Raw genomic sequence first — 72,089 nt, forward strand, 5'->3', positions numbered from 1 at the left:
ATAGTTGTGAAGAATTTGAAGGAATGTGCTGTATGAACTTATCCGATCACGCTACATCTATCCACAACCAAATACGAAAATTGACCGAGCTAACTCAACAGTTAAAGGTAGAGGATAGATTAAGTTTAGAAAGATAGCTAAAAGGATTGGGGATCGGACCATAGTTAAAAAACATTATCAAATACGGCATAATAGTTCTAAGCATAATTGTGATACTTTTGTTTGTTTTGCCCTGTGTGTTTACTTGCTTGCAAGGCTTGATGCAACAGCTTTTGCAGAAAATGCTGAATGCACACCTTCTTGTCCAAAAGGAAAACGGGGGAGATGAAGAGAGCCTGACAGAGGAATGGTTGAACGACAAGGGACATGATACTGTAAAGTTAATCCAAATAGGGAGGGCTACGTGACTGCTGCAAAGTTCGCATGGCCCTGAAGAATAGATGATGTGCAGAAAGCAGGATATTGAAATTGCTTAGTATGTAGAAGTAGATAGAGAAGAACAAAGGGGGTACTAAGCTGTTCTAACTGCAAGGCCAGCCGGACAGGCATGTATCGATCATAACGATACTTTTAAGATAATAGTACAAGTCACATAGCAACCAATCATGAGCTTGGCTTTTGCAATAGGTATGAGCTAATTAACGAACATATATAAACTATGTAATCTGTTACAATAAACTGAGACTTGATGATCATGATATCATGAGTCTTGTCTCCTGCGGCATTTTTCTCTAACACTGTGTGACTTCGAAGGGTCTCTGTAACATCACAGAGGTGTCTGAGTGACATCACAGAGATGTCTTTGTGACATCACAAAAAGCTTTGTGACCCCACAGGGTCTGTGCGACATCACAGTCATCGAAGTGTGACGTCACAGAGGTTTCAGTGTGACATCATAGAGATGTCACTGTGACGTCAGAGGAGGATGTATGACATCAAGGAGATGTCTGAGTGACATCATAGACAGCAGTGTGACCTCACAAGGTCAATGAGACAAAACAGAGATTGTTGGAGGCTGCCGCGGGAGACAAGACTCATGCTATCATGATCATCAAGTCTCAGTTTATTGTGACAGATTACACAGTTTATAGATGTTTGTTAATTAGGTCATACATATTGCAAAAGCCGAGCTCATGAGTGGTTGCTATGTGACTTGTACTATTATCTTAAAAGTATCTTTGTGAATGATACTTGCCTGTCCAGCTGGCCTTGCAGCTAGAACAGCTTAGTACTTCTTTGTTCTTCTCTATCTACTTCTACATACCAAGCAGTTTCAATATCCTGCTTTCTGCACACCATCTACTCTTCAGGGTCATGCGAACTTTGCAGCAGTCACGTAGCCCTCCCTAGTTGGATTAATTTTACAGCATCATGTCCCCTGTTGTACAACCATTCCTCGGTCAAGCTCTCTTCAAGAGATGTCAGTGTGACGTCACAGCGATATCTCTGTGACATCACAGGAAGTTGTGTAACATCGCAGAAGTTTATTGGTGACATCACAAAGATATAAGTGTGACATTCCTAAAAGCTGAGTGCTTTCACAGAGATTTCAGTGTGACATCACAGAGAGATGTGTGTCGTCCCAGAGACGTCCATGTGGTATCACAGGGAGCTGTGTGATGTTATGGAGGCATCCATGTGACATCATAGAGATGTAATTGTGAGATCAGAGGAGGAGGCTGTGTGACTTCACAGAGAAGTCAGTGTGACATCACAGAGAGCTGTGAACCATCACAGGGAAGTCCATGTGATATCACAGAGAGCTGTGTGACGTTCTGGAGGCATCAGTGTGACATCATAGAGATGTAATTGTGAGATCAGAGGAGGAGGCTGTGTGACTTCACAGATATTGGTGCAACATCACAGGGATGTCCATGTGACATCTCAGAGAGCTGTGTGACATCACAGAGATGTCAGTGTGGCATCTCAAAAAGATGTGTAACCTCACAGGGTCACTGTGACATCACAGAGGTGTCTGAGTGACATCACAGAGATGTCATTGTGACATCACAAAAAGATTTGTGACCTCAGAGGGTCGGTGCGACATCACAGCCATCGAAGTGTGACGTCACAGAGGTGTCAGTGTGACATCATAGAGATGTCACTGTGATGTCAGAGGAGGTTGTGTGGCATCACAGAGATGTCCGTGTGACATCATAGACAGCTGTGTGACCTCACAAGGTCAATGTGACCTCACAGAGATGTCAGTGTGACGTCAGAGAGATAGCTCTGTGACATCACAGGAAGTTCTGTGACATCACAGAGATGTCAGTGTGACATCACTAAAAGCCCTGTGACCTCACAGAAATGTCAATGTGACATCATGAAGGGCTGTGCGACATCACAGAGATGTCCATGTGATATCACTGTGAGCTGTGTGAGGTCACAGATGTGTCAGTGTGGCATCAGAGAGATGTCATTGTAACATCAAAGGAGGATCTGTGCAACCATAGAGGAGTCAGTGTGACATCAAATAGAATTGTGTGACATCACAGTGTTGTCAGTGCGGCATCACAGAGAGCGGTGTGACGTCACAGAGATATCTTTGTGTCATCAGAAGAAGCTATGTGACTTCGAAGGGTCTCTGTAACATCACAGAAGTGTCAGAGTGACATCACAGAGATGTCTTTGTGACATCACAAAAAGCTTTGTAACCACACAGGGTCTGTGCGACATCACAGCCATCGAAGTGTGACGTCACAGAGGTGTCTGTGTGACATCATAGAGATGTCATTGTGACATCAGAGGAGGATGTATGACATCAAGGAGATGTCTGAGTGACATCATAGACAGCAGTGTGACCTCACAAGGTCAATGAGACAAAACAGAGATTGTTGGAGGCTGCCGCGGGAGACAAGACTCATGCAATCATGATCATCAAGTCTCAGTTTATTGTGACAGATTACACAGTTTATAGATGTTTGTTAATTAGGTCATACATATTGCAAAAGCCGAGCTCATGATTGGTTGCTTTGTGACTTGTACAATTATCTTAAAAGTATCTTTGTGAATGATACTTGCCTGTCCAGCTGGCCTTGCAGCTAGAACAGCTTAGCACTTCTTTGTTCTTCTCTATCTACTTCTACATACCAAGCAGTTTCAATATCCTGCTTTCTGCACACCATCTACTCTTCAGGGTCATGCGAACTTTGCAGCAGTCACGTAGCCCTCCCTAGTTGGATTAATTTTACAGCATCATGTCCCCTGTTGTACAACCATTCCTCGGTCAAGCTCTCTTCAAGAGATGTCAGTGTGACGTCACAGAGAACTGTATGACATCCCAGAGACGTCCATGTGGTATCACAGGGAGCTGTGTGATGTTATGGAGGCATCCGTGTGACATCATAGAGATGTAATTGTGAGATCAGAGGAGGAGGCTGTGTAACTTCACAGAGGAGTCAGTGTGACATCACAGAGAGCTGTGAACCATCACAGGGAAGTCCATGTGATATCACAGAGAGCTGTGTAACGTTCTGGAGGCATCAGTGTGACATCATAGAGATGTAATTGTGAGATCAGAGGAGGAGGCTGTGTGACTTCACAGATCTTGGTGCAACATCACAGGGATGTCCATGTGACATCTCAGAGAGCTGTGTGACATCACAGAGATGTCAGTGTGGCATCTCAAAAAGATGTGTAACCTCACAGGGTCACTGTGACATCACAGAGGTGTCTGAGTGACATCACAGAGATGTCATTGTGACATCACAAAAAGATTTGTGACCTCAGAGGGTCTGTGCGACATCACAGCCATCGAAGTGTGACGTCACAGAGGTGTCAGTGTGACATCATAGAGATGTCACTGTGATGTCAGAGGAGGTTGTGTGGCATCACAGAGATGTCCGTGTGACATCATAGACAGCTGTGTGACCTCACAAGGTCAATGTGACCTCACAGAGATGTCAGTGTGACGTCAGAGAGATAGCTCTGTGACATCACAGGAAGTTGTGTAACATCACAGAAGTTTATTGGTGACATCACAAAGATATAAGTGTGACATTCCTAAAAGCTGAGTGCTTTCACAGAGATTTCAGTGTGACATCACAGAGAACTGTATGACATCCCAGAGACGTCCATGTGGTATCACAGGGAGCTGTGTGACGTTATGGAGGCATCCGTGTGACATCATAGAGATGTAATTGTGAGATCAGAGGAGGAGGCTGTGTAACTTCACAGAGGAGTCAGTGTGACATCACAGAGAGCTGTGAACCATCACAGGGAAGTCCATGTGATATCACAGAGAGCTGTGTGACGTTCTGGAGGCATCAGTGTGACATCATAGAGATGTAATTGTGAGATCAGAGGAGGAGGCTGTGTGACTTCACAGATCTTGGTGCAACATCACAGGGATGTCCATGTGACATCTCAGAGAGCTGTGTGACATCACAGAGATGTCAGTGTGGCATCTCAAAAAGATGTGTAACCTCACAGGGTCACTGTGACATCACAGAGGTGTCTGAGTGACATCACAGAGATGTCATTGTGACATCACAAAAAGATTTGTGACCTCAGAGGGTCTGTGCGACATCACAGCCATCTAAGTGTGACGTCACAGAGGTGTCAGTGTGACATCATAGAGATGTCACTGTGATGTCAGAGGAGGTTGTGTGGCATCACAGAGATGTCCGTGTGACATCATAGACAGCTGTGTGACCTCACAAGGTCAATGTGACCTCACAGAGATGTCAGTGTGACGTCAGAGAGATAGCTCTGTGACATCACGGGAAGTTCTGTGACATCACAGAGATGTCTGTGTGACATCACTAAAAGCCCTGTGACCTCACAGAAATGTCAATGTGACATCATGAAGGGCTGTGCGACATCACAGAGATGTCCATGTGATATCACTGTGAGCTGTGTGACGTCACAGAGGTGTCTGTGTGACATCATAGAGATGTCATTGTAACATCAAAGGAGGATCTGTGCAACCATAGAGGAGTCAGTGTGACATCAAATAGAATTGTGTGACATCACAATGTTGTCAGTGCGGCATCACAGAGAGCGGTGTGACGTCACAGAGATATCTTTGTGTCATCAGAAAAAGCTGTGTGACTTCGAAGGGTCTCTGTAACATCACAGAGGTGTCTGAGTGACATCACAGAGATGTCTTTGTGACATCACAAAAAGCTTTGTGACCGCACAGGGTCTGTGCGACATCACAGCCATCGAAGTGTGACGTCACAGAGGTGTCAGTGTGACATCATAGAGATGTCATTGTGACATCAGAGGAGGATGTATGACATCAAGGAGATGTCTGAGTGACATCATAGACAGCAGTGTGACCTCACAAGGTCAATGAGACAAAACAGAGATTGTTGGAGGCTGCCGCGGGAGACAAGACTCTTGCTATCATGATCATCAAGTCTCAGTTTATTGTGACAGATTACACAGTTTATATATGTTTGTTAATTAGGTCATACATATTGCAAAAGCCGAGCTCATGAGTGGTTGCTATGTGACTTGTACTATTATCTTAAAAGTATCTTTGTGAATGATACTTGCCTGTCCAGCTGGCCTTGCAGCTAGAACAGCTTAGTACTTCTTTGTTCTTCTCTATCTACTTCTACATACCAAGCAGTTTCAATATCCTGCTTTCTGCACACCATCTACTCTTCAGGGTCATGCGAACTTTGCAGCAGTCACGTAGCCCTCCCTAGTTGGATTAATTTTACAGCATCATGTCCCCTGTTGTACAACCATTCCTCGGTCAAGCTCTCTGCAAGAGATGTCAGTGTGACGTCACAGAGATATCTCTGTGACATCACAGGAAGTTGTGTAACATCGCAGAAGTTTATTGGTGACATCACAAAGATATAAGTGTGACATTCCTAAAAGCTGAGTGCTTTCACAGAGATTTCAGTGTGACATCACAGAGAGCTGTGTGACATCCCAGAGACGTCCATGTGGTATCACAGGGAGCTGTGTGACGTTATGGAGGCATCCGTGTGACATCATAGAGATGTAATTGTGAGATCAGAGGAGGAGGCTGTGTAACTTCACAGAGGAGTCAGTGTGACATCACAGAGAGCTGTGAACCATCACAGGGAAGTCCATGTGATATCACAGATAGCTGTGTGACGTTCTGGAGGCATCAGTGTGACATCATAGAGATGTAATTGTGAGATCAGAGGAGGAGGCTGTGTGACTTCACAGATCTTGGTGCAACATCACAGGGATGTCCATGTGACATCTCAGAGAGCTGTGTGACATCACAGAGATGTCAGTGTGGCATCTCAAAAAGATGTGTAACCTCACAGGGTCACTGTGACATCACAGAGGTGTCTGAGTGACATCACAGAGATGTCATTGTGACATCACAAAAAGATTTGTGACCTCAGAGGGTCTGTGCGACATCACAGCCATCGAAGTGTGATGTCACAGAGGTGTCAGTGTGACGTCATAGAGATGTCACTGTGATGTCAGAGGAGGTTGTGTGGCATCACAGAGATGTCCGTGTGACATCATAGACAGCTGTGTGACCTCACAAGGTCAATGTGACCTCACAGAGATGTCAGTGTGACGTCAGAGAGATAGCTCTGTGACATCACAGGAAATTCTGTGACATCACAGAGATGTCTGTGTGACATCACTAAAAGCCCTGTGACCTCACAGAAATGTCAATGTGACATCATGAAGGGCTGTGCGACATCACAGAGATGTCCATGTGATATCACTGTGAGCTGTGTGACATCACAGATGTGTCAGTGTGGCATCAGAGAGATGTCATTGTAACATCAAAGGAGGATCTGTGCAACCATAGAGGAGTCAGTGTGACATCAAATAGAATTGTGTGACATCACAGTGTTGTCAGTGCGGCATCACAGAGAGCGGTGTGACGTCACAGAGATATCTTTGTGTCATCAGAAAAAGCTGTGTGACTTCGAAGGGTCTCTGTAACATCACAGAGGTGTCTGAGTGACATCACAGAGATGTCTTTGTGAAATCACAAAAAGCTTTGTGACCCCACAGGGTCTGTGCGACATCACAGCCATCTAAGTGTGACGTCACAGAGGTGTCTTTGTGACATCATAGAGATGTCATTGTGACATCAGAGGAGGATGTATGACATCAAGGAGATGTCTGAGTGACATCATAGACAGCTGTGTGACCTCACAAGGTCAATGAGACAAAACAGAGATTGTTGGAAGCTGCCGCGGGAGACAAGACTCATGCTATCATGATCATCAAGTCTCAGTTTATTGTGACAGATTACACAGTTTATAGATGTTTGTTAATTAGGTCATACATACTGCAAAAGCCGAGCTCATGATTGGTTGCTATGTGACTTGTACTATTATCTTAAAAGTATCTTTGTGAATGATACTTGCCTGTCCAGCTGGCCTTGCAGCTAGAACAGCTTAGCACTTCTTTGTTCTTCTCTATCTACTTCTACATACCAAGCAGTTTCAATATCCTGCTTTCTGCACACCATCTACTCTTCAGGGTCATGCGAACTTTGCAGCAGTCATGTAGCCCTCCCTAGTTGGATTAATTTTACAGCATCATGTCCCCTGTTGTACAACCATTCCTCGGTCAAGCTCTCTTCAAGAGATGTCAGTGTGACGTCACAGAGATATCTCTGTGACATCACAGGAAGTTGTGTAACATCGCAGAAGTTTATTGGTGACATCACAAAGATATAAGTGTGACATTCCTAAAAGCTGAGTGCTTTCACAGAGATTTCAGGGTGACATCACAGAGAACTGTGTGACATCCCAGAGAAGTCCATGTGGTATCACAGAGTGCTGTGTGACGTTATGGAGGCATCCGTGTGACATCATAGAGATGTAATTGTGAGATCAGAGGAGGAGGCTGTGTGACTTCGCAGATCTTGGTGCAACATCACAGGGATGTCCATGTGACATCTCAGAGAGCTGTGTGACATCACAGAGATGTCAGTGTGGCATCTCAAAATGATGTGTAACCTCACAGGGTCACTGTGACATCACAGAGATGTCATTGTGACATCACAAAAAGATTTGTGACCTCAGAGTGTCTGTGCGACATCACAGCCATCTAAGTGTGACGTCACAGAGGTGTCAGTGTGACATCATAGAGATGTCACTGTGATGTCAGAGGAGGTTGTGTGGCATCACAGAGATGTCCGTGTGACATCATAGACAGCTGTGTGACCTCACAAGGTCAATGTGACCTCACAGAGATGTCAGTGTGACGTCAGAGAGTTAGCTCTGTGACATCACAGGAAGTTCTGTGACATCACAGAGATGTCTGTGTGACATCACTAAAAGCCCTGTGACCTCACAGAAATGTCAATGTGACATCATGAAGGGCTGTGCGACATCACAGAGATGTCCATGTGATATCACTGTGAGCTTTGTGAGGTCACAGATGTGTCAGTGTGGCATCAGAGAGATGTCATTGTAACATCAAAGGAGGATCTGTGCAACCATAGAGGAGTCAGTGTGACATCAAATAGAATTGTGTGACATCACAGTGTTGTCAGTGCGGCATCACAGAGAGCGGTGTGACGTCACAGAGATATCTTTGTGTCATCAGAAAAAGCTGTGTGACTTCGAAGGGTCTCTGTAACATCACAGAGGTGTCTGAGTGACATCACAGAGATGTCTTTGTGACATCACAAAAAGCTTTGTGACCCCACAGGGTCTGTGCGACATCACAGCCATCTAAGTGTGACGTCACAGAGGTGTCTTTGTGACATCATAGAGATGTCATTGTGACATCAGAGGAGGATGTATGACATCAAGGAGATGTCTGAGTGACATCATAGACAGCTGTGTGACCTCACAAGGTCAATGAGACAAAACAGAGATTGTTGGAGGGTGCCGCGGGAGACAAGACTCATGCTATCATGATCATCAAGTCTCAGTTTATTGTGACAGATTACACAGTTTATAGATGTTTGTTAATTAGGTCATACATACTGCAAAAGCCGAGCTCATGAGTGGTTGCCATGTGACTTGTACTATTATCTTAAAAGTATCTTTGTGAATGATACTTGCCTGTCCAGCTGGCCTTGCAGCTAGAACAGCTTAGTACTTCTTTGTTCTTCTCTATCTACTTCTACATACCAAGCAGTTTCAATATCCTGCTTTCTGCACACCATCTACTCTTCAGGGTCATGCGAACTTTGCAGCAGTCACGTAGCCCTCCCTAGTTGGATTAATTTTACAGCATCATGTCCCCTGTTGTACAACCATTCCTCGGTCAAGCTCTCTTCAAGAGATGTCAGTGTGACGTCACAGAGATATCTCTGTGACATCACAGGAAGTTGTGTAACATCGCAGAAGTTTATTGGTGACATCACAAAGATATAAGTGTGACATTCCTAAAAGCTGAGTGCTTTCACAGAGATTTCAGTGTGACATCACAGAGAACTGTGTGACATCCCAGAGACGTCCATGTGGTATCACAGGGAGCTGTGTGACGTTATGGAGGCATCCGTGTGACATCATAGAGATGTAATTGTGAGATCAGAGGAGGAGGTTGTGTAACTTCACAGAGGAGTCAGTGTGACATCACAGAGAGCTGTGAACCATCACAGGGAAGTCCATGTGATATCACAGAGAGCTGTGTGACGTTCTGGAGGCATCAGTGTGACATCATAGAGATGTAATTGTGAGATCAGAGGAGGAGGCTGTGTGACTTCACAGATCTTGGTGCAACATCACAGGGATGTCCATGTGGCATCTCAGAGAGCTGTGTGACATCACAGAGATGTCAGTGTGGCATCTCAAAAAGATGTGTAACCTCACAGGGTCACTGTGACATCACAGAGGTGTCTGAGTGACATCACAGAGATGTCATTGTGACATCACAAAAAGATTTGTGACCTCAGAGGGTCTGTGCGACATCACAGCCATCTAAGTGTGACGCCACAGAGGTGTCAGTGTGACATCATAGAGATGTCACTGTGATGTCAGAGGAGGTTGTGTGGCATCACAGAGATGTCCGTGTGACATCATAGACAGCTGTGTGACCTCACAAGGTCAATGTGACCTCACAGAGATGTCAGTGTGACGTCAGAGAGATAGCTCTGTGACATCACAGGAAGTTCTGTGACATCACAGAGATGTCTGTGTGACATCACTAAAAGCCCTGTGACCTCACAGAAATGTCAATGTGACATCATGAAGGGCTGTGCGACATCACAGAGATGTCCATGTGATATCACTGTGAGCTTTGTGAGGTCACAGATGTGTCAGTGTGGCATCAGAGAGATGTCATTGTAACATCAAAGGAGGATCTGTGCAACCATAGAGGAGTCAGTGTGACATCAAATAGAATTGTGTGATATCACAGTGTTGTCAGTGCGGCATCACAGAGAGCGGTGTGACGTCACAGAGATATCTTTGTGTCATCAGAAAAAGCTGTGTGACTTCGAAGGGTCTCTGTAACATCACAGAGGTGTCTGAGTGACATCACAGAGATGTCTTTGTGACATCACAAAAAGCTTTGTGACCCCACAGGGTCTGTGCGACATCACAGCCATCTAAGTGTGACGTCACAGAGGTGTCTTTGTGACATCATAGAGATGTCATTGTGACATCAGAGGAGGATGTATGACATCAAGGAGATGTCTGAGTGACATCATAGACAGCAGTGTGACCTCACAAGGTCAATGAGACAAAACAGAGATTGTTGGAGGCTGCCGCGGGAGACAAGACTCATGCTATCATGATCATCAAGTCTCAGTTTATTGTGACAGATTACACAGTTTATATATATTTGTTAATTAGGTCATACATACTGCAAAAGCCGAGCTCATGAGTGGTTGCCATGTGACTTGTACTATTATCTTAAAAGTATCTTTGTGAATGATACTTGCCTGTCCAGCTGCCCTTGCAGCTAGAACAGCTTAGCACTTCTTTGTTCTTCTCTATCTACTTCTACATACCAAGCAGTTTCAATATCCTGCTTTCTGCACACCATCTACTCTTCAGGGTCATGCGAACTTTGCAGCAGTCACGTAGCCCTCCCTAGTTGGATTAATTTTACAGCATCATGTCCCCTGTTGTACAACCATTCCTCGGTCAAGCTCTCTTCAAGAGATGTCAGTGTGACGTCACAGAGATATCTCTGTGACATCACAGGAAGTTGTGTAACATCGCAGAAGTTTATTGGTGACATCACAAAGATATAAGTGTGACATTCCTAAAAGCTGAGTGCTTTCACAGAGATTTCAGTGTGACATCACAGAGAACTGTGTGACATCCCAGAGACGTCCATGTGGTATCACAGAGTGCTGTGTGACGTTATGGAGGCATCCGTGTGACATCATAGAGATGTAATTGTGAGATCAGAGGAGGAGGCTGTGTGACTTCACAGATCTTGGTGCAACATCACAGGGATGTCCATGTGACATCTCAGAGAGCTGTGTGACATCACAGAGATGTCAGTGTGGCATCTCAAAAAGATGTGTAACCTCACAGGGTCACTGTGACATCACAGAGGTGTCTGTGTGACATCACAGAGATGTCATTGTGACATCACAAAAAGATTTGTGACCTCAGAGGGTCTGTGCGACATCACAGCCATCGAAGTGTGACGTCACAGAGGTGTCAGTGTGACATCATAGAGATGTCACTGTGATGTCAGAGGAGGTTGTGTGGCATCACAGAGATGTCCGTGTGACATCATAGACAGCTGTGTGACCTCACAAGGTCAATGTGACCTCACAGAGATGTCAGTGTGACGTCAGAGAGATAGCTCTGTGACATCACAGGAAGTTCTGTGACATCACAGAGATGTCTGTGTGACATCACTAAAAGCCCTGTGACCTCACAGAAATGTCAATGTGACATCATGAAGGGCTGTGCGACATCACAGAGATGTCCATGTGATATCACTGTGAGCTGTGTGACGTCACAGATGTGTCAGTGTGGCATCAGAGAGATGTCATTGTAACATCAAAGGAGGATCTGTGCAACCATAGAGGAGTCAGTGTGACATCAAATAGAATTGTGTGACATCACAGTGTTGTCAGTGCGGCATCACAGAGAGCGGTGTGACGTCACAGAGATATCTTTGTGTCATCAGAAAAAGCTGTGTGACTTCGAAGGGTCTCTGTAACATCACAGAGGTGTCTGAGTGACATCACAGAGATGTCTTTGTGACATCACAAAAAGCTTTGTGACCGCACAGGGTCTGTGCGACATCACAGCCATCTAAGTGTGACGTCACAGAGGTGTCTGTGTGACATCATAGAGATGTCATTGTGACATCAGAGGAGGATGTATGACATCAAGGAGATGTCTGAGTGACATCATAGACAGCTGTGTGACCTCACAAGGTCAATGAGACAAAACAGAGATTGTTGGAGGGTGCCGCGGGAGACAAGACTCATGCTATCATGATCATCAAGTCTCAGTTTATTGTGACAGATTACACAGTTTATATATGTTTGTTAATTAGGTCATACATATTGCAAAAGCCGAGCTCATGAGTGGTTGCTATGTGACTTGTACTATTATCTTAAATGTATCTTTGTGAATGATACTTGCCTGACCAGCTGGCCTTGCAGCTAGAACAGCTTAGTACTTCTTTGTTCTTCTCTATCTACTTCTACATACCAAGCAGTTTCAATATCCTGCTTTCTGCACACCATCTACTCTTCAGGGTCATGCGAACTTTGCAGCAGTCACGTAGCCCTCCCTAGTTGGATTAATTTTACAGCATCATGTCCCCTGTTGTACAACCATTCCTCGGTCAAGCTCTCTTCAAGAGATGTCAGTGTGACGTCACAGAGATATCTCTGTGACATCACAGGAAGTTTTGTAACATCACAGAAGTTTATTGGTGACATCACAAAGATATAAGTGTGACATTCCTAAAAGCTGAGTGCTTTCACAGAGATTTCAGTGTGACATCACAGAGAGCTGTGTGACAACCCAGAGACGTCCATGTGGTATCACAGGGAGCTGTGTGACATTATGGAGGCATCCGTGTGACATCATAGAGATGTAATTGTGAGATCAGAGGAGGAGGTTGTGTGACTTCACAGAGGAGTCAGTGTGACATCACAGAGAGCTGTGAACCATCACAGGGAAGTCCATGTGATATCACAGAGAGCTGTGTGACGTTCTGGAGGCATCGGTGTGACATCATAGAGATGTAATTGTGAGATCAGAGGAGGAGGCTGTGTGACTTCACAGATCTTGGTGCAACATCACAGGGATGTCCATGTGACATCTCAGAGAGCTGTGTGACATCACAGAGATGTCAGTGTGGCATCTCAAAAAGATGTGTAACCTCACAGGGTCACTGTGACATCACAGAGGTGTCTGAGTGACATCACAGAGATGTCATTGTGACATCACAAAAAGAATTGTGACCTCAGAGGGTCTGTGCGACATCACAGCCATCGTATTGTGACGTCACAGAGGTGTCAGTGTGACATCATAGAGATGTCACTGTGATGTCAGAGGAGGTTGTGTGGCATCACAGAGATGTCCGTGTGACATCATAGACAGCTGTGTGACCTCACAAGGTCAATGTGACCTCACAGAGATGTCAGTGTGACGTCAGAGAGATAGCTCTGTGACATCACAGGAAGTTCTGTGACATCACAGAGATGTCTGTGTGACATCACTAAAAGCCCTGTGACCTCACAGAAATGTCAATGTGACATCATGAAGGGCTGTGCGACATCACAGAGATGTCCATGTGATATCACTGTGAGCTTTGTGAGGTCACAGATGTGTCAGTGTGGCATCAGAGAGATGTCATTGTAACATCAAAGGAGGATCTGTGCAACCATAGAGGAGTCAGTGTGACATCAAATAGAATTGTGTGACATCACAGTGTTGTCAGTGCGGCATCACAGAGAGCGGTGTGACATCACAGAGATATCTTTGTGTCATCAGAAAAAGCTGTGTGACTTCGAAGGGTCTCTGTAACATCACAGAGGTGTCTGAGTGACATCACAGAGATGTCTTTGTGACATCACAAAAAGCTTTGTGACCGCACAGGGTCTGTGCGACATCACAGCCATCTAAGTGTGACGTCACAGAGGTGTCTGTGTGACATCATAGAGATGTCATTGTGACATCAGAGGAGGATGTATGACATCAAGGAGATGTCTGAGTGACATCATAGACAGCAGTGTGACCTCACAAGGTCAATGAGACAAAACAGAGATTTTTGGAGGCTGCCGCGGGAGACAAGACTCTTGCTATCATGATCATCAAGTCTCAGTTTATTGTGACAGATTACACAGTTTATAGATGTTTGTTAATTAGGTCATACATACTGCAAAAGCCGAGCTCATGAGTGGTTGCCATGTGACTTGTACTATTATCTTAAAAGTATCTTTGTGAATGATACTTGCCTGTCCAGCTGGCCTTGCAGCTAGAACAGCTTAGCACTTCTTTGTTCTTCTCTATCTACTTCTACATACCAAGCAGTTTCAATATCCTGCTTTCTGCACACCATCTACACTTCAGGGTCATGCGAACTTTGCAGCAGTCATGTAGCCCTCCCTAGTTGGATTAATTTTACAGCATCATGTCCCCTATTGTACAACCATTCCTCGGTCAAGCTCTCTTCAAGAGATGTCAGTGTGACGTCACAGAGATATCTCTGTGACATCACAGGAAGTTGTGTAACATCGCAGAAGTTTATTGGTGACATCACAAAGATATAAGTGTGACATTCCTAAAAGCTGAGTGCTTTCACAGAGATTTCAGTGTGACATCACAGAGAACTGTGTGACATCCCAGAGAAGTCCATGTGGTATCACAGAGTGCTGTGTGACGTTATGGAGGCATCCGTGTGACATCATAGAGATGTAATTGTGAGATCAGAGGAGGAGGCTGTGTAACTTCACAGAGGAGTCAGTGTGACATCACAGAGAGCTGTGAACCATCACAGGGAAGTCCATGTGATATCACAGAGAGCTGTGTGACGTTCTGGAGGCATCAGTGTGACATCATAGAGATGTAATTGTGAGATCAGAGGAGGAGGCTGTGTGACTTCGCAGATCTTGGTGCAACATCACAGGGATGTCCATGTGACATCTCAGAGAGCTGTGTGACATCACAGAGATGTCAGTGTGGCATCTCAAAATGATGTGTAACCTCACAGGGTCACTGTGACATCACAGAGATGTCATTGTGACATCACAAAAAGATTTGTGACCTCAGAGGGTCTGTGCGACATCACAGCCATCGAAGTGTGACGTCACAGAGGTGTCAGTGTGACATCATAGAGATGTCACTGTGATGTCAGAGGAGGTTGTGTGGCATCACAGAGATGTCCGTGTGACATCATAGACAGCTGTGTGACCTCACAAGGTCAATGTGACCTCACAGAGATGTCAGTGTGACGTCAGAGAGATAGCTCTGTGACATCACAGGAAGTTCTGTGACATCACAGAGATGTCTGTGTGACATCACTAAAAGCCCTGTGACCTCACAGAAATGTCAATGTGACATCATGAAGGGCTGTGCGACATCACAGAGATGTCCATGTGATATCACTGTGAGCTGTGTGACGTCACAGATGTGTCAGTGTGGCATCAGAGAGATGTCATTGTAACATCAAAGGAGGATCTGTGCAACCATAGAGGAGTCAGTGTGACATCAAATAGAATTGTGTGACATCACAGTGTTGTCAGTGCGGCATCACAGAGAGCGGTGTGACGTCACAGAGATATCTTTGTGTCATCAGAAAAAGCTGTGTGACTTCGAAGGGTCTCTGTAACATCACAGAGGTGTCTGAGTGACATCACAGAGATGTCTTTGTGACATCACAAAAAGCTTTGTGACCGCACAGGGTCTGTGCGACATCACAGCCATCTAAGTGTGACGTCACAGAGGTGTCTGTGTGACATCATAGAGATGTCATTGTGACATCAGAGGAGGATGTATGACATCAAGGAGATGTCTGAGTGACATCATAGACAGCAGTGTGACCTCACAAGGTCAATGAGACAAAACAGAGATTGTTGGAGGCTGCCGCGGGAGACAAGACTCTTGCTATCATGATCATCAAGTCTCAGTTTATTGTGACAGATTACACAGTTTATATATGTTTGTTAATTAGGTCATACATATTGCAAAAGCCGAGCTCATGAGTGGTTGCTATGTGACTTGTACTATTATCTTAAAAGTATCTTTGTGAATGATACTTGCCTGTCCAGCTGGCCTTGCAGCTAGAACAGCTTAGTACTTCTTTGTTCTTCTCTATCTACTTCTACATACCAAGCAGTTTCAATATCCTGCTTTCTGCACACCATCTACTCTTCAGGGTCATGCGAACTTTGCAGCAGTCACGTAGCCCTCCCTAGTTGGATTAATTTTACAGCATCATGTCCCCTGTTGTACAACCATTCCTCGGTCAAGCTCTCTTCAAGAGATGTCAGTGTGACGTCACAGAGATATCTCTGTGACATCACAGGAAGTTGTGTAACATCACAGAAGTTTATTGGTGACATCACAAAGATATAAGTGTGACATTCCTAAAAGCTGAGTGCTTTCACAGAGATTTCAGTGTGACATCACAGAGAGCTGTGTGACATCCCAGAGACGTCCATGTGGTATCACAGGGAGCTGTGTGACATTATGGAGGCATCCGTGTGACATCATAGAGATGTAATTGTGAGATCAGAGGAGGACGCTGTGTGACTTCACAGAGGAGTCAGTGTGACATCACAGAGAGCTGTGAACCATCACAGGGAAGTCCATGTGATATCACAGAGAGCTGTGTGACGTTCTGGAGGCATCACTGTGACATCATAGAGATGTAATTGTGAGATCAGAGGAGGAGGCTGTGTGACTTCGCAGATCTTGGTGCAACATCACAGGGATGTCCATGTGACATCTCAGAGAGCTGTGTGACATCACAGAGATGTCAGTGTGGCATCTCAAAAAGATGTGTAACCTCACAGGGTCACTGTGACATCACAGAGGTGTCTGAGTGACATCACAGAGATGTCTTTGTGACATCACAAAAAGATTTGTGACCTCAGAGGGTCTGTGCGACATCACAGCCATCTAAGTGTGACGTCACAGAGGTGTCAGTGTGACATCATAGAGATGTCACTGTGATGTCAGAGGAGGTTGTGTGGCATCACAGAGATGTCCGTGTGACATCATAGACAGCTGTGTGACCTCACAAGGTCAATGTGACCTCACAGAGATGTCAGTGTGACGTCAGAGAGATAGCTCTGTGACATCACAGGAAGTTCTGTGACATCACAGAGATGTCTGTGTGACATCACTAAAAGCCCTGTGACCTCACAGAAATGTCAATGTGACATCATGAAGGGCTGTGCGACATCAAAGAGATGTCCATGTGATATCGCTGTGAGCTTTGTGAGGTCACAGATGTGTCAGTGTGGCATCAGAGAGATGTCATTGTAACATCAAAGGAGGATCTGTGCAACCATAGAGGAGTCAGTGTGACATCAAATAGAATTGTGTGACATCACAGTGTTGTCAGTGCGGCATCACAGAGAGCGGTGTGACGTCACAGAGATATCTTTGTGTCATCAGAAAAAGCTGTGTGACTTCGAAGGGTCTCTGTAACATCACAGAGGTGTCTGAGTGACATCACAGAGATGTCTTTGTGACATCACAAAAAGCTTTGTGACCCCACAGGGTCTGTGCGACATCACAGCCATCTAAGTGTGACGTCACAGAGGTGTCTTTGTGACATCATAGAGATGTCATTGTGACATCAGAGGAGGATGTATGACATCAAGGAGATGTCTGAGTGACATCATAGACAGCAGTGTGACCTCACAAGGTCAATGAGACAAAACAGAGATTGTTGGAGGCTGCCGCGGGAGACAAGACTCATGCTATCATGATCATCAAGTCTCAGTTTATTGTGACAGATTACACAGTTTATATATATTTGTTAATTAGGTCATACATACTGCAAAAGCCGAGCTCATGAGTGGTTGCCATGTGACTTGTACTATTATCTTAAAAGTATCTTTGTGAATGATACTTGCCTGTCCAGCTGGCCTTGCAGCTAGAACAGCTTAGCACTTCTTTGTTCTTCTCTATCTACTTCTACATACCAAGCAGTTTCAATATCCTGCTTTCTGCACACCATCTACTCTTCAGGGTCATGCGAACTTTGCAGCAGTCACGTAGCCCTCCCTAGTTGGATTAATTTTACAGCATCATGTCCCCTGTTGTACAACCATTCCTCGGTCAAGCTCTCTTCAAGAGATGTCAGTGTGACGTCACAGAGATATCTCTGTGACATCACAGGAAGTTGTGTAACATCGCAGAAGTTTATTGGTGACATCACAAAGATATAAGTGTGACATTCCTAAAAGCTGAGTGCTTTCACAGAGATTTCAGTGTGACATCACAGAGAACTGTGTGACATCCCAGAGACGTCCATGTGGTATCACAGAGTGCTGTGTGACGTTATGGAGGCATCCGTGTGACATCATAGAGATGTAATTGTGAGATCAGAGGAGGAGGCTGTGTGACTTCACAGATCTTGGTGCAACATCACAGGGATGTCCATGTGACATCTCAGAGAGCTGTGTGACATCACAGAGATGTCAGTGTGGCATCTCAAAAAGATGTGTAACCTCACAGGGTCACTGTGACATCACAGAGGTGTCTGTGTGACATCACAGAGATGTCATTGTGACATCACAAAAAGATTTGTGACCTCAGAGGGTCTGTGCGACATCACAGCCATCGAAGTGTGACGTCACAGAGGTGTCAGTGTGACATCATAGAGATGTCACTGTGATGTCAGAGGAGGTTGTGTGGCATCACAGAGATGTCCGTGTGACATCATAGACAGCTGTGTGACCTCACAAGGTCAATGTGACCTCACAGAGATGTCAGTGTGACGTCAGAGAGATAGCTCTGTGACATCACAGGAAGTTCTGTGACATCACAGAGATGTCTGTGTGACATCACTAAAAGCCCTGTGACCTCACAGAAATGTCAATGTGACATCATGAAGGGCTGTGCGACATCACAGAGATGTCCATGTGATATCACTGTGAGCTGTGTGACGTCACAGATGTGTCAGTGTGGCATCAGAGAGATGTCATTGTAACATCAAAGGAGGATCTGTGCAACCATAGAGGAGTCAGTGTGACATCAAATAGAATTGTGTGACATCACAGTGTTGTCAGTGCGGCATCACAGAGAGCGGTGTGACGTCACAGAGATATCTTTGTGTCATCAGAAAAAGCTGTGTGACTTCGAAGGGTCTCTGTAACATCACAGAGGTGTCTGAGTGACATCACAGAGATGTCTTTGTGACATCACAAAAAGCTTTGTGACCGCACAGGGTCTGTGCGACATCACAGCCATCTAAGTGTGACGTCACAGAGGTGTCTGTGTGACATCATAGAGATGTCATTGTGACATCAGAGGAGGATGTATGACATCAAGGAGATGTCTGAGTGACATCATAGACAGCTGTGTGACCTCACAAGGTCAATGAGACAAAACAGAGATTGTTGGAGGGTGCCGCGGGAGACAAGACTCATGCTATCATGATCATCAAGTCTCAGTTTATTGTGACAGATTACACAGTTTATATATGTTTGTTAATTAGGTCATACATATTGCAAAAGCCGAGCTCATGAGTGGTTGCTATGTGACTTGTACTATTATCTTAAATGTATCTTTGTGAATGATACTTGCCTGTCCAGCTGGCCTTGCAGCTAGAACAGCTTAGTACTTCTTTGTTCTTCTCTATCTACTTCTACATACCAAGCAGTTTCAATATCCTGCTTTCTGCACACCATCTACTCTTCAGGGTCATGCGAACTTTGCAGCAGTCACGTAGCCCTCCCTAGTTGGATTAATTTTACAGCATCATGTCCCCTGTTGTACAACCATTCCTCGGTCAAGCTCTCTTCAAGAGATGTCAGTGTGACGTCACAGAGATATCTCTGTGACATCACAGGAAGTTGTGTAACATCACAGAAGTTTATTGGTGACATCACAAAGATATAAGTGTGACATTCCTAAAAGCTGAGTGCTTTCACAGAGATTTCAGTGTGACATCACAGAGAGCTGTGTGACAACCCAGAGACGTCCATGTGGTATCACAGGGAGCTGTGTGACATTATGGAGGCATCCGTGTGACATCATAGAGATGTAATTGTGAGATCAGAGGAGGAGGTTGTGTGACTTCACAGAGGAGTCAGTGTGACATCACAGAGAGCTGTGAACCATCACAGGGAAGTCCATGTGATATCACAGAGAGCTGTGTGACGTTCTGGAGGCATCGGTGTGACATCATAGAGATGTAATTGTGAGATCAGAGGAGGAGGCTGTGTGACTTCACAGATCTTGGTGCAACATCACAGGGATGTCCATGTGACATCTCAGAGAGCTGTGTGACATCACAGAGATGTCAGTGTGGCATCTCAAAAAGATGTGTAACCTCACAGGGTCACTGTGACATCACAGAGGTGTCTGAGTGACATCACAGAGATGTCATTGTGACATCACAAAAAGAATTGTGACCTCAGAGGGTCTGTGCGACATCACAGCCATCGTATTGTGACGTCACAGAGGTGTCAGTGTGACATCATAGAGATGTCACTGTGATGTCAGAGGAGGTTGTGTGGCATCACAGAGATGTCCGTGTGACATCATAGACAGCTGTGTGACCTCACAAGGTCAATGTGACCTCACAGAGATGTCAGTGTGACGTCAGAGAGATAGCTCTGTGACATCACAGGAAGTTCTGTGACATCACAGAGATGTCTGTGTGACATCACTAAAAGCCCTGTGACCTCACAGAAATGTCAATGTGACATCATGAAGGGCTGTGCGACATCACAGAGATGTCCATGTGATATCACTGTGAGCTTTGTGAGGTCACAGATGTGTCAGTGTGGCATCAGAGAGATGTCATTGTAACATCAAAGGAGGATCTGTGCAACCATAGAAGAGTCAGTGTCACATCAAATAGAATTGTGTGACATCACAGTGTTGTCAGTGCGGCATCACAGAGAGCGGTGTGACGTCACAGAGATATCTTTGTGTCATCAGAAAAAGCTGTGTGACTTCGAAGGGTCTCTGTAACATCACAGAGGTGTCTGAGTGACATCACAGAGATGTCTTTGTGACATCACCAAAAGCTTTGTGACCGCACAGGGTCTGTGCGACATCACAGCCATCTAAGTGTGACGTCACAGAGGTGTCTGTGTGACATCATAGAGATGTCATTGTGACATCAGAGGAGGATGTATGACATCAAGGAGATGTCTGAGTGACATCATAGACAGCAGTGTGACCTCACAAGGTCAATGAGACAAAACAGAGATTTTTGGAGGCTGCCGCGGGAGACAAGACTCTTGCTATCATGATCATCAAGTCTCAGTTTATTGTGACAGATTACACAGTTTATAGATGTTTGTTAATTAGGTCATACATACTGCAAAAGCCGAGCTCATGAGTGGTTGCCATGTGACTTGTACTATTATCTTAAAAGTATCTTTGTGAATGATACTTGCCTGTCCAGCTGGCCTTGCAGCTAGAACAGCTTAGCACTTCTTTGTTCTTCTCTATCTACTTCTACATACCAAGCAGTTTCAATATCCTGCTTTCTGCACACCATCTACACTTCAGGATCATGCGAACTTTGCAGCAGTCATGTAGCCCTCCCTAGTTGGATTAATTTTACAGCATCATGTCCCCTATTGTACAACCATTCCTCGGTCAAGCTCTCTTCAAGAGATGTCAGTGTGACGTCACAGAGATATCTCTGTGACATCACAGGAAGTTGTGTAACATCGCAGAAGTTTATTGGTGACATCACAAAGATATAAGTGTGACATTCCTAAAAGCTGAGTGCTTTCACAGAGATTTCAGTGTGACATCACAGAGAACTGTGTGACATCCCAGAGAAGTCCATGTGGTATCACAGAGTGCTGTGTGACGTTATGGAGGCATCCGTGTGACATCATAGAGATGTAATTGTGAGATCAGAGGAGGAGGCTGTGTAACTTCACAGAGGAGTCAGTGTGACATCACAGAGAGCTGTGAACCATCACAGGGAAGTCCATGTGATATCACAGAGAGCTGTGTGACGTTCTGGAGGCATCAGTGTGACATCATAGAGATGTAATTGTGAGATCAGAGGAGGAGGCTGTGTGACTTCGCAGATCTTGGTGCAACATCACAGGGATGTCCATGTGACATCTCAGAGAGCTGTGTGACATCACAGAGATGTCAGTGTGGCATCTCAAAATGATGTGTAACCTCACAGGGTCACTGTGACATCACAGAGATGTCATTGTGACATCACAAAAAGATTTGTGACCTCAGAGGGTCTGTGCGACATCACAGCCATCGAAGTGTGACGTCACAGAGGTGTCAGTGTGACATCATAGAGATGTCACTGTGATGTCAGAGGAGGTTGTGTGGCATCACAGAGATGTCCGTGTGACATCATAGACAGCTGTGTGACCTCACAAGGTCAATGTGACCTCACAGAGATGTCAGTGTGACGTCAGAGAGATAGCTCTGTGACATCACAGGAAGTTCTGTGACATCACAGAGATGTCTGTGTGACATCACTAAAAGCCCTGTGACCTCACAGAAATGTCAATGTGACATCATGAAGGGCTGTGCGACATCACAGAGATGTCCATGTGATATCACTGTGAGCTGTGTGACGTCACAGATGTGTCAGTGTGGCATCAGAGAGATGTCATTGTAACATCAAAGGAGGATCTGTGCAACCATAGAGGAGTCAGTGTGACATCAAATAGAATTGTGTGACATCACAGTGTTGTCAGTGCGGCATCACAGAGAGCGGTGTGACGTCACAGAGATATCTTTGTGTCATCAGAAAAAGCTGTGTGACTTCGAAGGGTCTCTGTAACATCACAGAGGTGTCTGAGTGACATCACAGAGATGTCTTTGTGACATCACAAAAAGCTTTGTGACCGCACAGGGTCTGTGCGACATCACAGCCATCTAAGTGTGACGTCACAGAGGTGTCTGTGTGACATCATAGAGATGTCATTGTGACATCAGAGGAGGATGTATGACATCAAGGAGATGTCTGAGTGACATCATAGACAGCAGTGTGACCTCACAAGGTCAATGAGACAAAACAGAGATTGTTGGAGGCTGCCGCGGGAGACAAGACTCTTGCTATCATGATCATCAAGTCTCAGTTTATTGTGACAGATTACACAGTTTATATATGTTTGTTAATTAGGTCATACATATTGCAAAAGCCGAGCTCATGAGTGGTTGCTATGTGACTTGTACTATTATCTTAAAAGTATCTTTGTGAATGATACTTGCCTGTCCAGCTGGCCTTGCAGCTAGAACAGCTTAGTACTTCTTTGTTCTTCTCTATCTACTTCTACATACCAAGCAGTTTCAATATCCTGCTTTCTGCACACCATCTACTCTTCAGGGTCATGCGAACTTTGCAGCAGTCACGTAGCCCTCCCTAGTTGGATTAATTTTACAGCATCATGTCCCCTGTTGTACAACCATTCCTCGGTCAAGCTCTCTTCAAGAGATGTCAGTGTGACGTCACAGAGATATCTCTGTGACATCACAGGAAGTTGTGTAACATCACAGAAGTTTATTGGTGACATCACAAAGATATAAGTGTGACATTCCTAAAAGCTGAGTGCTTTCACAGAGATTTCAGTGTGACATCACAGAGAGCTGTGTGACATCCCAGAGACGTCCATGTGGTATCACAGGGAGCTGTGTGACATTATGGAGGCATCCGTGTGACATCATAGAGATGTAATTGTGAGATCAGAGGAGGAGGCTGTGTGACTTCACAGAGGAGTCAGTGTGACATCACAGAGAGCTGTGAACCATCACAGGGAAGTCCATGTGATATCACAGAGAGCTGTGTGACGTTCTGGAGGCATCAGTGTGACATCATAGAGATGTAATTGTGAGATCAGAGGAGGAGGCTGTGTGACTTCGCAGATCTTGGTGCAACATCACAGGGATGTCCATGTGACATCTCAGAGAGCTGTGTGACATCACAGAGATGTCAGTGTGGCATCTCAAAATGATGTGTAACCTCACAGGGTCACTGTGACATCACAGAGATGTCATTGTGACATCACAAAAAGATTTGTGACCTCAGAGGGTCTGTGCGACATCACAGCCATCGAAGTGTGACGTCACAGAGGTGTCAGTGTGACATCATAGAGATGTCACTGTGATGTCAGAGGAGGTTGTGTGGCATCACAGAGATGTCCGTGTGACATCATAGACAGCTGTGTGACCTCACAAGGTCAATGTGACCTCACAGAGATGTCAGTGTGACGTCAGAGAGATAGCTCTGTGACATCACAGGAAGTTCTGTGACATCACAGAGATGTCTGTGTGACATCACTAAAAGCCCTGTGACCTCACAGAAATGTCAATGTGACATCATGAAGGGCTGTGCGACATCACAGAGATGTCCATGTGATATCACTGTGAGCTGTGTGAGGTCACAGATGTGTCAGTGTGGCATCAGAGAGATGTCATTGTAACATCAAAGGAGGATCTGTGCAACCATAGAAGAGTCAGTGTCACATCAAATAGAATTGTGTGACATCACAGTGTTGTCAGTGCGGCATCACAGAGAGCGGTGTGACGTCACAGAGATATCTTTGTGTAATCAGAAAAAGCTGTGTGACTTCGAAGGGTCTCTGTAACATCACAGAGGTGTCTGAGTGACATCACAGAGATGTCTTTGTGACATCACAAAAAGCTTTGTGACCCCACAGGGTCTGTGCGACATCACAGCCATCGAATTGTGACGTCACAGAGGTGTCTTTGTGACATCATAGAGATGTCATTGTGACATCAGAGGAGGATGTATGACATCAAGGAGATGTCTGAGTGACATCATAGACAGCAGTGTGACCTCACAAGGTCAATGAGACAAAACAGAGATTGTTGGAGGCTGCCGCGGGAGACAAGACTCATGCTATCATGATCATCAAGTCTCATTTTATTGTGACAGATTACACAGTTTATAGATGTTTGTTAATTAGGTCATACATACTGCAAAAGCCGAGCTCATGAGTGGTTGCCATGTGACTTGTACTATTATCTTAAAAGTATCTTTGTGAATGATACTTGCCTGTCCAGCTGGCCTTGCAGCTAGAACAGCTTAGCACTTCTTTGTTCTTCTCTATCTACTTCTACATACCAAGCAGTTTCAATATCCTGCTTTCTGCACACCATCTACTCTTCAGGGTCATGCGAACTTTGCAGCAGTCACGTAGCCCTCCCTAGTTGGATTAATTTTACAGCATCATGTCCCCTGTTGTACAACCATTCCTCGGTCAAGCTCTCTTCAAGAGATGTCAGTGTGACGTCACAGAGATATCTCTGTGACATCACAGGAAGTTGTGTAACATCGCAGAAGTTTATTGGTGACATCACAAAGATATAAGTGTGACATTCCTAAAAGCTGAGTGCTTTCACAGAGATTTCAGTGTGACATCACAGAGAACTGTGTGACATCCCAGAGACGTCCATGTGGTATCACAGAGTGCTGTGTGACGTTATGGAGGCATCCGTGTGACATCATAGAGATGTAATTGTGAGATCAGAGGAGGAGGCTGTGTGACTTCACAGATCTTGGTGCAACATCACAGGGATGTCCATGTGACATCTCAGAGAGCTGTGTGACATCACAGAGATGTCAGTGTGGCATCTCAAAAAGATGTGTAACCTCACAGGGTCACTGTGACATCACAGAGGTGTCTGAGTGACATCACAGAGATGTCATTGTGACATCACAAAAAGATTTGTGACCTCAGAGGGTCTGTGCGACATCACAGCCATCGAAGTGTGACGTCACAGAGGTGTCAGTGTGACATCATAGAGATGTCACTGTGATGTCAGAGGAGGTTGTGTGGCATCACAGAGATGTCCGTGTGACATCATAGACAGCTGTGTGACCTCACAAGGTCAATGTGACCTCACAGAGATGTCAGTGTGACGTCAGAGAGATAGCTCTGTGACATCACAGGAAGTTCTGTGACATCACAGAGATGTCTGTGTGACATCACTAAAAGCCCTGTGACCTCACAGAAATGTCAATGTGACATCATGAAGGGCTGTGCGACATCACAGAGATGTCCATGTGATATCACTGTGAGCTGTGTGACCTCACAGATGTGTCAGTGTGGCATCAGAGAGATGTCATTGTAACATCAAAGGAGGATCTGTGCAACCATAGAGGAGTCAGTGTGACATCAAATAGAATTGTGTGACATCACAGTGTTGTCAGTGCGGCATCACAGAGAGCGGTGTGACGTCACAGAGATATCTTTGTGTCATCAGCAAAAGCTGTGTGACTTCGAAGGGTCTCTGTAACATCACAGAGGTGTCTGAGTGACATCACAGAGATGTCTTTGTGACATCACAAAAAGCTTTGTGACCCCACAGGGTCTGTGCGACATCACAGCCATCGAAGTGTGACGTCACAGAGGTGTCTGTGTGACATCATAGAGATGTCATTGTGACATCAGAGGAGGATGTATGACATCAAGGAGATGTCTGAGTGACATCATAGACAGCAGTGTGACCTCACAAGGTCAATGAGACAAAACAGAGATTTTTGGAGGCTGCCGCGGGAGACAAGACTCTTGCTATCATGATCATCAAGTCTCAGTTTATTGTGACAGATTACACAGTTTATATATGTTTGTTAATTAGGTCATACATATTGCAAAAGCCGAGCTCATGAGTGGTTGCTATGTGACTTGTACTATTATCTTAAAAGTATCTTTGTGAATGATACTTGCCTGTCCAGCTGGCCTTGCAGCTAGAACAGCTTAGCACTTCTTTGTTCTTCTCTATCTACTTCTACATACCAAGCAGTTTCAATATCCTGCTTTCTGCACACCATCTACTCTTCAGGGTCATGCGAACTTTGCAGCAGTCACGTAGCCCTCCCTAGTTGGATTAATTTTACAGCATCATGTCCCCTGTTGTACAACCATTCCTCGGTCAAGCTCTCTTCAAGAGATGTCAGTGTGACGTTACAGAGATATCTCTGTGACATCACAGGAAGTTGTGTAACATCACAGAAGTTTATTGGTGACATCACAAAGATATAAGTGTGACATTCCTAAAAGCTGAGTGCTTTCACAGAGATTTCAGTGTGACATCACAGAGAGCTGTGTGACATCCCAGAGACGTCCATATGGTATCACAGGGAGCTGTGTGACATTATGGAGGCATCCGTGTGACATCATAGAGATGTAATTGTGAGATCAGAGGAGGAGGCTGTGTGACTTCACAGAGGAGTCAGTGTGACATCACAGAGAGCTGTGAACCATCACAGGGAAGTCCATGTGATATCACAGAGAGCTGTGTGACGTTCTGGAGGCATCAGTGTGACATCATAGAGATGTAATTGTGAGATCAGAGGAGGAGGCTGTGTGACTTCACAGATCTTGGTGCAACATCACAGGGATGTCCATGTGACATCTCAGAGAGCTGTGTGACATCACAGAGATGTCAGTGTGGCATCTCAAAAAGATGTGTAACCTCACAGGGTCACTGTGACATCACAGAGGTGTCTGAGTGACATCACAGAGATGTCATTGTGACATCACAAAAAGATTTGTGACCTCAGAGGGTCTGTGCGACATCACAGCCATCTAAGTGTGACGTCACAGAGGTGTCAGTGTGACATCATAGGGATGTCACTGTGATGTCAGAGGAGGTTGTGTGGCATCACAGAGATGTCCGTGTGACATCATAGACAGCTGTGTGACCTCACAAGGTCAATGTGACCTCACAGAGATGTCAGTGTGACGTCAGAGAGATAGCTCTGTGACATCACAGGAAGTTCTGTGACATCACAGAGATGTCTGTGTGACATCACTAAAAGCCCTGTGACCTCACAGAAATGTCAATGTGACATCATGAAGGGCTGTGCGACATCACAGAGATGTCCATGTGATATCACTGTGAGCTGTGTGAGGTCACAGATGTGTCAGTGTGGCATCAGAGAGATGTCATTGTAACATCAAAGGAGGATCTGTGCAACCATAGAGGAGTCAGTGTGACATCAAATAGAATTGTGTGACATCACAGTGTTGTCAGTGCGGCATCACAGAGAGCGGTGTGACGTCACAGAGATATCTTTGTGTCATCAGAAAAAGCTGTGTGACTTCGAAGGGTCTCTGTAACATCACAGAGGTGTCTGAGTGACATCACAGAGATGTCTTTGTGACATCACAAAAAGCTTTGTGACCGCACAGGGTCTGTGCGACATCACAGCCATCGAAGTGTGACGTCACAGAGGTGTCTGTGTGACATCATAGAGATGTCATTGTGACATCAGAGGAGGATGTATGACATCAAGGAGATGTCTGAGTGACATCATAGACAGCAGTGTGACCTCACAAGGTCAATGAGACAAAACAGAGATTTTTGGAGGCTGCCGCGGTAGACAAGACTCTTGCTATCATGATCATCAAGTCTCAGTTTATTGTGACAGATTACACAGTTTATAGATGTTTGTTAATTAGGTCATACATATTGCAAAAGCCGAGCTCATGAGTGGTTGCTATGTGACTTGTACTATTATCTTAAAAGTATCTTTGTGAATGATACTTGCCTGTCCAGCTGGCCTTGCAGCTAGAACAGCTTAGTACTTCTTTGTTCTTCTCTATCTACTTCTACATACCAAGCAGTTTCAATATCCTGCTTTCTGCACACCATCTACTCTTCAGGGTCATGCGAACTTTGCAGCAGTCACGTAGCCCTCCCTAGTTGGATTAATTTTACAGCATCATGTCCCCTGTTGTACAACCATTCCTCTGTCAACCTCTCTTCAAGAGATGTCAGTGTGACGTCACAGAGATATCTCTGTGACATCACAGGAAGTTGTCTAACATCACAGAAGTTTATTGGTGACATCACAAAGATATAAGTGTGACATTCCTAAAAGCTGAGTGCTTTCACAGAGATTTCAGTGTGACATCACAGAGAACTGTGTGACATCCCAGAGACGTCCATGTGGTATCACAGGGAGCTGTGTGATGTTATGGAGGCATCCGTGTGACATCATAGAGATGTAATTGTGAGATCAGAGGAGGAGGCTGTGTGACTTCACAGAGGAGTCAGTGTGACATCACAGAGAGCTGTGAACCATCACAGGGAAGTCCATGTGATATCACAGAGAGCTGTGTGACGTTCTGGAGGCATCAGTGTGACATCATAGAGATGTAATTGTGAGATCAGAGGAGGAGGCTGTGTGACTTCACAGATATTGGTGCAACATCACAGGGATGTCCATGTGACATCTCAGAGAGCTGTGTGACATCACAGAGATGTCAGTGTGGCATCTCAAAAAGATGTGTAACCTCACAGGGTCACTGTGACATCACAGAGGTGTCTGAGTGACATCACAGAGATGTCTTTGTGACATCACAAAAAGATTTGTGACCTCAGAGGGTCTGTGCGACATCACAGCCATCTAAGTGTGACGTCACAGAGGTGTCAGTGTGACATCATAGAGATGTCACTGTGATGTCAGAGGAGGTTGTGTGGCATCACAGAGATGTCCGTGTGACATCATAGACAGCTGTGTGACCTCACAAGGTCAATGTGACCTCACAGAGATGTCAGTGTGACGTCAGAGAGATAGCTCTGTGACATCACAGGAAGTTCTGTGACATCACAGAGATGTCTGTGTGACATCACTAAAAGCCCTGTGACCTCACAGAAATGTCAATGTGACATCATGAAGGGCTGTGCGACATCAAAGAGATGTCCATGTGATATCGCTGTGAGCTTTGTGAGGTCACAGATGTGTCAGTGTGGCATCAGAGAGATGTCATTGTAACATCAAAGGAGGATCTGTGCAACCATAGAGGAGTCAGTGTGACATCAAATAGAATTGTGTGACATCACAGTGTTGTCAGTGCGGCATCACAGAGAGCGGTGTGACGTCACAGAGATATCTTTGTGTCATCAGAAAAAGCTGTGTGACTTCGAAGGGTCTCTGTAACATCACAGAGGCGTCTGAGTGACATCACAGAGATGTCTTTGTGACATCACAAAAAGCTTTGTGACCGCACAGGGTCTGTGCGACATCACAGCCATCGAAGTGTGACGTCACAGAGGTGTCTTTGTGACATCATAGAGATGTCATTGTGACATCAGAGGAGGATGTATGACATCAAGGAGATGTCTGAGTGACATTATAGACAGCAGTGTGACCTCACAAGGTCAATGAGACAAAACAGAGATTGTTGGAGGCTGCCGCGGGAGACAAGACTCATGCTATCATGATCATCAAGTCTCATTTTATTGTGACAGATTACACAGTTTATAGATGTTTGTTAATTAGGTCATACATTCTGCAAAAGCCGAGCTCATGAGTGGTTGCCATGTGACTTGTACTATTATCTTAAAAGTATCTTTGTGAATGATACTTGCCTGTCCAGCTGGCCTTGCAGCTAGAACAGCTTAGCACTTCTTTGTTCTTCTCTATCTACTTCTACATACCAAGCAGTTTCAATATCCTGCTTTCTGCACACCATCTACTCTTCAGGGTCATGCGAACTTTGCAGCAGTCACGTAGCCCTCCCTAGTTGGATTAATTTTACAGCATCATGTCCCCTGTTGTACAACCATTCCTCGGTCAAGCTCTCTTCAAGAGATGTCAGTGTGACGTCACAGAGATATCTCTGTGACATCACAGGAAGTTGTGTAACATCGCAGAAGTTTATTGGTGACATCACAAAGATATAAGTGTGACATTCCTAAAAGCTGAGTGCTTTCACAGAGATTTCAGTGTGACATCACAGAGAACTGTGTGACATCCCAGAGACGTCCATGTGGTATCACAGAGTGCTGTGTGACGTTATGGAGGCATCCGTGTGACATCATAGAGATGTAATTGTGAGATCAGAGGAGGAGGCTGTGTGACTTCACAGATCTTGGTGCAACATCACAGGGATGTCCATGTGACATCTCAGAGAGCTGTGTGACATCACAGAGATGTCAGTGTGGCATCTCAAAAAGATGTGTAACCTCACAGGGTCACTGTGACATCACATAGGTGTCTGAGTGACATCACAGAGATGTCATTGTGACATCACAAAAAGATTTGTGACCTCAGAGGGTCTGTGCGACATCACAGCCATCGAATTGTGACGTCACAGAGGTGTCAGTGTGACATCATAGAGATGTCACTGTGATGTCAGAGGAGGTTGTGTGGCATCACAGAGATGTCCGTGTGACATCATAGACAGCTGTGTGACCTCACAAGGTCAATGTGACCTCACAGAGATGTCAGTGTGACGTCAGAGAGATAGCTCTGTGACATCACAGGAAGTTCTGTGACATCACAGAGATGTCTGTGTGACATCACTAAAAGCCCTGTGACCTCACAGAAATGTCAATGTGACATCATGAAGGGCTGTGCGACATCACAGAGATGTCCATGTGATATCACTGTGAGCTGTGTGAGGTCACAGATGTGTCAGTGTGGCATCAGAGAGATGTCATTGTAACATCAAAGGAGGATCTGTGCAACCATAGAGGAGTCAGTGTGACATCAAATAGAATTGTGTGACATCACAGTGTTGTCAGTGCGGCATCACAGAGAGCGGTGTGACGTCACAGAGATATCTTTGTGTCATCAGAAAAAGCTGTGTGACTTCGAAGGGTCTCTGTAACATCACAGAGGTGTCTGAGTGACATCACAGAGATGTCTTTGTGACATCACAAAAAGCTTTGTGACCGCACAGGGTCTGTGCGACATCACAGCCATCGAAGTGTGACGTCACAGAGGTGTCTGTGTGACATCATAGAGATGTCATTGTGACATCAGAGGAGGATGTATGACATCAAGGAGATGTCTGAGTGACATCATAGACAGCAGTGTGACCTCACAAGGTCAATGAGACAAAACAGAGATTTTTGGAGGCTGCCGCGGGAGACAAGACTCTTGCTATCATGATCATCAAGTCTCAGTTTATTGTGACAGATTGCACAGTTTATATATGTTTGTTAATTAGGTCATACATATTGCAAAAGCCGAGCTCATGAGTGGTTGCTATGTGACTTGTACTATTATCTTAAAAGTATCTTTGTGAATGATACTTGCCTGTCCAGCTGGCCTTGCAGCTAGAACAGCTTAGTACTTCTTTGTTCTTCTCTATCTACTTCTACATACCAAGCAGTTTCAATATCCTGCTTTCTGCACACCATCTACTCTTCAGGGTCATGCGAACTTTGCAGCAGTCACGTAGCCCTCCCTAGTTGGATTAATTTTACAGCATCATGTCCCCTGTTGTACAACCATTCCTCGGTCAAGCTCTCTTCAAGAGATGTCAGTGTGACGTCACAGAGATATCTCTGTGACATCACAGGAAGTTGTGTAACATCACAGAAGTTTATTGGTGACATCACAAAGATATAAGTGTGACATTCCTAAAAGCTGAGTGCTTTCACAGAGATTTCAGTGTGACATCACAGAGAGCTGTGTGACATCCCAGAGACGTCCATGTGGTATCACAGGGAGCTGTGTGACATTATGGAGGCATCCGTGTGAAATCATAGAGATGTAATTGTGAGATCAGAGGAGGAGGCTGTGTGACTTCACAGAGGAGTCAGTGTGACATCACAGAGAGCTGTGAACCATCACAGGGAAGTCCATGTGATATCACAGAGAGCTGTGTGGCGTTATGGAGGCATCAGTGTGACATCATAGAGATGTAATTGTGAGATCAGAGGAGGAGGCTGTGTGACTTCACAGATCTTGGTGCAACATCACAGGGATGTCCATGTGACATCTCAGAGAGCTGTGTGACATCACAGAGATGTCAGTGTGGCATCTCAAAAAGATGTGTAACCTCACAGCGTCACTGTGACATCACATAGGTGTCTGAGTGACATCACAGAGATGTCATTGTGACATCACAAAAAGATTTGTGACCTCAGAGGGTCTGTGCGACATCACAGCCATCGAATTGTGACGTCACAGAGGTGTCAGTGTGACATCATAGAGATGTCACTGTGATGTCAGAGGAGGTTGTGTGGCATCACAGAGATGTCCGTGTGACATCATAGACAGCTGTGTGACCTCACAAGGTCAATGTGACCTCACAGAGATGTCAGTGTGACGTCAGAGAGATAGCTCTGTGACATCACAGGAAGTTCTGTCACATCACAGAGATGTCTGTGTGACATCACTAAAAGCCCTGTGACCTCACAGAAATGTCAATGTGACATCATGAAGGGCTGTGCGACATCACAGAGACGTCCATGTGATATCACTGTCAGCTGTGTGAGGTCACAGATGTGTCAGTGTGGCATCAGAGAGATGTCATTGTAACATCAAAGGAGGATCTGTGCAACCATAGAGGAGTCAGTGTGACATCAAATAGAATTGTGTGACATCACAGTGTTGTCAGTGCGGCATCACAGAGAGCGGTGTGACGTCACAGAGATATCTTTGTGTCATCAGAAAAAGCTGTGTGACTTCGAAGGGTCTCTGTAACATCACAGAGGTGTCTGAGTGACATCACAGAGATGTCTTTGTGACATCAGAAAAAGCTTTGTGACCCCACAGGGTCTGTGCGACATCACAGCCATCGAAGTGTGACGTCACAGAGGTGTCAGTGTGACATCATAGAGATGTCATTGTGACATCAGAGGAGGATGTATGACATCAAGGAGATGTCTGAGTGACATCATAGACAGCTGTGTGACCTCACAAGGTCAATGAGACAAAACAGAGATTGTTGGAGGGTGCCGCGGGAGACAAGACTCATGCTATCATGATCATCAAGTCTCAGTTCATTGTGACAGATTACACAGTTTATATATGTTTGTTAATTAGGTCGTACATATTGCAAAAGCTGAGCTCATGATTGGTTGCTATGTGACTTTTACCATTATCTTAAAAGTATCTTTGTGAATGATACTTGCCTGTCCAGCTGGCCTTGCAGCTAGAACAGCTTAGTACTTCTTTGTTCTTCTCTATCTACTTCTACATACCAAGCAGTTTCAATATCCTGCTTTCTGCACACCATCTACTCTTCAGGGTCATGCGAACTTTGCCGCAGTCACGTAGCCCTCCCTAGTTGGATTAATTTTACAGCATCATGTCCCCTGTTGTACAACCATTCCTCTGTCAAGCTCTCTTCAAGAGATGTCAGTGTGACGTCACAGAGATATCTCTGTGACATCACAGGAAGTTGTGTAACATCACAGAAGTTTATTGGTGACATCACAAAGATATAAGTGTGACATTCCTAAAAGCTGAGTGCTTTCACAGAGATTTCAGTGTGACATCACAGAGAGCTGTGTGACATCCCAGAGACGTCCCTGTGGTATCACAGGGAGCTGTGTGACGTTATGGAGGCATCCGTGTGACATCATAGAGATGTAATTGTGAGATCAGAGGAGGAGGCTGTGTGACTTCACAGAGAAGTCAGTGTGACATCACAGAGAGCTGTGAACCATCACAGGGAAGTCCATGTGATATCACAGGGAGCTGTGTGACGTTCTGGAGGCATCAGTGTGACATCATAGAGATGTAATTGTGAGATCAGAGGAGGAGGCTGTGTGACTTCACAGATATTGGTGCAACATCACAGGGATGTCCATGTGACATCTCAGAGAGCGGTGTGGCATCACAGAGATGTCAGTGTGGCATCTAAAAAAGATGTGTGACCTCACAGGGTCACTGTGACATCACAGAGATGTCATTGTGACATCACAAAAAGATTTGTGACCTCAGAGGGTCTGTGCGACATCACAGCCATCGAAGTGTGACGTCACAGAGGTGTCAGTGTGACATCATAGAGATGTCACTGTGATGTCAGAGGAGGTTGTTGGACATCACAGAGATGTCCGTGTGACATCATAGACAGCTGTGTGACCTCACAAGGTCAATGTGACCTCACAGAGATGTCATTGTGACGTCAGAGAGACAGCTCTGTGACATCACAGGAAGTTCTGTGACATCACAGAGATGTCTGTGTGACATCACTAAAAGCCCTGTGACCTCACAGAAATGTCAATGTGACATCATGAAGGGCTGTGCGACATCACAGAGATGTCCATGTAATATCACTGTGAGCTGCGTGACGTCACAGATGTGTCAGTGTGGCATCAGAGAGATGTCATTGTAACATCAAAGGAGGATCTGTGCAACCATAGAGGAGTCAGTGTGACATCAAATAGAATTGTGTGACATCACAGTGTTGTCAGTGCGGCATCACAGAGAGCGGTGTGACGTCACAGAGATATCTTTGTGTCCTCAGAAAAAGCTGTGTGACTTCGAAGGGTCTCTGTAACATCACAGAGGTGTCTGAGTGAAATCACAGAGATGTCTTTGTGACATCACGAAAAGCTTTGTGACCCCACCAGGTCTGTGCAACATCACAGCCATCGAAGTGTTACGTCACAGAGGTGTCAGTGTGACATCATAGAGATGTCACTGTGATGTCAGAGGAGGTTGTTTGACATCACCGAGATGTCCGTGTGACATCATAGACAGCTGTGTGACCTCACAAAGTCAATGTGACCTCACAGAGATGTCATTGTGACATCACAGAGATAGCTCTGTGACATCACAGGAAGTTCTGTGACATCACAGAGATGTCTGTGTGACATCACTAAAAGCCCTGTGACCTCACAGAAATGTCAATGTGACATCATGAAGGGCTGTGCGACATCACAGAGATGTCCATGTGATATCACTGTGAGCTGTGTGACGTCACAGATGTGTCATTGTGGCATCAGAGAGATGTCATTGTAACATCAAAGGAGCATCTGTGCAACCATAGAGGAGTCAGTGTGCCATCAAATAGAATTGTGTGACATCACAGTGTTGTCAGTGCGGCATCACAGAGAGCGGTGTGACGTCACAGAGATATCTTTGTGTCATCAGAAAAATCTGTGTGACTTCGAAGGGTCTCTGTAACATCACAGAGGTGTCTGAGTGACATCACAGAGATGTCTTTGTGACATCACCAAAAGCTTTGTGACCCCACAGGGTCTGTGTGACATCACAGCCATCGAAGTGTGATGTCACAGAGGTGTCAGTGTGACATCATAGAGATGTCATTGTGACATCAGAGGAGGATGTATGACATCAAGGAGATGTCTGAGTGACATCATAGACAGCTGTGTGACCTCACAAGGTCAATGAGACTAAACAGAGATTGTTGGAGGGTGCCGCGGGAGACAAGACTCATGCTATCATGATCATCAAGTCTCAGTTTATTGTGACAGATTACACAGTTTATAGATGTTTGTTGATTAGGTCATACACATTGCAAAAGCCGAGCTCATGATTGGTTGCTATGTGACTTGTACTATTATCTTAAAAGCATCTTTGTGAATGATACTTGCCTGTCCAGCTGGCCTTGCAGCTAGAACAGCTTAGTACTTCTTTGTTCTTCTCTATCTACTTCTACATACCAAGCAGTTTCAATATCCTGCTTTCAGCACACCATCTACTCTTCAGTGTCATGCGAACTTTGCAGCAGTCACGTAGCCCTCCCTAGTTGGATTAATTTTACAGCATCGTGTCCCCTGTTGTACAACCATTCCTCTGTCAAGCTCTCTTCAAGAGATGTCAGTGTGACGTCACAGAGATATCTCTGTGACATCACAGGAAGTTGTGTAACATCACAGAAGTTTATTGGTGACATCACAAAGATATAAGTGTGACATTCCTAAAAGCTGAGTGCTTTCACAGAGATTTCAGTGTGACATCACAGAGAGCTGTGTGACATCCCAGAGACGTCCCTGTGGTATCACAGGGAGCTGTGTGACGTTATGGAGGCATCCGTGTGACATCATAGAGATGTAATTGTGAGATCAGAGGAGGAGGCTCTGTGACTTCACAGAGAAGTCAGTGTGACATCACAGAGAGCTGTGAACCATCACAGGGAAGTCCATGTGATATCACAGAGAGCTGTGTGACGTTCTGGAGGCATCAGTGTGACATCATAGAGATGTAATTGTGAGATCAGAGGAGGAGGCTGTGTGACTTCACAGATATTGGTGCAACCTCACAGGGATGTCCATGTGACATCTCAGAGAGCTGTGTGACATCACAGAGATGTCAGTGTGGCATCTCAAAAAGATGTGTAACCTCACAGGGTCACTGTGACATCACAGAGGTGTCTGAGTGACATCACAGAGATGTCATTGTGACATCACGAAAAGATTTGTGATTTCAGAGGGACTGTGCGATATCACAGCCATCTAAGTGCGACGTCACACAGGTGCCAGTGTGACATCATAGAGATGTCACTGTGATGTCAGAGGAGGTTGTTTGACATCACAGAGATGTCCGTGTGACGTCATAGACAGCTGTGTGACCTAAAAAAGTCAATGTGACCTCACAGAGATGTCAGTGTGACATCACAGAGATAGCTCTGGGACATCACAGGAAGTTCTGTGACATCACAGAGATGTCTGTGTGACATCACAGATATTGTTGCAACATCACAGGGATGTCCATGTGACATCTCAGAGAGATGTGTGACATCACAGAGATGTCAGTGTGGCACCTCAAAAAGATGTGTGACCTTACAGGGTCAATGTGACATCACAGAGGTGTCAGAGTGACATCACATAGATGTCCTTTTGACATCACATAAAGATTTGTGACCTCAGAGGTTCTGTGCGGCATCACAGCCATCTAAGTGTGACGTCACAGAGGCGTCAGTGTGAAATCATAGAGATGTCTTTGTGACATCATAGGAGGTTGTGTGACATCACAGAGATGTCTGTGTGACATCATACACAGCTGTGTGACCTCACAAGGTCAATGTGACATCACAGAGATATCAGTGTGACGTCCCAGAGAGGAACAGGAAGTTCTGTGACATCACAGAGATGTCTGTGTGACATCAGCAAAAGCCTTGTGACCTCACAGAAATTTCAGTGCAATATCACGAAGAGCTGTGTGACATCACAGAGACGTTCATGTGATATCACAGAGAGCTGTGTGACGTCACAGATGTGTCAGTGTGGCATCAGAAAGATGTCATTGTGACATCAAAGGAGGATCTGTGCAATCACAGACGAGTCAGTGTGACATCACAGAGATGTCTTTGTGACATCACAAAAAGCCTTGTGTTGGAGGGATGCCGTGGGAGACAAGACTCATGCTATCATGATCATCAAGTCTCAGTTTATTGTGACAGATTACACAGTTTATATATGTTTGTTAATTAGCTCATACATATTGCAAAAGCCGAGCTCATGATTGGTTGCTATGTGACTTGTACTATTATCTTAAAAGTATCTTTATGATCGATACATGCCTGTCCAGCTGGCCTTGCAGCTAGAACAGCTTAGTACTTCTTTGTTCTTCTCTATCTACTTCTACATACCAAGCAGTTTCAATATCCTGCTTTCTGTGCACCATCTACTCTTCAGGGCCATGCGAACTTTGCAGCAGTCACGTAGCCCTCCCTATTTGGATTAATTTTACAGTATCATGTCCCTTGTCGTTCAACCATTCCTCTGTCAGGCTCTCTTCATCTCCCTCGTTTTCCTTTTGTACAAGAAGGTTTGCATTCAGCATTTTTTGCAAAAGCTGCTGCATTAAGCCTTGTAAGCAAGTAAACACACAGGGCAAAACACGCAAAAGTATCACAATTATGCTTAGAACTATTATGTTATATTTGATGATGTCCCTCAACCATGGTCCGTTCCCCAATCCTTTCAGCCAGCCTTCTAAGCCCAATCCGTCCTCCACCTTCAACTGTTGAGTTAGCTCGGTCAATTTTCGTATTTGCTTATGGATAGATGTAGAGTGATCAGATAAGTTCATGCAGCACATTCCTTCAAATTCCTCACAACCATGACCTTGGGCTAGCAATAGGAAATCTATAGCTGCCCTATTCTGCAGTGTGGCATGTCTTACTGAGTCTACGTCCAAAAGCAGGTCACTTAGGGCCTTCGATGTAGCGTTTGTCTGTTTAGCTAACCAGCATCCCAGCTTGTTGAGTTGAGCTAATGCTCCTGCTGAGGCAACACCAGGCGCTAGGAAAGAGGCAGCAATAATAGCCTCAGGGGACCAAAATCTAACATTATCTTGACAGTTACTGGCAAAGTTATGTACACTGCGTTGCAATCTGCTGCCATGATGACGCCGAGCCATGTCTAATATCATTGATGTGTTGGGTGTCAGCAATGACAATCTTCCTAACGAACAAGGGCCTCCCTTTATTTTGGAAGGTATGCCAGCCCAAGCTCTGTCACCACAAATAAAGAATATTCCTCGGGGCAAAGAAAGCGGATTATTTGTTGACTTTGAAACCTTTTTGGCCGTGTACTGACACCAGATACTACTGTTTCTGTAAATTGGCAAAGTGGAATTAACGACAATTGCAGACCCATTGATTCTCTGTTGCTTGCTTGTCCAGTTAAAGTACAAACAGCAATCCATGCCAACTGCCCCCAGTAGCTCTAGCTCCTGGGGTTCTGCCGGGGCAATCGGTAAGTAGGGAACCCACCTGTCCCAATTATCTACAGTAGTATTGAAATTTAAATTATCACAAGTTGGAACACGTGTAGGACATGGCCATGTATCCAATGGTAGACCGACTAGGCAGGTGGAGAACGGATTGCCTGGGGAAGATAAAGCAAGACAGATGGACTCTTGCCCTGTTAGATTTGCCATTGTGACCCATACATTTGTTTTAGGTTGAGGTGGGACGTATGCCTGCACACTTAGCAGCACGGCTGTGACGACGAAACCTCCTACACTGCGTGTCCCATTCCTCTGGGTCAACTTGCCACTGAATGGGGATGCCGATACCATTCTGACAACAGGAATCTATAATCCCTGTCCTTTTAACACCTAGAATTTTCTTTACTAAGTGCTTTACCCTCCAAGCTAGCCTTCTTAATTCCAGGTCTTCTGTATTTTCTATTAATCTCAGGCTCTCGCTGATAGGCTGACCTGTTAGTTGTGTTAAAGCGTGCTGTGGTGAGTCAAAGCTCCACTGGCGCTGACAGGTAAGACACCAGAATGCAGAGGTAAGGTGGGGCTGATGAATCCACCAACGATGAGAGCACCCTCCACAATATATTTTTACCCAAGATTGGTGGTCATAACTATTGCAAGTCAAGCAAGCAAGCGAACAAAAGCGGTCAAAGTCTCTAGCTAAATGAGGCAAGAGGCAGTCTTCAACTTCTCTCTGCGAGTCAAACAGGAACTTAGTCTGAAACTCTTCTTCTAGATCATACAGGATCCTGGAGATCGTCCTCTGTAGGCGCTGCCTCCTCCTCTGCTCCAGGCTGGTCATTGGTGGGCCGCACCCACTTAGCTGGGACCCACACAGTACCTGCTGGTGTAGAAACACACAGATAGCCCCTGCCCCAGTATAATACTTTGGCTGGACCTTGCCAAATTCCTGGTTTTGGATCTCTATACCTGACTACCATTTGCAGAGGGGTAGGGGCTTTAGAGGCAAAATGAGTAATTGCTGCGGGTAACCCCCCATCTCCAAAAATACATAAGTGATTAAGCACAAACAGGCATTTCAATAACCTATCCTGCACGCTGACTGTATCAATGTATTTTTCCAGATATTGTTTAAGAGTTCTATTGGCTCTCTCTACTATTGCCTGTCCAGTAGGGGAGTTTGCAATCCCTGTAACGTGTGTGATGTTCCATGTTTGCATAAAGCGGGCAACACGTTTACTGCAATAAGCAGGGCCATTATCAGTCTTGATCCTCTGAGGCACTCCCATAACCACGATACAGCTGCTGAGATGTCGCTCCACATGAAGGGCCCGTTCTCCTCTCTGAGCAGTAGCCCATATGTAATGGCTGTAAGTATCAATAGTCACATGGACGTACTTCAAGCGACCAAAACTAGGTACATGGGTGACATCCATCTGCCAAAGTTCATTAGCTTGCAGGACTCGCGGATTTACCCCTATTCCCAGGCCCACACCTCTGTTGTGATGGCTACATATGGGGCAAGCCTTAACAATAGCTCTAGCTTCTTGTAGTGGAACTGTGGCATTACATGAGAGCTGTGTGACGTCACAGAGATATCTTTGTGACATTTGAAAAAGCTGTGTGACCTCAAAGGGTCTCTGTGATGTCACAGAGGTGTCAGAGTGACGTCGCAGAGATGTCTTTGTGACAACACATAAAGTTTTGTGACCCCACAGGGTCTGTGCTGCATCACAGCCATATAAGTGTGATGTCACATAGAGCTCTGTGTGGCATCATAGAGATGTCTTTGTGACATCAGAGGAGGATATATGACATCACATAGATGTCCTAGTGACATCATAGACAGCTGTGTGACCTCATAAAGTCAAGGAGACAAAACAGAGATGTCAGTGTGATGTCACAGAAATAACTCTGTGACATCACAGGAAGTTGTGTGACACCACAGAAGTGTATTGGTGACATCAGAAAGATGTAAGCGTGACATTCCAAAAAGCTGTGTGATGTCACAGAGATTTCAGTGCGACATCACAGAGGGCTGTGTGACATCACAGAGATGCCCATGCGATATCACAGAGAGCTGTGTGACGTTGTGGAGGTGTCAGTGTGACATCACAGAGAAGTCAGTGTGATATCACAGAGAGCTGTGTGAAATCACAGAGATTGGTTCAACATCACAGGGATGTCCATGTGACATCTCAGAGATCTCTGTAACATCACAGAGATGTCAGTGTGGCATCTCAAAAAAATGTGTGACCTCACAGGGTCACTGTGACATCACAGAGGTGTCAGAGTGACATCACAGAGATGTCATTGTGACATCACAAAATTATTTGTGACCTCAGAGGGTCACATTCATCTAAGTGTGATGTCACAGAGGTGTCATTGTGACATCATAGAGATGTCATTGTGATGTCAGAGGAGGTTGTGTGACATCACAAAGATGTCTGTGTGACATCATAGACAGCTGTGTGACCTCACAAGGTCAATGTGACATCACAGAGATGTCTGTGTGACATCACTAAAAGACCTGTGACCTCACAGAAATGTCAAAGTGACATCACAAAGAGCGGTGTGACATCACAGAGATGTCCATGTGATATCACTGTGATCTGTGTGACGTCACAGATGTGTCAGTGTGGCATCATAAAGATGTCATTGTAACATCAAAGGAGGATCTGTGCAACCATAGAGGAGTCAGTGTGACATCAAATAGAATTGTGTGATATCACAGTGTTGTCAGTGCGGCATCACAGAGAGCGGTGTGACGTCACAGAATTGTCACTGTGATATCACAGGAAGTCCTGTGACGTCCCAGAGATGTCTGTGTGACATCCCAGAGATATCTGTGTGACATCACTAAAAGCCCTGTGACCTCATAGAAATGTCAATGTGACATCATGAAGGGCTGTGCGACATCACAGAGATGTCCATGTGATATCACTGTGAGCTGTGTGACGTCACAGATGTGTCAGTGTGGCATCAGAGAGATGTCATTGTAACATCAAAGGAGGATCTGTGCAACCATAGAGGAGTCAGTGTGACATCAAATAGAATTGTGTGACATCACAGTGTTGTCAGTGCGGCATCACAGAGAGCGGTGTGACATCACAGAGATATCTTTGTGACATCAGAAAAAGCTGTGTGACTTCGAAGGGTCTCTGTAACATAACAGAGGTGTCAGTGTGACATCATAGAAATGTCATTGCAATGTCAGAGGAGTATATGTGACATCACAGAGATGTCTGGTTGACATCATAGACAGCTGTGTGACCTCACAAAATCAATGAGACAAAACAGAGATGTCAGTGTGACGTCACAGAAATATCGCTGTGACATCACAGGAATTTGTGTGACATCATAGAAATGTATTGGTGACATCACAAAAATGTAAGTGTGGCATTCCAAGAAGCTGAGTGCTGTCACAGAGATTTCAGTGTGACATCACAGAGGGCTGTGTGATATCACAGAGATGCCCATGCGATATCACAGAGTGCTCTGTGACTTTATGGAGGCATCAGTGTGACATCATAGTGTTGTCATTGTTTCATCAGAGGAGGAGGTTGTGTGACTTCACAGAGAAGTCATTGTGACGTCTGAGAGAGCTGTGTAACATCACAGGGATGTCCATGTGATGTCACAGAGAGCTGTGTGACGTTCTGGAGGTGTCAGTGTGACATCACAGAGATGTCAGTGTGATATCACAGAGAGCCTTGTGACATCAAAGGTCACTGTGACATCTCAGAGGTGTTAGAGTGACATCACAGAGATGTCTTTGTGACATCACAAAAAAATTTGTGACCTCACAGGTTCTGCGGGACATCACAGCCATCTCAGTGTGACGTCACAGAGGTGTCAGTGTGACATCATAGCGATGTCTTTGTGACGTCAAATGAGGTTGTGTGACATCACATAGATGTCCGAGTGACATCATAGACAGCTGTGTGACCTCACAAGGTCAATGTGACATCACAGCAATGTTAGTGCGACATCACGATTGTTGCTTCTCTTTCGACTGCCATTTTGCTCTCTGGGGTGACTTGCTGCTGTCCCCCATCCCTCCCTGGCCCCCTGGGACCCTCCGGCTAGCTGTCCCTTTCCGGGGCTGGGATTTTACTTGGTTCCACTGCCATGGGCTTACCAGGTAGCGTCTGGGTTAGCACGGTCCGAGCTGTGGCGTTGCCTCAGTCACCGCTAGGATTCGAGATAAAGAGACCAAGAGAGACCAATGGTATGCTTGTCCAGAAAGATTGTATTGCCTGAAGCGTTGCAGGGACCAAAGGCCCCGGGCTATTGCCCAGATACAGTTTTATACAGCAAAATTAAGAGATAAGGTCTTAAACAATGGAGACAGTGTTCAGCTAAGGCACATCAGAACCACCCCAGGGGCCAGGTCCAATGGGAACTGCTCAGGGGTGGGAAGAAGGGGGTTTACAGAGGAATGCTGAAGCAGGACTTTCCCGAAACAGTGGAGCATACATAAATGTATCTTTTACCTCAGTTTACCATTCCCAAGGCCTTTCTAAAACAATGGGTCATACATGAATGTATCCTTTACCTCAGTTTACCATTCCCAAGGCCTTTCTAAAACAATGGGTCATACATGAATGTATCCTTTTCCTCAGTTTACCATTCCCAAGGCCTTTCTAAAACCTTTCTCCACGCTACCATGCCAGCATGACAACCGCAGGGGGAAGGTGCGCCGTGGCAGAGCAGAGACTGCCTGGCCGCCCAGCACTGTGCTTTTGCTTAATAATGCTTGCTTAATAAATTCATGTTAATTGATTTATCTATAATTAGCATCCCCAATTTAATTTGTCCATAACACGCCTGACTAGAGAAATGAAAAAAAAATAAAGTTGGTATATTATCCAACACACAAGTGCAGTGCAAGCCCCCAGCTGCTGAGTCTCAGGAGAAGGCTGAGGGAAATGCACCCACTACGTCCTTTCTGCCACTCCCTCTGCATCTGGTGCTGAAGTTTGGATGCCTGCAGGGGTTGCTTGTCTCCTCTGGGTGTATTCTTCCTTCCCTCTGGGAGGGCCTTAATGGAAATTGGTTCCATTTCTCCTGCAGATGAGAGTGGCAGGGAGTCACTGCAGGCTGGTGATACTCTGATACAAGGAAATGGGTGTGCATACAAACCAGGCTGTGAAAAGCCAGTGTCCATAAGGGAGCCAGAGGAGCCCTGCATCTTTCTTTGAATAAAGGGAGAGAGTCCATGGGGACATCTGCTGCTGGGGTTTTCTCTCTCGAAGTTTTGGAGGACACAGCCTTATTTTAAACTCCTGGCCACATGCTGCCCTCTTCCTTTCCCCACTGGCTGGGGTACCAGGCCAGGGGACTGCAGGGACCTTTGTACCCTCTTTTCCTTTTGCAAGGTATTAGTTCTTGTTAGAGGGAATGCCGCGGGAGACAAGACTCATGATATCATGATCATCAAGTCTCAGTTTATTGTAACAGATTACACAGTTTATATATGTTCGTTAATTAGCTCATACATATTGCAAAAGCCAAGCTCATGATTGGTTGCTATGTGACTTGTACTATTATCTTAAAAGTATCTTTATGATCGATACATGCCTGTCCAGCTGGCCTTGCAGTTAGAACAGCTTAGTACCCCTTTGTTCTTCTCTATCTACTTCTACATACCAAGCAGTTTCAATATCCTGCTTTCTGCACACCATCTACTCTTCAGGGCCATGCGAACTTTGAAGCAGTCACGTAGCCCTCCCTATTTGGATTAATTTTACAGTATCATGTCCCTTGTTGTTCAACCATTCCTCTGTCAGGCTCTCTTCAAGTTCTGGTCTCCATCCAAACTGTAATAGATAGATAAGGAGATGATTGGCTCTCGCAATTAAGGGATGAATATTGTGTGAATCTTAAGAGAAGCTTTATTGATGTAGAGTTATGTTATTGTGCTTTGTTGTTTAGATGTTCTCTGTTCTCCCCACAGTCCCCTTCCCCCCCCACACACACACTCCCTATTGTTCCCACCAGACAGCCTGGGCTGTACAGGACAGGTAGAAAGAAGGTGTGTGTGGTATTCACATATCCTTTGAACAGTGAGAGACACAGACTTTCCCAGGAAAATCCTGGGGAAGGCTGTGAGAAAGCTCAGAGAAAGAAGAAAACCAATTATCTTCATTTGCTGCATCTGTTGTTTGGCACATGTGAAATGTGTTATGCAGATTGTTTAGCAAAGAGGGATTTCTTCATTGGACTCTGGTGATGGTGTTTTGATTTCATTTGACCAACTGGAGCCACTCTGTGTTGGACTGTCTCTAAGGGTCATGGGTTTTTCTTCACTATAGCAGTAGTATAGTTTTTAGTATCATGTAATATAGGACAGCTTAATAAAGCTTTTGTTCAGCCTTCTGCAAACATGGAGTCAATGCACGTCATTCCCTGCGGTGGGGGTCCACCACAATAGGTGTTGACATATACCCCTTGCATGGGAGAGTTAGGAATGGAACAGCTTGTTGCTGTGGGGACACAGCATGACAACACCTGACCTTCAAATGCAGCTACAAGAAATAAATCCCACCAATAAAGGGCAAAGAAGGGTTGACTGACAGACTTTGGGAGGGGCCAGGGGTGGCTGATGCACCCTCCAGGAGTGTGAAAGGTGAAGCATCAATCTTGAAGATGAGGCAGCCACCTGGCAGGCAGCCATGGGGCAGGGAGCCTTCCCAGGCCTGTTCTTCCTTATTAATCCTTCTCTTATGTTTTTGTAAATGTTTAATAAACGTTTTCAAAATTTTGATGTGCACTGTTGTTTCTCACAAAACCCAGTCCTAAGGTGGGATGGTCGTGTTACTCCTGCCAGGAATGGGCTCCCTGCAGTTCCAGCTGTTCTGCAGCCTGTGCTTTTCCATACCCTGCTTTGCTCTTCAGGTGGCAGATGCCTTGGGCAGGTCACTCCAGACACACGAGAGTGCCAGGGTAGGCCCAATCCCTAAAGCTCTCACAGAGCTGTGCTTGACTCCAAATTAGGTAAGCATGGAACGGACTTTAAAGACTGTAGCACATCTGCAGTTTCAAGGGATAGTAAAGCCAGTGCTGCACTCTGAGAAGTAAGTCCACAGTCGGAGTTGTTGATGTCATTTAACTAATTTGCAGCTCATTCTGGTGATGATGATGATGATAGTACCATAGAGCATTTACTTTTGTTTTTCATTTCCCAAATAAAATGGTGCCATTCGGCTTCTGGAGAAAAGAACTCTCAAAGGTGCAGTTTGGCAGTCATGGAGGCCGAGGTGGAGGAGAAACAGATATGCCCTTGGTGGGATGCTCTGGTGGGCTCCACCATTTAAACAAGCTACTTGGATACATAGACTCGGACATTTTCAATAATAAATTGCTGCATTAAATGGTTTTCCAGGCCTTATGCTGGCCAGAAAGCTTTTAAAGCCCATGGGAGTTTAGCCTCCATGAGAAGGGCAGCATCAGTGCCTGTGCCAGGTGAGACATAGCGTTCAAAAGCTCAGCTTGTGTCTAGAGAAGCCACCAGCCTAATGTAAGCAAGGCCAGAAAGCTTCTCCAGTCCTGCTGAGCGGGTGTGGCAGAGCTGCTGTGTTTTACAGCAGATCCATGGCAGAGCAGCGGCTGCAGGAGAGGGCTCAGGACAGGCTTGGGGGGAGTGGGGCGGCAGGAAGCTGAGCAAAGCCCCTGCTCTGTGACTGAGGCACTTTGTGCAGAAGCAAACAAAGATGGTGACTTGAAGAGATTCCTGCTGTACTCAAAGTTTGCCTCTGAAGACTGAGAGGTGAGCTTGTCCAGAATCCCAAAAAACATCAGGGAAAAGCTTTTAGGTTAGTTGTGATAAGGCACAAGCGCCCAGTGGGAAAAGAGCCTCTGAAGCAGGCTGTGAGTCATAGGGTGTTTTAGTTTCAAGAAGAGCATAGATTACCAATTAAATACAATTTTAATTTTTATTCGAGAAGAGTAAAAATAATCAACGTTTTTCTGAATTCTAAAACTACATTGAAAAATATAAAACTGCTGTGGGAAAATGAACAAAATATGTGGAGAATTCTCTATGAAAAATATTCCTAAATCTTGCAGTATGAAAACTAAACACAGCAGCTGCTGGTCTCAGAAGCCCGAAGCCCAGCTGAGCCTGCTCAGCACTGGCTGTGCCCAGACAAGCAGCTCTGCCAGTGCTGGTGGTAGCAGCCAGGGACCAGAGCTGAAGCCCAAAGATGCTGCTGGAGTCAGGCCCTGCCCTGGCAGGAGGACTGCACCTCCTGTCCTGGCTGGACACCAGGGCCAGCACCTTTGGGGACTGAGGGTTCTGTTGTGGGTGGTGGCAGCAGGTCCCCAGCAGTAAGTGATTAATGCAGCTCTGGAAGGGCTGTTGGAAACTGGCTTGGGGAGGGCTGATGACAGGCACAGGTCTCCGTGGCTGAAGTCCTTGTCTGGTCTTGTGAAGCTGCAGAGGCGCTGCTGTGGAGAGAGCAGTGGCTGAGGCCCCAGCTGCCAGTGGCACACAGGGACCCTCGTGCACAGCAGGGCCCAGAGCTGGCAGGGCTCCCCAGCACGGCTGGAGCGGCTGGCACACCTTGGCCCAGCTGCACAGCTGCCCCTCGAGGCCCCGGCGAGCAGGGGACGGCTCTGGGCAGCTCCCTGGCCAGGAGCGGCCCCCGAGCGCCTCTGCCTTTCAGGGGCCATCTCGTCCCCGCTCTTTCTCCTGCCCACCTTGCTGTGCCTCTGCCCTGTGCCCCTGGGGCTGCTCCTGGCCAGGCAACCTCAGGGGGAGCCAGCACTGGCTGCAGCCCCAGCGGCCCCCCAGGACAAGGCCCAGCAATGAAGAGGCCAAGGAAAGCACTGGGCAGCAGCAGAACCCTCAGCAGAGTGCTTTGGACAGCCATGGACTGGCCACAACTCCACTGCAGCCTGACTGGAAATGTTTCCCATCTACATTAGACTTTTAAAAGAAACTGTCTGAGGGAGAGATGATGAAAACACTCACCGTTTTCTCTTCCAGTAACACCAGATTCCAACACAGGGCAATATGAAGATAAGCTCCAGAAACAGCAGACCTGCAATTAACTGTAGCACACAGTGTGTTTCCCAACAGCAACCACTTCTGAGGCTGTTCTGGGCATCGGGAACAGGTGTTGTGGGGCCGGCTGCATCTGTGGGAGCAATGGGGAGTGTGAGCCCGCGCTGTGCTGCACGGCTGAGCTGGCAGCACGGTGGATACGGCCAGGACGTTCTCTGTTTGCCCAGAGCTGGGGCCTGCAGGCACCTTGCCGCCCCTTGGCACAGGCTGTGCCTCCCAACACAGCCCAGCAGGCCGGGAGGAGAGCCCGGGGCCAGCGCAGCTGCTTGGGCCGTGGCTGCTTGGAGGGACAGGGGCCAAACCCATCCCTGAGCAGCCCCTGCCAGCCCTGGCCCTCCCTGCCCTGGGACAGCTCCCCCAGCCCCAGGGGACAGAGCCAGGCCCTGTCAGGACCCAGTGCAGCCCCTGCCCAGCCGGGAGCCAGGGCTGGCTCTGGCCCTGGGCTGGCAGCAGGGCTCCCGCTCGGGGCTGCTCCTGTGCCTGGGGCCTCTGGGCACTCAGGGCGGCTGCGGGAGCAGCTGCAGCGGGAGGGACGTTGGTGCAGAGTCCCGATTCCCCGGGTCTGCCAACGAGCTCCAGAGCCCTGGAAGCCCAGGCGCCTCCAGCTTTGGCTGCTGCCGGGCCGGGCAAGGGCAGGGCCTGGGGGAAGAGCTGCTGCCACACAGCCCCGCCGAGGGCTGAGCCCGGCTGAGCCCGGCACAGCAATCACCTCCTGTGCCTGTGCCCGTGCCTGGCACCGCCTTCCTTCCTGCAGCAGAGGTTGGCACTGAGCCACTCCTTCCTCCGGGATGTGCCTCCTTCTGCAGAGATGTTTGGTCCATAACTTGGGAAAGGAAGAGAGACAGCTGGATCAGATGGGACCGTCCGCCATTAAGGGAAGAGGCATCTTCAGGGGGCAATGCTATTCACAGTTGTGGTTAAGGATCAGAAAAACATCTGGGTTTTGGGACTCAGCCAGGGCACTCCCTCCTTCAAGCATCTGCCAGGCCTGAGCAGAAGTCATAAGGGCATGGCCCAGGCCGAGGGCACACACGTGTGTGATTCTGTCCTGGCACCTGCAGCGATGCCCCCCTGGCCGAGGTCTGGGCTCTGAGCTGGCAGCTCTCACAGGGGGAAAGGCCTTGACCTACCCTCAGCATCTCCCAGAGGCTCAATCCTGAACGTGGGTTGGGAAGCCAGATCACTTTCACTAGCAGGGTTATCTGCAAAGAAAGGCAGGACACAACATCTCCTGTGGCAATGTAGGAGATCCTCAGGCTGCACCCAAGGCTCAGCCACAGGACACAGCCCTGGGCCCAACCCCTTGCCTCTCTGCTCTTCTCTGTGGCTGCACAGAGCACACGGAAGGACACACTGGCATTGCACACAGGAAGAAAACTGACAGCTAAATGCTCTTTCCTCCCACTGACAGTGATCCTGTGGGATCACTCAGGGCTCTAGATGGAAGCAGGCAAATTTTCGTGAATCCATCTAACTTCATATGGTCTTAAGGGAAAGGGCAAATGTATGAGTTCTTTCCACCTTGTCACTGCCTATTCTGTCCGGAAAGAAACAGGGAGAACTTGCCTCTAGCATTCTCCAACATTTTGAATCCTTCATCCAGCAGGGCATCCAGATAATGCAATTTACGATCCCAGTCTAGAAGGGAGCAAAGATCAGAACCGTTTCCATGCTGTACTGGGATCCCCTTCTGCCTCAGGGAAGGGGCTCTCCAAGGGGGTTGGGGAAGGTCGTGAGAGCCTAAAGTGAAAGGACAAGGCTGATGATGCACAGGGGCCTGGGGAGCTCTGGGATGGCTCCTGGTCAATCCCCATCCACTTTGCAGGCCCTCTGCAACATCCCTTGGAGAGGAAACTGGAGCAGCACGGGGTCCATGGGAATTCTGTCTCTTGCACAAAGGAAACTCTCTTCAATCCCTGGGGAAAACTGCAGCAGGCAGTGCTGCAAATATCCCTTCCTAACTCCCTCCCTCCCTCCCTCCTGTCCTACCAACTGCCCATCGTCCTTCTGCTGGAACAGCTCCTCTGCCACAACAGGAGATGGCAGAGCTTTTACAGGACACCCTGGAGCCTTGCTCTCCCCCTCTGCCCTTCCCCACCATGGGCACCCTGTGCAGTCGCTCCCAGGTCTCGGGACGTGTCTCCCAAGAACGGACCCCAGCAGGTCTGCTCAGTACCCGAGTGCCCTGAGCATAATAATTCCTCTGGGCTGTGCTGGCTCTGTCCGGGCTGTGCCCGCACTGCCAAGCAGCAGAGAGGGCAGCTCAAGACTCAGCAGGGCGCAGACCCTGAGGCACAGCAATTACCTCCTGTGACTGTGCCCGGCAGCACCTCCCTTCCTGAAGCAGAGGCTGCCAATGAGCCACTGCTTCCTTTGGGAAATGCTGCCTTCAGCCCAGCTTCTACATCCACTTCTGGAGAAAAGAAAAGACACAGGCGGGGCTGTTCCACATAGTGGAGTTGGCATCTTCAGGAGGCAATGCTTGTCAAAGGCAAGCATGGTTAAGGATCAGGAAATCCTTATAAAATTTCTGGGTAGGTTATGAGCCACTCCCTCCTCCAAACTGCCACCTCTCCTAATCTGCCTTGAGACTGGGAAATTGCAGAGGATCTCAGGGTGGGCATGGGCTGTGGTGGAATTTGGGCTCCCAGTCAGCTGGTGCCAAGTGCCTTCCTGCAGAGGCTGGGGAGAAGCTGCAGCCAGGCCAGCCTGGGAAACAGCCCTGCAGGGCATGAGAGCAGCAGCGGGGCAGCGAGGCTGCCATGGATTCCTTCCCGCTGTGCCAGGCACAGCCTGTCCAGATGTGCAGGGAAAGCCCCTTGGCTGCTGAGCCCCAGGGGAAGACTGAGGAAATGCACCCACCTTGTCCTGCCTGCAGCATTTCCTTCAGAATTTGCCTCATATTTTTGGATGGCTCATCGGGTTTCTTGTGTCCTGTAGCTTTGTTCTTTCCTGTTGGAGGACCTTAGAGCAAACCCATACAATTTCCCAGGAATGGATTCCACAAAACCCATGCTCAGCTTGAGGGATCATCAGGGACACACTACTCACCCCTGCGGTAGGAGATGGGCTTGCGGGTAGTAACCAGCAAAGGAGCTGGAGAAGTCCTCCCTGCAGCCACACCTGTAACTCAACAGCCACAGAAGCTTCTGCCATCTCTGCAGATCTGCACGGGCAGCACTGAGCCACAGAAGCGGTGAGGGGATGGCCCAGGGCGAGGGCACACATGTGTGTGATTCTGTCCTGGCACCTGCAGCGATGCCCCCCTGGCCGAGCTCTGGGCTCTGAGCTAGCAGCTCTCACAGGGGGAAAGGCCTTGACCTACCCTCAGCATCTCCCAGAGGCTCAGTAATGGGTATGGGTGGGGAAGCTGAAGCACCTTCACCAACAGGTTCAGCTGCAAAGAAAGGCAGGACAGAACATCTCCCGTGGCAATGTAGGAGATCCTCAGGCTGCACCCAAGGCTCAGCCCCGGGGCACAGCCCTGGGCTCAGCCCCTTCCCTCTCTGCTCTTCTCTGTGGCTGCACAGAGCACATGGAAGGACACACTGGCATTGCACACATGGGAGGAAGATGAACATCTAAATGCTCCTTCCTTCCACTGACAGTGATCCTGTGGGATCACTCAGGGCTCCAGAAGGGGAGCAGGGAAAAGTTTTCAGAATTCTTAAACCCTCAACAAAAATGGCATGTGTGAGTTCTTGCCACATTGATACTGATTATGCTGTCAGGAAAAAGGGAAATGCAGAACTTGCCTCCAGCATTCTCCAAGATCTTCAAAGTGTCATTCACCAGGACTTGCAAATCATTCAAGTCGCGGTCCAAATCTAGAGGGAAGCAGAGACCAGACCCATTTCCATTGTGCTGGGATCCCCTTTTGCCTCCGGGAACTGGACACTGCAAGGGGATCAATAAGGCTGTGGAAGCCAGGTGGCAATGGGCAAGGCCAAAGATACACAGGGGCCTGGGGAGCTCTGGGCTGGCTCCTGGTCACTCTCCACCCTCTTTCCCTGTCCTGTGTAACATCCCTGGAGAGGAAAATGGGGCTGCCCAGGGCCCACGGGGGCTCTCTCCCTCCTACAGAGGAAACCCTCCCTAAAGCCCAGGGGAAAACCATCCCCAGCACTTCCCAGGGAGCAGGGAGCGCTGTCCCGGGAAAGGGGAGCCAGGTGCCGGCTCACCTATTCCCCCCACTTTTAGCGGAGCAGCCTGGGCAGCCCTGGCAGGCAGGGCCACGGCCAGGAGGAGCAGGAGGAGGAGGCGCAGAGCAAGGGCCATGGTGCCTTGCCCTGTGCCAGTCCCGCCGCTCTCGCTGCCACCACTGTCCTGACACCGCTGTCCCAATGTCAGCACCACTGCTGCCACCGCCGCTGCTGCCGCAGCAGTTGTGCTCCAGGACTGCCTGCTCGGGCCTTGTGGTGCTGTGCAGCCACGGGGCTCTGGGACCTCTGTGACCTCAGAGCCTGCTGTGACCTCAGCCTGCTGTGACCCAGAGCCCTCTGTGACCTCAGCCTGCTGTGACCCAGAGCCCTCTGTGACCTCATGCTCTTAGCTGTACCCCCAGAGTGTACCCCCTTCTGTACAAATGGACTGCCCTGACTGTAAAGGTTTTGCTTCATCCAAGGGCCATTGCTCAGAAAAACCTTCAGGGACACAGGGTTTAGTTTGGGTGGAGGCAGCATCTGCAGAGCAACAAGCTGGTAATGCAGCTGTGACAGGGACATCAGGCATGGGCATGGAGATAGGAAATGTCGGGCAGATGAGTCCCTGACTGAGTTGTTTGGCCGTTCTTGGAATTCTTTGCCCCATTCAGAGGGGCATCTGCTGGGAGAAGAGCTAGCCAAGGCCCCAGTTGCAGCTGGGACACTGTCCTGGGGTGACTTTATGATGTTTCTATCCCCATTCGTCAGTTCAGCCCAGAAATAAGTTTTGCACCTTTAGGACTGGTTCCAAGAGTGAAGGGGGAGGCAAAAAGAAGCGCAGAGTTTGTTGTCAGAAACTGCACTTGCTCCCCCACATCCTTCTCCTGGACTCTGCTGTCTGCAGACAGACAAGACAGCAGGAGAGAGCTCTCCTTTGCTTTTTAGTTAGTATTTAGCTAGCTGAGGACGGGAATTTCTCTGGACTGTGGTTTTTCTTTTTTCGTGGAACTGTTTAAACCTGCTCTGGACTGAACACCCAGAAGAGCCCCAGCAGCTCACACCTGTGGCCCAACAGGCTGGGCCGGGGCTGCGGAATTTCCAGGGTCTCAGGGACTGATAACAGAATGAGTTCACAGAGCCACAGCCCACAGAGGGGACTTTCTGAGTTTGTAATCTCTTCTAAGCGGTGAGAGGTTTTATATTTTAATAATGTTCTTTTTTTTCTTTTTTTTTTTCTTTTTTTTTTTTTTTCTGGCGGTGAATACTTTTCCTGTTAAATATAGAGGTTTTTTCCACTTTTTTCCAAAAAATCATTTTCCCAAACTAGCTGGGGGCAGGGCTGCTGTTTTCTTGGGAACCCCTTTGGAGGTCATTTCCCAAATTTGCCCTAAACCAAGATAAAAAGAGGAGACCTACCTGCACAGCAGGAGATTCCCACTGTGCTCAAAGTTTGTCTCTGAAGAGTAAGAGGTGAGCTTGTCAGAAATCCTGGAAAACATCAGGGAAAAGGTTTTACATTAGTTGTTGTGACTAGGTACAAATCTGCAGTGGGAAAAGAGCTTCTGCAGCAGATTAGGTGCCCTGGGTTGTCTTAGTTCTTCTCAGAGTAAATATGACCAATGAAATTGAATTCAAGTTTTTACTCTAGTAGTATAAAAATGTTCTAAGTTTTTCAAAATTTTAAATCTACTTTGAAAAATCCAAACTATTGTAGAAAAAGGGAAGAAATTTTTGGGGTTTTCTTTCTAAAAGAAGAAAAAATCTAAATATTTCTAAAAATTTGTAATTTCTAAAATTAAAAGCAAAGCAAAAACATGGTGTCTCAGGAGCCCCTGCCCAGCCCCTGCCTGCCCACCCCTGGCTGTGCCCAGACAAGCAGCTCTGCCAGTGCTGGTGGTAGCACCCACCTGAGCTGAAGCCCAAAGATGTTGCTCCAGCCCTTCCCTGGCAGGAGGGGCCTCCCTTCAGTCCTGGCCAGACACCAGGGCCAGCACCTTCGGGGACAGAGGGTCCTGTTCTGGGTGGTGTCACCATGCCCCAGCAACAAGCTGATAATGCAGCTGTGGACGAGATCTTGGAACCTGGCTTGGGGATGGCTGATGGCAGGTACAGGTCTCTGCAAGTGAAGATTTTGTCCAATCTTGTGAGGCTGCACAGGCGCTGCTGTGGAGAGAGGAGGTGGCTGAGGCCCCAGCTGCCAGTGGCACACTGGGACCTGTTGGTATTGCCAATAATGAGGCCGGGACATGCCTTGGCTTGTCTGGCCCCTTTGGCTGATCCAAATAGCGGCAACTGTGGCCTTTCACCCCAGAGACACTTTTGGCTAGCTGGATGTTTCAGCTGGGCACAAGGAGACAAATCCAGGCATGCCAGAGCTCCGGTGGCGGCGGGATGGAGCTTCCTCTCGTAGAGGGTCTGCTCCCTCAGGTTTCCATCTGCTGGAGAAGCTTTTGAAGTGAAAATGAAGAAACGGAGTCAGTTCTGATGGAGGGTTTTAATCCAGAGCTTTTATTCTGGCCTGTTGGCTCTGAATCCAGCAACTGCTCCAACAGAACTCCCCGACTGCATGGTTGCTTATTGTAAATGCAGGCGAACCCAATGAGAAGAAATGACGATGTCTGACTCAATTCAGAAGTCTGACTGATTTCTTTATTATAACAATGGCTAAAATACAGTAATATACTGTTATGTGTAGTAAACATGATTTGCGCCATTCCTTGAATGAAATGTGTAATATTGGATACTTGTTAGATTATGCTCATTTGTATTAGCCCCCCCTCCACCCTCGAAAGCGAGGCTGGGTGTATATTGGAAACTGATTTACAAGTAAGAAGGTGCAGCTTGGCCAGGATTATGTTCTCGGGCTGCGGCTGTTTGATCAGCAGCCCAGGCAGAGATGCACACACTCCTGACACCCTGACTGTCTCGTGTCTTCTTCTTTTCTCTCCCTGCCCAGGGCTGCTGCTATCTTTTATAAGATATATTACTTATAACATATTTACAATTATTCCCCAATACCTATTACCTATATTACCAAGTGCTTTTCTACTCTAAACCAATCTGTGAGTCCCAACATCACCAAGAACATGGAGGTAAGGAAGAAGAAAGAGGAAGGACAGGATCAGCCCACTTTCCTCCATCTTAGAACTTCTGACCCCCATGTACAAAGTAAAACCCCCCCTGTACATGTGCTAAAACCCCCCTGTACACTACTAAAAAAAATTTCCCTCTGCTTTGCAACTACATTTACTATACTATCTAACCCTTTGTTACTGCTTGTTCCATCTTCAAAGTTGGTAATTCATTCCATGGTTCAAACTCAAAATCACAGTTGTTTGCAGCTGCCTGCCAAGGTCTAGAATGCCTCTGACCAAGGCCTGGAACCTCTAAAAATGTCTGAGAGACATTTTGAGTTCCCACGTGGGCATAGGTGAAAAATCTCTCCTGAGGCTGACTCCTTGTTGCACACCCAGGGTTGATCCCCAGGCTCGGCACTGTGTTGTTTTGCGTTTTTTTCCGTGGCTGGCTAGATAGAATTTGACCGCTAATAAAACTATTTTTATTTTTAATTTGGCTGAATAAATTTTCATTTATAAAAAATACTATATAAAAAGGAAGAGACTAAAACTATATACTCTATTTTCTAACTCTAACACAACTTGTGACCCTCTCTTGAGAGTCCAGACACAGGTGGACTGGATTGGATTGGATTGGATTGGATTGGATTGGATTGGATTGGATTGGATTGGACTGGATTGGATTGGATTGGATTGGACTGGATTGGATTGGATTGGATTGGATTGGACATCAGGCTCAAACAATCCTCCCCAGAATCCAATCATGCACTCACTCCAGGTAAATAATTCTCCAAACACATTCCACATAGGAAAAACAAGGAGCAGAAATAGAAATTGTTTTCTCTTTAATTTCTCTCTGTGCACCTCTATGATAAATACTGAGAGGGAGAGAAATGTGCTTGCCACAGTTGCTGTCCCTTTTACCTCGGGGAGGGGAGGAGGGAAGGGGTAAGGGAGCGCAAAAACCAGGAACAGGAGAGGAGGTCTCAGGGGACAAAGGACACCTGGATGGTCCAAAGCTCCCCGGGTGTAGAGGGCATCTTTTTGACATGTGCAGTGCAAGCTCCCAGCTGCTGAGTCTCAGGAGAAGGCTGAGGGAAATGCACCCACTACGTCCCCTCTGTGACTCACTCCGCATCTGGTGCTGAAGTTTGGATGCCTGCAGGGGTTGCTTGTCTCCTCTGGGTGTGTTCTTCCTTCCCTCTGGGAGGGCCTTCATGGAAATTGGTTCCATTTCTCCTGCACACCAGAGTGGCAGGGAGTCACTGCAGGCTGGTGATACTCTGATACAAGGAAACGGGTGTGCATACAAACCAGGCTGTGAAAAGCCAGTGTCCATAAGGGAGCCAGAGGAGCCCTGCATCTTCATTTGAATAAAGGGAGAGAGTCCATGGGGACATCTGCTGCTGGGGTTTTCTCTCTCAAAGTTTTGGAGGACACAGCCTCCTTTTAAACTCCTGGGCACATGCTGCCCCCTTCCTTTCCCCACTGGCTGGGGTACCAGGCCAGGGGACTGCAGGGACCTTTGTACCCTCTTTTCCTTTTGCAAGGTATTTGTTCTGGTCTCCATCCAAACTGTAATAGATAGATAATGAGATGATTGGCTCTTGCAGTTAAGGGAAGAATATTGTGTGTATCTTAAGAGAAGCTTTATTGATGTAGAATTATGTTATTGTGATTTGTTGTTTAGATGTTCTCTGTTCTCCTCACAGTCCGCTTTCCCCTTTTATAAATGAAAATTAGTCCAGGCAAATTCAAAATGAAATAATAAAATATTTTTTTAGGAATGAATTCTCTCTGAGCCAGGCACAAGGAAAAGGACAGTGCTGAGCCCGGGTTCGGCGCTGGGTGCGTGACAGGAAGGAGCCTCTCGGCAGAGGTTCCCCTCGACACACACACCACCCTCCTGGGCCCTGCAGTTCTTATAGGAAATTTTCTGCCCGAGGCCAGGATTTCAGTCATCTGCCTTTTCTTTCTATTCAGAGTCCCACATCTTCATAAAGTTCTTTTCTCTGAGCCAGGGTTGAACAATCCAGGTGCAGGTGTGGACAGTTTTTCCTGATGAGGTTATGGGAACCGTGGCATTCAGATGTATCAGCCCGGAGGACTCCAGCGATGCCAATGTTGGGTCGCTACCAGCATGATCAGCTCCCAGGTGTTCCAGAATCGCCTTTTGGGACAGCCCATCTCCAGACCAGCCACATGTATTGGATTGTAAATGAGGCATTGGCCAAAAAACCCGGCTCTGGTGTGGCTCTGGTGTAACCGAATATGTGGTGGGGGGGGGCAGCTCACAGTTCTGGTGTGTGTATTTTGTAATAATTAAGTATTTTGTGGAACTCTGGAATTTTGGGCATTTTATTGTATTTTTTTTTTTTTTTTTTTTGTATTTAATGGTATTCTCTGGGGATTTGGTTTTTGGTTTTGTTTGGGGTTTTTTTCTGTGGTGGGATTTTGGGGGATTTTGTGGGGTTTTGGGGTGTTGCAAGTATTTCTTTGGGTCTTGGGGCGATTTTCTTGTGGTTTTGGGTACATTTTTGGGGGGGATTTTTCGAGTTTAATTGGGATTTTGTGGGCTTTTATTGGGATTCTGGGGTGTTCTAATGAGGTTTTTGTGAGATTTAATTGGGATTTTGTGAGTTTTATTGGGACTTTCAAGGGTTTAAAGGAGATTTTGGTGCCTCTCAGCCCTTCCCCACACTCTGGGACAACTGCAAAGCCCCCCCAAAACTCTTCTTAAACCCCCCAAAATCCCAATAAAACCCTCCAAAACCACAAAGAATCCAATAAAATCCCAGTGAAACCCATCAACAATCAAAAAAACTCCCAAAAACTTCAATAAACCCTCCAAAAAACAACATCCCGAAAGCCCTAAAAAAAATCCCTCAAAATCCAATGTCCCCAAAGCCACAAAACCCCAAAAAGTCCTGTAACCCCCCCAAAACCCAGTAATTCTCTCCAAAAACCCAATATTTCCCCCTAAACTCCCAACAAAATCCTCTAAAGCCCAAAAACACCATCAAAATCCCCCCAAACCCCCCAGAGCCCGCCAGACTCACTGGGGGCTGTCCTGGGTCAGGGGCACCGCCCGGTGGAACAGGAGCCACTTCAGGGGCCCTCGGAGCTTTTTGGGGAGGGGGCACCATGGGAGACCCCCAAAATCGGGGCAGGGGGAACCCCTGTTGTGCTCCTCCCCCAAACCCCCAGACCCCGGCTCAGGGTGGGCCTGGGACCCCCCGGGACCCCCAAATCTCCCCAGGACCCCCTCCAGGAACCCCAAACCCCCCCAGAGACCCCCAAGGTTGGCCCAGGACCCCCTGAGAGCCCCCAGACCCCAATCGAGCCCAGCCCAGGATGTCCCCTGAGACCCCATAGACCCTTCCCAGGACCCCACCCAGGACCCTTCCAGGACCCCCCAGACCCCTCCCCAAACCTCTCCAGTGAGATAAGTAGAAGATAATTTGTTCACTGTAATATGCTTGCTTATCTTGGTTTGCATAAGAATGTACTGTGGTATGTTAACCTAATTTGTTTTGCATAAGATAGTGGCTAAGAATGTACTGGTGTGTCTTTGAAATGCTTATTTGCTTACAAGGTGATAAGGAGGTTGAGATTAAAGTCCTGGGCGTGTGTGTATCTGGTCTGCTTGCTGTATCTCAAAAGAAGAGACTTAGAAGCTATCACAAGGACCAGACTCAGACTACATTTGGAGAGTCACGTCTGCAAGGAGAAAAGGGGGGATAAAAGGAAGGTTGGGACAGAACATTTTTGCGCGCCGTTGGTGGAGCAGGAGACTCCCCGGCCGCCCAGCGCTGGATTTTGCCTGCCTTACTCGCTTGCTAATTTTAAATAAAATTGCTTTATTGAATTAAGACACTTCAAATTGCCGTGTCACAATTTATAACAATTTGGTGCCGTGACTCGGATGGAGAAGTAGATCAGTCGCTACGGGACGATCGGGAGGCGCCCCGCCCTTATGGCGGCCCGGCTGCCCCAGGCTTTCTGATCACTCTCCACCGATGAACCTAAATTGAGTAACGGGCAAAGGAGAACCGGTTACCCCTGTAATCTTTGTGCACGAAGAACCAGCGAAGACGCAGGACGCGTGAGTATAGGCCGGTTTCCCGCTTGGTTTGGGGTGGTTTTCCCGGAGTGCTGTGTGTGAGAGGTCTCGTGGAGACCAAGTGAGTGCGGACTCTGTATTAGTGCGTTTTCCATTCCCCGCGAGGGGCTGGGCCACGAACCAGGGGAGCATGTGTGTGAGAAATTGAGTGCACTCCGGAAGATGGGACAGAGGAAAAGCAAGCGCTCTGGTCCCATGGGAGAGGGGACCCATGCTAAGCTTCCCCAGATTCCCAGGGATAGCCCCTTGGGTTTGATGATAATTAATTGGGATGCTTTCCCATCTAGAAAAGGGAAAGACAAAGTTAAAATGATACATTATTGTATGGAAGTGTGGGGGGGGAAACAAATTAGGGGAGACCATTTGTATTGGCCGGTATTCGGGTCCTTTGAGGATTGGATTTGTCAGGCTCTAAATATATATGTTAACTCAAAGGAAGCCTTTGATTCAGAAGAGAGCGAATATGCTTCCCTGTGGACAGTTGGGGAGACAAGGACAAAACTATTTGCCTTATCAGCCAGGGAAAAGAACAAGAAAAACAAGGAGGAAGATAATATGCCCCCCTACGTTCCTCCTCCATATATTCCTCCACTCCCACCCCCTGCTAGTCAAAATATATATCCCCAGCTGCCTGCGGAGCCGGTTGGCCCCGGGGTCCCCACGGCTCCTTCAGACTCTGATGATGAGGCAGAGAGTGGAGGAACAAGGGAAAACAATCGTAGGGTAACTAGAAGTCAGACTAGAAAAAAGGAACAGGAATTGGGGATGTTTCCCCTAAGAGAACAAAGCATTGGTATGATCCCGAATCCCCAAGCGGGACAGGAAGGTCAGCCACCCCAAATAGCAGGGGTTGCCTATGTAACTGTGCCTTTAGACTCTGGGCAAGTCAGGGACTTTAAGAAGGAAATGGGACATTTGTTGGACGATCCTCTAGGAGTGGCAGAACGGTTGGACCAATTTTTGGGGCCCAATGTATACACATGGGAGGAGTTACAGTCAATACTAAGGATTTTGTTCACGGCAGAGGAAAGGAGGATGATAAGGGAAACGGGTATGAGGATATGGGATGACGAACACCACCAAGGACCCTTAGCAGATATGAAGTGGCCCCTACAAAATCCCCAGTGGAATAACCAGGATCCCTTGCATCGCACTCACATGGGTGATTTGCGAAACATCATCATTCAGGGAATAAAACAATCAGTTCCGCGGGGGCAGAATGTGAAGAAGGCTTTTGGATTACAACAAAAAAAAGATGAGGATCCCACGGAATGGTTAGAGCGCTTAAGGAAAGCCTTCCGTTTGTATTCTGGGATAGACCCTGATACCCAGGAGGGAGAGGCGGTGTTGAAAATGCAGTTTGTGGCAAATGCATGGGTAGATATTAGGAGGAAACTGGAAAAGTTGGACGGATGGCAGACTAGAGGATTAGAGGAGCTCTTGAGGGAAGCGCAGAAGGTTTTTGTGAGAAGGGAGGATGAGAATTTCAAGAGACAGGCGAGGATTATGGCTGCAGTTGTGCGGGAAGGGCCTAACCCTAATTTCCGTGCAAGGAATGTAGAACAAAGGGAGAATCGGGAGCAGAGTTATATTTCTAGGGAAGGAAAAGAAAGAGGTCGTGAAATTGTCTGCTTCTACTGTGGAAAGAAGGGACATATGAAGAGGGGATGCAGACAACGGATAGCGGATGAGAAGGCCTTTAAGGAAGATTAGGGGTGTCAAGGGCTCTATTTGTTGGGGAAGAAACATCATAAGGAGCCCTTGGTAAAGCTTAAAGTAGGACCCCAACAACAAGAGATGGAATTTTTAGTGGATACCGGGGCTGAAAGATCCACGGTGCAAGCCTTGCCGCTTGGATGTAAAAAGTCATCTGACACTGTACATGTAATTGGGGCAAAAGGAGAGCCCTTTGAGGTATCTGTTATCAAGGATGTGATAGTAGAAACTGATTCCAAATTTGGTATAGGTTCTTTACTACTGGTACCTGAAGCAGATTACAATTTATTAGGGAGAGATCTGATAATAGAATTGGGTATTAATTTAGAAGTTGTAAATAAAGAATTACAGATAAAGCTCTGCCCTTTAAGGGTAGAGGATGAAAAGAAAATTAATCCTGAGGTGTGGTATACCCCAGAAACGGTGGGAAAATTGCAGATTAAGCCTTTTTCAGTGGAAATAAGTGATCCTGGCAAACCCGTAAGAATAAAACAATACCCTATCCCTAGGGAGGGAAAATTAGGACTAAAACCTGAAATAGATAGGTTATTGGAAAAAGGGCTTTTAGAGCCCTGTATGTCTCCCTTCAATACTCCCATCCTGCCTGTAAAGAAGTCAGATGGGTCCTACAGATTGGTACACGATTTAAGAGAAATAAATAAGAGGACTTTGGCCCGGTTTCCAGTAGTTGCAAATCCATATACTTTGTTGAGCCGTCTGGGACCTGAAAATCGATGGTATAGTGTTATTGATCTAAAGGATGCCTTTTGGGCATGCCCCCTGGATGAGAAAAGTAGGGATTATTTTGCATTTGAATGGGAGGATCCGGCAACACACCGGCGGCAGCAATTAAGGTGGACGGTTTTGCCGCAGGGATTCACGGATTCACCTAACTTATTTGGCCAAGCTTTGGAACAAATTCTTCAGGAATATAAAGTAGATAAAGGGACAACCCTGATTCAGTATGTGGATGATTTGCTTATTACTGGGACAGGAGAAGAAACAGTGAGGCAAGAAAGTATTAAATTACTAAACTTCCTAAGCCTAAAAGGACTAAAAGTATCCAAATCTAAATTACAGTTTGTAGAGGAGGAGGTGAATTATTTGGGGCATTATTTAAGTGGAGGGGTAAAGAAGATTGATCCTGAAAGAGTAAAAGGAATCCTCTCGATTCCAGCCCCCAGAAATAAAAGGCAAGTTCGTCAGCTACTGGGGTTAATTGGATATTGCAGACAATGGATTGATAATTACAGTCAGAAGGTCAGATTCCTCTATGATAAATTAAGCCAAGATAGCCTAATGAAATGGAGCCCCACGGATGATCAGCGACTCCAGGAGCTCCAGAATGATTTGGTAAATGCGCCAGTCCTCAGCCTACCTGATTTAAAAAGACCCTTCTATTTGTTTGTTAATACAGAGGGAGGAACAGCATACGGGGTTTTAACCCAAGAATGGGCGGATAAAAAGAAGCCTGTAGCATATTTATCTAAATTACTGGATCCAGTGAGCAGAGGATGGCCTACATGCTTGCAGGCTATAGTAGCCACTGCCCTTTTGGTAGAAGAGGCTCATAAAATAACTTTTAATGGAAAATTGAAAGTGTTATCCCCACATAATATCAGAGGAATCTTACAACAGAAAGCTGATAAATGGATTACAGATTCTAGACTTCTGAAGTATGAAGGTATTTTAATTGATTCCCCCAATTTGTCACTTGAAGTGGTTACCTCGCAAAATCCTGCCCAATTTTTGTATGGGAAACCCTATGATGAAAAGTTAGCACATGACTGCTTTCAAACTATTGAAAGTCAAACAAAAATTAGACCCGATCTGGAAGAGGAAGAATTAGACGAAGGGGAGCGATTGTTTGTAGATGGTTCTTCTCGGGTTGTAGAAGGAAAAAGAAAGTCAGGATATGCTATAATTGGGGAAAAAGATTTAAAGGTAATTTAATCCGGACCACTAAGTAACTCCTGGTCTGCACAAGCTTGTGAATTATATGCAGTACTCAGGGCTTTAAGGTTATTAAAAGGAAAAATTGGAACAATATACACAGACTCTAAATATGCATATGGGGTAGTGCACACATTTGGAAAAATTTGGGAAGAAAGGGGACTTATAAACTCACAGGGAAAAGATCTAATTCATCAAGAGCTAATTGTCCAAGTTTTAAATGCCTTAAGGGACCCGGCTCAAATTGCTGTGGTCCACTTAAGGGGACACCAGAAAGGATTGGACTTTAGAAACAGAGGAAATAATTTAGCTGACCAAGAAGCCAAAAAAGCAGCCCTACGAACTCAGGGGAACATGGGGTAGAGCGACACTGTATCTGTGAACTCCCCCAAAGAAAAATGGCAAATATATAGTTTTACCACTCAAGAAAAGGAAAAATTACAAAAGATGGGAATTGAGGAGGGGTCTGATGGACAATGGAAGCTCCCAGATGGGAGAACTGTTTTACCTAAAAGCAAGGCCTCAGAAATTTTGCAAAGATTGCATGACCAGACTCATTGGGGAACTCAGGCATTAGTAGATCAATTTGGCACTAAATATATGAGTATTGGAATCTATGATTTGGCTAAAAGAGTAGTGGGAGATTGTCTGATCTGTCAAAAAGTAAACAGAAAACATCTTAGGGAAAGACCCATGGGAGGAAGGGAATTAGCTCACAGGCCTTTTGCCAAAATACAAATAGACTTCACTGAATTGCCTAAAGTGGGTAGATATAAATATTTGTTAGTAATAGTAGATCATCTCACCCATTTTGTAGAAGCTTACCCCACTACTCGGACTACTGCTCAGACAGTGGTCAGAATATTATTAGAAGAAATAATCCCTAGATATGGGATAGTAGAAACAATAGATTCTGATAGGGGACCTCACTTTGTGTCCAAAATAACTGAGGATATCTCACAAGCTCTGGGAATTAAGTGGGAATACCATACCCCATGGCATCCCCAGAGTTCGGGAAGAGTGGAAAGAATGAATGGGGAACTAAAAAAGCAATTAACCAAATTAATAATAGAAACAAAATTGACATGGGTCAAGTGTCTCCCTTTAGCCCTATTGTACATAAGAACAAGACCCAGAGCAGATGTTGGGATTTCCTCTTTTGAAATGCTATACGGGATGCCATATGATTTGGAGGAACCCCGAGACCACCCCCGGTTAAAAGACTATAAAATAACCTCATATATTATTGCCTTAATGAAACGCCGCAATGAACTTTGGGAAAAAGGAATCATTACGCAAAGACCCCCTTTAGATTTAAAAATACATAAAATACACCCAGGAGACTATGTGTTAATAAAATCCTGGAAAGAATCTACACTAACCCCACAATGGGAAGGTCCTTATCTTGTGTTACTCACTACAGAAACTGCAATTCGGACTGCAGAAAGAGGATGGACACATGCCAGTCGAGTAAAAGGACCAGTTAACAACACTGTGTGGCAAGTAACCAGTCCTCCCGGGAACCTGAAATTGAAGTTACAGAGAAACTAATGGACTCTTATCAGATTGAATACACATCAGACTTATATTACTTAGATAGTGGGCTAATTAGTAATTCAAGTGTTAAAGTGTAAAAATCAAAATTGTAATTGCTATCCTTTTGTATGCTATATCTGTAAGGTGTGTGGGGAACGGTGGTGGTCACATTGCAACAGAGGGTATCCTCCACGAGGAACTTGCAATTCCTGTTGGAACGTACAAAGAGAGATTACAGCTTGGGTACTGACTTGTAAAGTGACTAGAGGGGAAATCCGATTGGAATCTAAAGAGTGGTGGGAAATTTTCTCAAATTACTGCTACCATACAAACGAGCCGAGCCCATTTGTGGCAGAGATCATAAAAGGCCTTTGTAAGAAAGACCTAAAAGGGGTCAGTTGTACCGCATCAGAGGTAAAAGATCAGAATTGGCGTTCTTATTGCATGCGGCAAGGCACCAGAGGGCATAAATCCCCTCCTGAAGAATACTCTTGCTGCCGAGAAGATGGTACACCCTGTGGCTCGAAGCACCCGAGTCGGCAGGCGAGGCAGAGGAGTAAACAGCTGTGGAGGAAGGAGCCCTCAGGATGGAATACACAAGCAATATTTGCGAAACTACCCCGGGACTGGGAGTAACAAAGGCAGAAATAGTTTTTGGGCTCAAAGGTATAATTGTTGCAGTGTGAGAAACCAGACCCCACATGCCATTTGCTTACTGCTTGTGATTTTCCTTTGTATATATTGTAATACTGCGGAAGTAACTACTCATGAACCTTTTAAGTGGACTTTAGGAAGATGGGAGGATTCACGAGTTATAAGGAGCAATACTACAGCTGGAGCTCCCACTTTCCAGTTACCTGTGGCATCCTTAGGTACTGGTTGGGGTTCCCATTGGGTTTCATCGTTTTATATGTGTCCTGCTTCAAATCCTGGTAAAGGGTATTGCAATAGTCCTGGACAATATTACTGTGCATATTGGGGTTGTGAAACAATAGCTGGTACATGGGACCCCCCCACTCCTGATCCATACATTAAGGTGGTCTGGAAGCCAGATGGTTGTATTCCTCCCAGCTACTGGACAGGTCATAAACCCCCAGAAAATATTTGCAGGAATATACAAATTACTGCATTAAGGCCAGAGGATAGTATATGGTTAATTGGAAAAACTTAGGGCGTTCGCTTATATTCGGCTGATTTTGGCAATTTTGGTAGCTTAATATTTATAAAGAAGGAACTTGTGCCCCCTGATCCTGAACCTGTAGGGCCAAACCCAGTGTTATTAGAAAAGAAGGTTGTTTTAGCCAACCAAACAAAAGAAAGGGATCAGACCCAGAATAAAATTCAGAATGAAAACACTCCAGGAGACGAACAGGAAAAAACCCAGGAGGGTAATATACTCTGGAAGGTTATGAAAGCAAGTTATGGTGTCCTAAATAGAACCAACCCAAAACTGATGGAAGACTGTTGGCTGTGCTATAATTTAAGACCCCCATTTTATGAAGCCATAGGGGTCACTGCAAAGCCCAGGAGAGTGAATGGAACTAATCCGAATCAGTGTTTTTGGAAAAAGGGTAAAGAGACAACACCGGGGCTTACCTTGGCTCAGGTAACAGGGAAAGGGAGATGCATAGGAAAAATCCCAACACAAAGAGAATACCTTTGTGGAGTAATAGAAACAGGTGGAAAGAAACCGGCTGACTGGCTATTGCCAGCAGCTAACACTAAGTGGGTATGTAACACTCTGGGTGTCACACCGTGCATCTCACTGAAACTGTTTAATCCAAGCCAAGACTACTGCATCCAGGTAACGATTATGCCCAGAATTACCTACCATACAAGTGACTACATATATGAACAACAAACTGTGCCAGAACACCATCTAATAAAAAGGGAACCCCTCACTGCCCTAACTATTGCAACTCTCCTTACCATCGGGAGAATAGGAGCTGGAACTGGGGTGGCATCCCTAGTAAATCAACAAAAGGAATTTAAAGCATTAAGAATTTCAGTAGATGAAGATCCGAGTGAAATTGAGCAGGCCATCAATAGATTGGTAAAATCATTAAGGTCCCTATCTGAGGTAGTGTTGCAGAACAGAAGGGGTTTAGACTTGCTATTATTACAACAAGGGGGATTATGTGTAGCCCTAAAGGAGGAATGCTGTGCATACGCTGATCATACTGGAATTGTTACAGACACCATGGCAGAATTAAGGAGAAGATTAGAGCAGAGAAAGAGGGAAAGAGAGGCACAGCAAAGTTGGTATGAATCATGGTTCAATCAATCTCCTTGGTTAACTACCTTGCTATCCACCCTTGCAGGACCTCTGATACTGATAATATTAGGACTGACCTTTGGGCCATGCATCTTCAATAAGGCAATAAAAATAGTAAAGGGACGATTAGAGGCAGCACATTTAATGCTCATTAGGGCAAAATATGAACCCATACACAATGTAGATGAGACCCTAATACTAAGTCACCAGGAGTTACAAAGATTCAGTGAACAAAATAAAGATGAACAAGAAAAGGGGGAAATTGAGATAAGTAGAAGATAATTTGTTCACTGTAATATGCTTGCTTGTCTTAGTTTGCATAAGAATGTACTGTGGTATGTTAACCTAATTTGTTTTGCATAAGATAGTGGCTAAGAATGTACTGGTGTGTCTTTGAAATGCTTAATTGCTTACAAGGTGATAAGGAGGTTGAGATTAAAGTCCTGGGCGTGTGTGTATCTGGTCTGCTTGCTGTATCTCAAAAGAAGAGACTTAGAAGCTATCACAACGACCAGACTCAGACTACATTTGGAGAGTCACGTCTGCAAGGAGAAAAGGGGGGATAAAAGGAAGGTTGGGACAGAACATTTTTGCGCGCGCCGTTGGTGGAGCAGGAGACTCCCTGGCCGCCCAGCGCTGAATTTTTGCCTGCCTTACTCGCTTGCTAATTTTAAATAAAATTGCTTTATTGAATTAAGACACTTCAAATTGCCGTGTCATAATTTATAACACTCCGGGCTGATACATCTGAATGCCACGGTTCCCATCACCTCATCAGGAAAAACTGTCCACACCTGGACCTGGATTGTTCAACCCTGGCTCAGAGAGAAGAACTTTATGAAGATGTGGGACTCTGAATAGAAAGAAAAGGCAGATGACTGAAATCCTGGCCTCGGGCAGAAAATTTCCTATAAGAACGGCAGGGCCCAGGAGGGTGGTGTGTGTGTCCAGGGGAACCTCTGCCGAGAGGCTCCTTCCTGTCACGCACCCAGCGCCGAACCCGGGCTCAGCGCTGTCCTTTTCCTTGTGGCTGGCTCAGAGAGAATTCATCCTAAATAAATATTTTATTATTTCATTTTTAATTTGCCTGGACTAATTTTCATTTATAAAAGGGTGAAGGGGACTGTGAGGAGAACAGAGAACATCTAAACAACAAATCACAATAACAATTCTACATCAATAAAGCTTCTCTTAAGATTCACACAATATTCTTCCCTTAACTGCAAGAGCCAATCATCTCATTATCTATCTATTACAGTTTGGATGGAGACCAGAACAAATACCTTGCAAAAGGAAAAGAGGGTACAAAGGTCCCTGCAGTCCCCTGGCCTGGTACCCCAGCCAGTGGGGAAAGGAAGGGGGCAGCATGTGCCCAGGAGTTTAAAAGGAGGCTGTGTCCTCCAAAACTTTGAGAGAGAAAACCCCAGCAGCAGATGTCCCCATGGACTCTCTCCCTTTATTCAAATGAAGATGCAGGGCTCCTCTGGCTCCCTTATGGACACTGGCTTTTCACAGCCTGGTTTGTATGCACACCCGTTTCCTTGTATCAGAGTATCACCAGCCTGCAGTGACTCCCTGCCACTCTGGTGTGCAGGAGAAATGGAACCAATTTCCATGAAGGCCCTCCCAGAGGGAAGGAAGAACACACCCAGAGGAGACAAGCAACCCCTGCAGGCATCCAAACTTCAGCACCAGATGCCGAGTGAGTGGCAGAGGGGACGTAGTGGGTGCATTTCCCTCAGCCTTCTCCTGAGACTCAGCAGCTGGGGGCTTGCACTGCACATGTCAAAAAGATGTCCTCTGCACCCAGGGAGCTTTGGACCATCCAGGTGTCTTTTGTCCCCTGAGACCTCCTCTCCTGTTCCTGGTTTTTGGGCTCCCTTACCCCTTCCCTCCTCCCCTCCCCGAGGTAAAAGGGACAGCAACTGTGGCAAGCACATTTCTCTCCCTCTCAGTATTTATCATAGAGGTGCACAGAGAGAAATTAAAGAGAAAACAATTTCTATTTCTGCTCCTTGTTTTTCCTATGTGGAATGTGTTTGGAGAATTATTTACCTGGAGTGAGTGCTTGATTGGATTCTGGGGAGGATTGTTTGAGCCTGATGGCCAATCCAATCCAATCCAATCCAATCCAATCCAATCCAGTCCACCTGTGTCTGGACTCTCAAGAGAGGGTCACAAGTTGTGTTAGAGTTAGAAAATAGAGTATATAGTTTTAGTCTCTTCCTTTTATATAGTATTTTTTATAAATGAAAATTTATTCAGCCAAATTAAAAATAAAAATAGTTTTATTAGCGGTCAAATTCTATCTAGCCAGCCACGGAAAAAAACCCAAAACAACACAGTGCCGAGCCTGGGGATCAACCCTGGGTGTGCAACAAGGAGTCAGCCTCAGGAGAGATTTTTCACCTATGCCCACGTGGGAACTCAAAATGTCTCTCAGACATTTTTAGAGGTTCCAGGCCTTGGTCAGAGGCATTCTAGACCTTGGCAGGCAGCTGCAAACAACTGTGATTTTGAGTTTGAACCATGGAATGAATTACCAACTTTGAAGATGGAACAAGCAGTCACAAAGGGTTAGATAGTATAGTAAATGTAGTTGCAAAGCAGAGGGAAAATTTTTTTAGTAGTGTACAGGGGGGTTTTAGCACATGTACGGGGGGGTTTTACTTTGTACATGGGGGTCAGAAGTTCTAAGATGGAGGAAAGTGGGCTGATCCTGTCCTTCCTCTTTCTTCTTCCTTACCTCCATGTTCTTGGTGATGTTGGGACTCACAGATTGGTTTAGAGTAGAAAAGCACTTGGTAATATAGGTAATAGGTATTGGGGAATAATTGTAAATATGTTATAAGTAATATATCTTATAAAAGATAGCAGCAGCCCTGGGCAGGGAGAGAAAAGAAGAAGACACGAGACAGTCAGGGTGTCAGGAGTGTGTGCATCTCTGCCTGGGCTGCTGATCAAACAGCCGCAGCCCGAGAACATAATCCTGGCCAAGCTGCACCTTCTTACTTGTAAATCAGTTTCCAATATACACCCAGCCTCGCTTTCGAGGGTGGAGGGGGGCTAATACAAACGAGCATAATCTAACAAGTATCCAATATTACACATTTCATTCAAGGAATGGCGCAAATCATGTTTACTACACATAACAGTATATTACTGTAATTTATCCATTGTTATAATAAAGAAATCAGTCAGACTTCTGAATTGAGTCAGACATCGTCATTTCTTCTCATTGGGTTCGCCTGCATTTACAATAAGCAACCATGCAGTCGGGGAGTTCTGTTGGAGCAGTTGCTGGATTCAGAGCCAACAGGCCAGAATAAAAGCTCTGGATTAAAACCCTCCATCAGAACTGACTCCGTTTCTTCATTTTCACTTCAAAAGCTTCTCCAGCAGATGGAAACCTGAGGGAGCGGACCCTCTACGAGAGGAAGCTCCATCCCGCCGCCACCGGAGCTCTGGCATGCCTGGATTTGTCTCCTTGTGCCCAGCTGAAACATCCAGCTGGCCAAAAGTGTCTCTGGGGTGAAAGGCCACAGTTGCCGCTATTTGGATCAGCCAAAGGGGCCAGACAAGCCAAGGCATGTCCCGGCCTCATTATTGGCAATACCAACAGGTCCCAGTGTGCCACTGGCAGCTGGGGCCTCAGCCACCTCCTCTCTCCACAGCAGCGCCTGTGCAGCCTCACAAGATTGGACAAAATCTTCACTTGCAGAGACCTGTACCTGCCATCAGCCATCCCCAAGCCAGGTTCCAAGATCTCGTCCACAGCTGCATTATCAGCTTGTTGCTGGGGCATGGTGACACCACCCAGAACAGGACCCTCTGTCCCCGAAGGTGCTGGCCCTGGTGTCTGGCCAGGACTGAAGGGAGGCCCCTCCTGCCAGGGAAGGGCTGGAGCAGCATCTTTGGGCTTCAGCTCAGGTGGGTGCTACCACCAGCACTGGCGCAGCTGCTTCTCTGGGCACAGCCAGGGGTGGGCAGGCAGTGGCTGGGCAGGGGCTCCTGAGACACCACGTTTTGGCTTTGCTTTTCTTTTTAGAATTTACAAATTTTTACAAATATTTAGATTTTTTTTTCTTTTAGAAAGAAAACCCCAAAAATTTCTTCCCTTTTTCTACAATAGTTTGGATTTTTCAAAGTAGATTTAAAATTTTGAAAAACTTAGAACATTTTTATACTACTAGAGTAAAAACTTGAATTCAATTTCATTGGTCATATTTACTCTGGGAAGAACTAAGACAACCCAGGGCACCTAATCTGCTGCAGAAGCTCTTTTCCCACTGCAGATTTGTACCTAGTCACAACAACTAATGTAAAACCTTTTCCCTGATGTTTTCCAGGATTTCTGACAAGCTCACCTCTTACTCTTCAGAGACAAACTTTGAGCACAGTGGGAATCTCCTGCTGTGCAGGTAGGTCTCCTCTTTTTATCTTGGTTTAGGGCAAATTTGGGAAATGACCTCCAAAGGGGTTCCCAAGAAAACATCAGCCCTGCCCCCAGCTAGTTTGGGAAAATGATTTTTTGGAGAAAAGTGGAAAAAACCTCTATATTTAACAGGAAAAGTATTCACCGCCAGAAAAAAAAAAAAAAAAAAAAAGAAAAAAAAAAAAGAACATTATTAAAATATAAAACCTCTCGCCGCTTAGAAGAGATTACAAACTCAGAAAGTCCCCTCTGCGGGCTGTGGCTCTGCAAACTCATTCTTTTATCAGTCCCTCTGACCCTGGAAATTCCGCAGCCCTGGCCCAGCCTGGTGGGCCACAGGTGTGAGCTGCTGGGGCTCTTCTGGGTGCTCAGTCC

This window comes from Lonchura striata, chromosome 35 (assembly GCF_046129695.1).
Source record: "Lonchura striata isolate bLonStr1 chromosome 35, bLonStr1.mat, whole genome shotgun sequence".
Lineage (NCBI taxonomy): Eukaryota > Metazoa > Chordata > Aves > Passeriformes > Estrildidae > Lonchura > Lonchura striata.